This window comes from Equus quagga, chromosome 18 (genome assembly GCF_021613505.1).
Source record: "Equus quagga isolate Etosha38 chromosome 18, UCLA_HA_Equagga_1.0, whole genome shotgun sequence".
NCBI classification, from domain to species: Eukaryota; Metazoa; Chordata; class Mammalia; order Perissodactyla; family Equidae; genus Equus; species Equus quagga.
Window position 1 is genome coordinate 26,744,504 of NC_060284.1, and position 72,089 is coordinate 26,816,592.

General features: G+C 37.5%; 2 protein-coding genes across 2 annotated transcripts in view; both read left to right on the plus strand.

Moving 5' to 3' along the window:
• Nucleotides 1-16,928: 16,928 nt before the first annotated feature.
• Nucleotides 16,929-56,775, plus strand: BRDT (bromodomain testis associated). The gene is made up of 17 exons (XM_046645314.1): nucleotides 16,929-17,132; nucleotides 17,897-18,034; nucleotides 19,977-20,091; nucleotides 27,811-27,983; nucleotides 28,604-28,954; nucleotides 31,217-31,345; nucleotides 32,042-32,230; nucleotides 32,830-33,002; nucleotides 33,079-33,368; nucleotides 33,456-33,569; nucleotides 33,645-33,782; nucleotides 40,934-40,995; nucleotides 43,492-43,663; nucleotides 49,648-49,748; nucleotides 52,560-52,765; nucleotides 53,261-53,435; nucleotides 56,707-56,775. The coding sequence occupies exons 1-17, from the start codon at nucleotides 16,944-16,946 to the stop codon at nucleotides 56,773-56,775; spliced, it is 2,784 nt and encodes a 927-aa protein (XP_046501270.1). The 5' UTR covers nucleotides 16,929-16,943.
• A 13,366-nt stretch (nucleotides 56,776-70,141) lies between these two features.
• The window catches only part of EPHX4 (epoxide hydrolase 4), a 32,423-nt gene continuing 30,475 nt past the window's right edge, over nucleotides 70,142-72,089 (plus strand). Inside the window, exon 1 of the mRNA XM_046645315.1 lies at nucleotides 70,142-70,171. Coding sequence (XP_046501271.1) covers nucleotides 70,142-70,171 — 30 coding nt within the window. The remainder of the gene's footprint in view (nucleotides 70,172-72,089) is intronic.

The window sequence follows — 72,089 nt, forward strand, 5'->3', positions numbered from 1 at the left end:
GGATTGGCAGCAGATGTTAGCTCAGGGCTAATCTTCCTCAGAAGAAAAAAAAAAGAGAGAGATGCACCATCTTCCCTGAGGCTCAGAACTGATTCTGGAGTTATTTGAGGGAAGTTTCTCAAGCCTTTGTTTTCTTGTTCCAACTGAACTTTTTCCCCCTGTTCCTTGCAACCTGCTGCTCTGCAGGTTTTCTGCTTACTGCTGCCAGATCAGTTTTTTGGTCATGTGCTTGTACTGCATTCTGATTTGCTTCCAAGCACCTCATGTTGAGGTACTCCATGGATCCATCAAGGAAGGATTTGGAGTAGTTATAATGCATTATGCCAATCTAAGAATGCTGCTTTTTAACACCATTATTATACCAAGGTCGTTTCTTTTGCTAGCTATTAGCAATCTAAACATTTCTTCTTGGTACTTGCTTATTATAAGTTTCAAGGCAAACAGAAGTTTCTCCAGCAACATATGCAATTCTTAGTTCTCTTATTGCAATTCTCTGATTTATCTTTTTCTTGCATATAGCTAATCTGGATCATGGTCAGTGTCTTCGATTTCATCAGGCTCTTCGATTTATTTTTAATACTTTTTCATCACCTCTATTCACTTGTCTAGATCCATGGATTGCTCAGAAAGAGATCCTGCCACATTGTCATGACCTCTCAATCTTTCAACAAGAGCTTTTAGCATCAGCATGTGCTTTCTTATTTGTGCACCTCGTTCTGGCCTCCATCCCTTGCAGCCATCTGCTGTGGTTTGTTGTGTCTCAAAGCTTCTGCTAGAGGGGCCCATAATCCCAGTAGAGCCACTCCACATGCCTGAAGAGCTTCCTCAGTGGTGGAGCTAGCAGGGTTTTTGTCCCGTCATAGCCATGCTCCAAATCTGGTTGGTGGGTTTTTTTTTGTTTTTGGTGAGGAAGATTGGCCCTGAGTTAACATCTGTTGCCAATCTTCCTCTTTTTGCTTGAGGAAGATTATTTCTGAGCTAACATCCATGCCAATCTTCCTCTAATTTTTTTTTTATGTGGGAGATGCCACAGCATAGCTCAACGAGCAGTGTGTAGGTCTGTGCCTGGGATCCGAACCTGTGATCCCTGGGCTGCCAAAGCTGAGCATGTGAACCCAAGCACTCAGCCACGGGACCAGCCCCACCTGTCAGTTTTTAATCAAACAAAATAAGAAAGAAAGTAGAGTGAGCCCTGGCGGTCTAGTGGTTAAGATTCAGTGCTCTCACTGCTGCAGCTGGGGTCCATTTCCCAGTCATAGAACCACACCACCTATCTCTCAGTTGGCATACTGTGGTGGCGCCTCACACAGAGAACTAAACTAACAACTAGGATACAAACTAGGCACTGAAGCTAAAGAAAGAAGGAAAGAAAGAAAGAAAGAGAGAAAGAAAACCGTAATGATATTTAATATACGTAATGACACAGGCACACAGACTAAGGAATGTAGGGGACACTTATCACATGCATGACTGCCCAGCACACTCTGATTAGCCTTTCCACTTGTGTAGACATCCCCGCATTGTGAGGCCGCCTGCCTCCCTCAAATGCACAGTAGATACAGTGGTTCAAATGCACAGCAGGTGCAGAGGCTGCCAATTAGTGGTGCCCACATGGGACCTTGATTCAGGAGTAAGCAAGAAAGGAAATTGCGCTCTGAAGGGAGTGTCCACCTCGGTGGCACTGTTCACGGCAGGGGCATCCAGGTTTGGGGGGCAGCAGGGTCTGCCAGGTCAAGTTCCCGATGCAGAAAGGTCATTGTGGAAGATTGGCGGCTGCAGTGAAGTTTAGTGGGGCAGCAGTTAGCAGCTGCTTTCATTTCCGACTGGTTCCACAGCAGGTTTGGAGTGTGGTTTCTGGGAGCTTAGCTTTGAGTCTGTTTCTCTAAACTTCTCAACAATTCTGTAAGCTCCCTAATATCCTTTAACAAACCATTTTCCTGTCTAAATTAGCTAGGGTGGACTCTGTTTTTTGCAATTAGAAGCCTAACAGATGCAGTGAGGTATCTTGGTGGTAAGTGGGAGCTAACAGTGGTACCCTTACTCAATTGTTCATTTTAAGCACATTGCAGTTGCAATTTACATGGGTCTGGTTAAGAGTCATATAGAGTATTAGGAGGTATAATAAAAAAATATATATTTGGTTTTTTTCCTGGAACAGAGCTCCTAAAACCCTTGGAGTTTCCTGAGCGATAGGGGTGACAGGAGTGTCTTTTGTTATTCACAAGCTCCTTTGCAACCACACCTAAGTTTATGCCAACAAGATGGTTCTGGGAGAGGCCCCTTAGATACCTTCAGAATGGGAGCTGGTCACCAGCAAGACCAAACACTTGATTAGCGGGTTGGACCTTTCAGCCCTACCCCGGAATTCCATGGCGGGGGGGCGGGGGACAACACGGGGACCAGAGATTGAATTCCATAAAAACTGTTAGAGCTCAGTTGGTCAACCCATTGCTGTACTGGGACAGTGGCCGCCAGGAGAGGGCCTGGAGGCTCTGTGGCCCCCTCATTACTCCCAGTATCTCACCCACTGCATCTCTTCCATTTGGCTATTTCTGACTTGTATCCTTCATAATAAACCTTAAACATAAGTAGTTTTTGTGAGTTCTGTGAGTTGTTCTAGCGAATTACAAACCTGAGGAGGAGATCATGGGAACCCCCAAATTTGTAGTCAGCTAGGCAGAAATGTGAGGAAAGTGGGCACCCCATTTGTGACTGGCATCTGAAATAGGGGCAGTCTTGTAGAACTGAGCTCTTAACTTGTGGGTCTGTGCTAATGCCTGACTGTTAGTGTCAGAATTGAATTAAATTGTTGGAAATCCAGTTGGTATTGGAGAATTGGCTGTTGATGTCAGAAAAACTACATGGTATCTTATCTAGTTTGACTTTAAAAGTTTCCTGCAAAGAAGACACATATTGAAAATAATAATAATGCAAACAGAAGCTAATAAGAAAACGACAAAACTGACATCTTATAGCCAGGTAAAAACAGTGTGACAATCTAATTAGATATTACAAGCAGTTACCTAATGAATAAGAAAGTATCTGCTTTTTAAAAGAAACTCATGCTATGAAAAGAACATTTTGAAAATTGATGTGTGAAATAATTTTTATCGTTTGGTAATTTCATTTCCAAAAATGATGTAACCGTCACCTCTAAAGTCTCACCTGCATAGTAAAAAGATTTGGAGACATAATTTATTGTTTGCTTAGAAGTTTTGATGGGTTTTGAAACTACTTGTTAATGTATCAAAAACGCAAAATCTCCCAGTTAGTTCACAAAACATTGATTGACACATCAGGAAAGAAAGAAATTGACTAGCTAGATTTTAACAAAAACTTTGCAAAATTAGTGGATTGAATTGAAGAATGAGTATCAAGATTTAGTAAGTACAGACAAAAATGTGTTTCCATTTGAGTCTGCGGATCTTGGCGAGACGCCAGCCCTGGTGGTCCAGTGGTTAAGACTCAGCGCTCTTACGGCTGCTTCTTGGGTTCATTTCCCAATCAGAGAACCACATCACCTGTCTGTCAGTCGTCATACTGTGGCAGCTGAATGTCGTTGTGATGCTGAAAGCTAGGCCACCCATCTTTCTAATGCCAGTAGGGTCACCCATGGTGGACAGGTTTCAGCGGAGCTTCCACACTAGACAGACTAGGAAGAAGTAACTGGCTACCCACTTCCAAAAAAATGAGTCCTGAACACCCTATGAATCACAGTGGAGCGTTGTCTAATGTAGTGCAGGAAGATGAGAGGATGGTGCAAAGAGACCAGGCAGGGTTCTGGTCTGCTGTACACAGGATCACTATGAGTCAGAATCGACTCCATGGCGCTAACAAACAAACAAAATCTTGGTGAGATATCTTTATCAGCTAGGTCTGTCATTAAAACCAAATACCAAAAGAAACTAAAGTCTACATCAGAATCTCCCAGGGTACTCCTTAAATGCTGTTGCCTGAGCCTTGTGTTCAAGACATACCAGTACCAGGCCAGCCTGGTGGCACAGAGGTTAAGTTCGCACCTTCTGCTTTGGTGGCCTGGGGTTCACTGGTTCCGATCCCAGGCGTGGACCTACACACCGCCTGTCAAGCCGTGCTGTGGCAGGCATCCCACATATAAGGTGGAGGAAGATGGGCACAGATGTTAGCTCAGGGCCAGTCTTCCTCAGCAAAAAGAGGAGGATTGGTGGCAGATGTTAGCTCAGAGCTAATCTTCCTCCAAAAAATAAAATAAAATAAAATAAAATAAAATAAAATAAAATAAAAATAAATAAAGACTTACCAGCACCAAACTGAGATACTCTCCTTGGTGTAACAAGCACATGAAAAAGAATCAACCACGGAATAATTTTATGACCATGTGATTCCCTATTATTTAATGCTGCTGACTGTGAAGCATCTCATGTCATTGGCGAAATGCTTCCCACAATTTCATCCATTGACTTGCAGAATTTCGACATAGACTTCATGTTAAGTTAAATTCAGTTAATAAAAAACCTGGACTTTAAGTCAATCATTTAAAGGGTTTTAAGTCAACCATTTAAAGGGCTTTGTCACTTAGTGAACTGGAGAAAGAAACTAGAGACAGAGAAGACATTGATAGAAGGAATATGGGCAGAAAGAGAACAGCAGAGATGGCCCGTCAGCAGGACACTCTTGCCTCCCAGTTTCTCCATTTCCTCAACTCCAGAGACTTTCATTTCCACTGCCCTTCATCCACCCCCTTGGATCTGGTCCTCACTCAGAATGACATGACCTCCAGGATCTCCAAGGAAGCTTCCTGCCTCTGATCACATCCCTCTCCTGTCCCAACTCTCTCAGGCTTGTCGAACTGCCCTTCCACTGATAACTTCTGGTCTCTCGTCCTTCTTCCAGCAGAGCAACCTCATTTCTGGCTTCCCTTTCCCTCACCCTTAATCTGGAAGAGATCTAATATACGGAAAAGGTAACTGAACCCTATTCCTACTGCTTCAGATCCCAGAGTTCATTATTTTGTGCAGAGCACCCTACAGGGTCTGGTTAGAGGTTTCCTAACTCCCCGGGCAGACACTTTGGCACGGGCACAGCCCAGGGACACAGTCCAAAGCCCTAAAACTGGAACTTCCCATCTGAGATGCTAAGATGCTTTTTTGAAATTGACCTTAAGAAATTACTTGACTGCGGGCCCGGCTGGTGGTGCAGCAGTTAAGTGCACATGTTCTGCTTCAGCAGCCCAGGGTTCACCAGTTTGGATCCTGGGTGCGGACATGGCATGGCTGTAGAGCCTTGAAGACCATTGCAAGGACTTTGGTTTTAACTATGAGGGAAATGGGAAGCCATTGAAAAGCCTTGAGAGATGGAGTGACATGAATTGATTACCAAAATCATCCCATTGCTGCTAGACTGAAGGAGGCCAAAGGGAGAAAGAAGTGGAAACACTAGAGATCAGTCTGTTGTAATAAACTAGATGAAAAATGACATTGACTTGGACTAGTTTGGATGCTGGATGGTTTTGACAATGCAGCCACAAAGATTTGCTGATGAATCAAATCCTTTTGGACTTGATTGGCTATAAGACATGAGAGAGAGGATGATTGAAAATTTTGGCCTGAGTAACTATAAGACTGGAGCCATTTGCTGAGACGGAGAAGACTGTGGGTGGAGAAGTTTGAAGGGAGATATCAGGAGCTCAGGTTTGGACATACTATGTTCATTAGACTTTCCACATGGAGCTATCCAGTACGCAGGTGGATGTATGAGTTGGGAGTTTGGGAAAAACGCTCAAGATAGATTTGTAAACTTGGGAGCCAAGAGCAGATTAGCCTTGAGACTGGATGTGCTCCTAAGGGTGTATCAACGGGGAAAAGATCCAAGGAGTGAGCACTGGAGCATCCCAACACTGAGAATGGAGGATTGAGAAGAAACTAGCAAGAACTGACTTTTGGATTTAGTAACATAGAGGTAACAAACATTTTTATTTTTAGTAATAAAGCATTACATATGTCTATATGTATTATATCGCCTCCTAATTCCTATGCAAAACCATTTGTAAATTTAAATTCTTTATTTCAGTTATTTATTATTTTCTTTAGGAAGATTAGCCCTGAGCTAACATCTGTCGCCAATCCTCTTCTTCTTCTTCTTCTTTTGCTGAGGAAGACTGGCCCTGAGCTAACATCCATGCCCATCTTCCTCTACTTTATATGTGGGATGCCTGCCACAGCATGGCTGGACAGGAGGTGCATAGGTCTGCATGGGGGATCTGAACCAGTGAACCCCGTGCCGCCAAAGAAGAACATGCGAACTTAACTGCACCACCAGCTGGCCCCTAAACTCTTTAATTGTGAGCTCTGGGAACATTCGTGAATCCATAGGAGACCAGAAAGATGGGCTTCCTCTTGCTGAGTCCAATGCTAGAATGAAGGATGGAAACTTTTTGTTTGTTTGTTTGCTTTTTGAGGAAGATTAGCCTTGAGCTAACATCTGCTGCCAATCCTCCTGTTTTTGCTGAGGAAGACTGGCCCTCAGCTAATATCCATGCCCATCTTCCTCTACTTTATATGTGGGACACCTACCACAGCATGGCTTGCCAAGTGGTGCCATGTCCACATCTGGGTGGGGGATCCAAACCGGCGAACCCCAGGCTGCAGAAGTGGAACGTGCGCACTTAACCACTGCACCACTGGGCTGGCCCCGGATGGAAACTTGAAAATGTCTTTCAGCTATGTTCATGTGATATATTGATTCAAACTAAAACACATACTTCATGGAAATATGTGTGATGTTTTAAAAAACACAATTACAACTATTTCCATATGCCATAGAATAGAATATTTTAGAAGCTACTTTCCTCTGTCATCTTTCTGTCACACATCCCTGACAAATCTCAGTGTTGGATAAAAGCCGCTATCTCACTTCTCCATGAACACCCACCAATCTCTGGGTCTTAACTCTCTCAGATACGTCTTACTAACACATTTCCTGAGGTAGCTTTTTTCCCTGTTCTCCATAATAATTTTGAACCTTTTTTCACTCTCCTAATCTCCTTCCCGCCCTCCTCTCCCATTTTCAGCCTCGACTGTATTTTGAACTGTATAATAAACTCCCTACTCAAAATCTCTACCCAGATATCTTACAGGAGCCTGAATTCATTATGCTCAAAACCAAACTAATAATCCTCCCCTTCCTCAAACTTGTTCTGCTCCTACATTTCCCTTCCCAGTAACAGGTGCCTTCCTCCAAGCGCTCAAGCCAGAGGGCCCAAGTCAGCTTTACATCCAACCTAATGCCAGTCCTGGGGAGACTACTTCCCAAAGAAACCCATTCTCCATTTTGCAAGCACTTTAAGTTTTTTTTAAAAAACTCAAATCTAGTTTTGTCACTCTCCCCTTCCCCACCCACCTGTGCTCCTAATTCAAATCTGATTTGCCACAGAGCTTACAACTCAGCAGGATCAAAGGATAACATACTCCATGATAATATACTTCAAAGGCTTTTGATACGTTCCACTCATGGTGCTTATTGTCTCCGGGGAAAATAGACATTAAACATACCCCTGGCTATATCATTACAACTGTAGTAAGTGCTATGTAATTAGGTTGTAATGACAATGTGTAAGGGGAAGATCTAATCTAGTGGATGCCTCGTTGAGGAAATGACTTTAGGCTCAGACGGGAGTGTGGGATGGGAGGAAAGAGAGAAAGGCCCATTACTGAAGCCCTGAGAGAGAGAGCACAGACAGGGCACTGGGGAGAGCTGAAAGATCAATGTGGCTGGACATGGGGGCACTGCCGGACGGGAGGTTGGAGCTGAAGGTAGATAATTTATATAGGACCTTGTTGCTCAGCTTAAGGATTTTGATCTTCATCTTAAAAATAACGTAAAGTGGGGGCTGGCCCCGTGGCCGAGCAGTTAGGTTTGCGCGCTCCGCTGCAGGCGGCCCAGTGTTTTGTTGGTTCGAATCCTGGGCGCGGACATGACACTGCTCATCAGACCACGCTGAGGCAGCGTCCCACATGCTACAACTAGAAGGACCCACAACGAAGAATATACAACTATGTACCGGGGGGCTTTGGGGAGAAAAAGGAAAAAATAAAATCTTAAAAAAAAAAATAACGTAAAGTGATTGAAAGGTTTTAAAGGTGTTAACTTGATAAGATTTGGCTTCTTAAAAGATGACTCAGGCTTCTCTGTGGAGTGTGCATTTCTCCCTTCCATCGGTTCTCAGGAGGAGAGCCAAAAAGTTGACAGTTGAGCAAGATTTACATTGAGTCACTCTGGGCTTCTACTTCCTTTGACCTCCCTTAGACCTTTCAAGGTGTGAGGGTCACATCGTAGGACCCACCAAGTCACAGCCTAGGGCCCACATTTTCTTTGCATAATAAGATTTTAAGCAACAAAAACAAAGACACAAACATCAAATCTAAGCAGTATATATTGTGGTATTTACTCTTCCATACAATTTTTTTCATATAACTTTTATCAGCAGGTTAGTTGGAAATAAAGGCCTTCTCGTCCTTTCTTTGACTAAAGTAAGCCATTTTCAGTGTTTTAAGAAGAGACTTTCTAATGTAAAAATGCCTGCAGCTCCAGTTATTTATGATCTCTTGCAGTGTGTTGCTTTCTTGTGAACATTTGGTCCTGAGGACCTTCACTCTCATATAAAAGCGATTGAATTAAGACATGCCAAGCTGTTACTGACCCCAGATTTGCACTTCAGGAAACTGGAGATTGATTGGGTTTTGATGGGTTTATCAAGCAGCTCCTCAACCGGTTTTGTCTTCCCCTCCCCCATCCATCCTCCCATCCGCCCATCCATCTAGGAATGAATGTTAAGAATTTAGAAACATTGTTTGCAACTGGATCCAAAAGGCACCTACTGTGCTCAACACATTCTTGTAATACAGGTCCACGAATAGTGAGAAAGGTAGTCACCAAGACTCTCAACATCCTAAATTACTCTCCTTACACAGCTGTTGTGAACGAGCTCTTAAGGGCCTTTTTAAACCCAGTGAGCTCCCGTCCGCTCCAACCTCAGCTGATACCCAACATTAAGCGCTCACTACGTGCGAGAGACGGGAGCTTCGGACAGGGCTGGAGAAAAGTATGAAAACCTCGAAACCACCGCAAGCCAAAACTCGCGAAGCGGGGAACCTGTGACAGAGGGCTAACGGATTTGAGTTGTTTTAAGGGTAAACGCCTCCAGGGGGCGCTCCTTCCCCTGACCCTCAGCCCTCTGCGCTCCACGGATGCGCGCTCGCTGGGGCTCCCCCTCCCCCTCCCCACCTCCGGCGCCGGACGGCGGGCGCAGCGTTCAGACCTCGCGCGCCGGTCGGGCCGCCGGAGCCCGGCGCGGCCACGTGACCCGCCCAGGCCAATGGGCGAGGCGCCTGCGGCCGGTCTCCCATAAAGGCGCGTGTCGCTGTCCGCTAGCGGCCGCCATTCGGGCGAGAGGTGGCGGCGACGGACCGTGGAGGCTCACTGCCCTGCACCGCTTCATCTTGTGCGGGCCGAAGGGGACGACCAGAGAACGTCCTTTTCTCAAGAGGTGAGAGGCTCTTTGGGGAGCGCTGCCCTGGGATCCGGGCCGTGGGGGCGACCCTGGGGGAACAACCGTTTTTTCCCTCTCCTCCCCTCCCCCATCACTGTGCGACAGGCGGGCGGGCAGTTAGGGAGGCCCACCTGGTGGAGCCTGCAACCCAGATGAGCGCTCCTTTAGCCTTTCCGACTGCAAGCTCGTTGACCCAAAGGACCCTTTTAAAATTTTTTGGCTTTTCTCTTACACGCCTGGAGCTTCTTGCAAGGAAGGGGTGGGAAGGAGGAGGTTGGGGCGAGGGGGTGGGGGTCTAGTTGTGCAACCGCCTCCTCCCCATCTGCAAAAACACTCATGGTCTTTGTAGTTCTCTTAGGTCTTGGATTGGTGGAGCGCTGCTCATGCTGTAGTTTCGGGAATGCGGAGCCTACGGAGCTCTAGCTGTAGGTGGCATCTTTGTTGTCTGTATTCTGGGCGTTATTGAGACACTGAAATTCCCGTCCTTGATTCATTTATTCGTTCAACTAACATTATTAAGCTCTTGGAACTTGCTAAACCTTCCGTTGGGTGTTGCAGAATCGCAGGGCCAGACCTCAAGGTGCTGGCTTGTGTTGATTAAGATGAGGTAGGTACAGGGGGCTTTGGGACCCGTGGGAAGGGCCTGGGTGGATGGAAGGGAGCGAGGGCGGCTTCTGGATAGAGGCGATAATTGAACTGGGTCTTGGGAGACAAACAGAAGTTAGACTAAAGAGTGGTGAGGGGAGCTCTGGTAAGGAGGAGTAAATCTTCACAGGCGTGGACTTGTGTGAGCACAGAGTAGGGTGGGGCAGTGGGGAACTGCAAATTTTTTTGGTGTGACTGGCACAATGTTGGGTGATAGGAAAGTAGCAAGAGATGAATCAAGTGAGATAGGCAAGGGACCATCAAAGGGTTTATATATTGGTGTATCTTGAAGGGCAGTGGGTTGAACAATATGATCTTAAGCTGCTGAACAAAAGTCAAAACATCGCCATCGCATTAATTCAGGTGGGAAGTGACAAGTGATTGAACCAAAGGAGTGGATTAGGGGATGGAGCATAGGAACGCAGTTAATATTCAGAATATGTAAATTTATAATCAGGAGTCATTTGTGTAGAGGTATTAGATACCTTGGAGTGGCTGAGACCTGCCTAAGGGGAGTGTGTAGATGGAGTAAAAAAAAATGCAAAGGAAGAACCTTGGAATATTAATGGATTAGCAGAAGATGAGATTACGAAGGAGATAACTGTCTCTGGAATTCCCCTAGTTGTTTCCTTTGCACCCTGTTCTTACCTCTGGCTTAGTAGTAATTATATGTATCATGTTGTGATTGTCTATTTATAAGTCTTTGTAAAGAGACTCTATCCCCAGTTCCTGGCTCAGTGCTTGGCACCATTGTGGGTGCTTCATAAATATTTAGTAAATGAACAAATAGAATCTGGGAAAAAGTGGTATCCTGGAAACCAGAGAAGAGTTTCAAGAGAGTCACAATAGTCCACTGACAGATGTAGCTGAGAGGTCTCAACTAAGATAAGGCTCAGAAAGAATCCATTGGATTTAACAACTCAGTATGGTAAGAATTAACCTCAGGGTGAGGGACATTTTAGAGGAATGGCGGGGGGACGTCAAGTGTGAGGTGGGGAGTAAAGACAATGTCGTTTTTTAGGATGCTCTGGTGTGAGGTACAGAAGAGAGAAGATTGAGGCTACAAGGAGACAATAGGATCCAGAAGAATTTTAAGGAGACTTGAGAAAGTTTATATGAGGGTAAGCGAGTATAGAAATGTTGATGATACAATCAAGAGAGCAAGGACCTTCAGGAGGGGGTGTCGTATCTAGACTACCTGGGAAAAGAGTTCTAGACAGAAAAGGTACCTCATTCTTAGACCGAAGGGGAGAGCAGATGAGAAGACTGAATTATTGTGAAGAACATGCGTTTTCCACAGATTACTTGTTAGACCTTAATTGAAGCCTGATTTTATTTTGAAGAAAACATTTTCTCCTTTGAATTGGAGACAGCTCATTTAATGATGCAGGATTTGGAGTATTTGAGCTCATCACAGGGCAAATTACTTTTGACCTTCCTTAGCCCTAGAGCAATCTGATATCCAGAATCCAAACTTTTTTTTGGTGAAGAAGATTGGCCCTAAGTTAACATCTGTTGCCAGTCTTCCTTCTTTTGGTTGAGGGAGATTGTCATTGAGTTAACATCTGTGCCAGTCTTCCTCTATTTTGTACGTGGGATGCCACCACATTATGGCTGATGAGTAGTGTAGGTCTGCGCCTGGGATCCAAACCTGTGAACCCAGGCTGCTGAAGAGGAGCATGCCAAACTTAACCACTCGGCCATGGGGCTGGCCCCTTATATTTGTTTTTTAATCAGCTCAATTCCTTGAGACTCCAGTTTGCTTATGAGGCAACAAAATTTAATACTTGTACCACTGAGGTAGTAATAATTGAGGAATTAAACATTTTTTTCTTGCCAAACCCAAAAAATTGGTTGGTCCTGATGTTTTGGAAAGGGAGAAACCTTTGCCAAAGAGATTGGACTCTTCCTGATATGTCTGTGTGTCTGTTGAATTAGAGGTGAACTTTTGTGTTTCTTGTAACATTTTGGAAACGTTTTTTAGCTTATGTATGCGTTTTGGGAAATCTTTGGTCTATACGTATTGGTCAGTGATGACTTTTTTTAAGATGGGCCCTGAACTAGCATCTGTTGCCAATCTTTTCTTTTTTTTTTCCTTCTTCTTCTCCCCAAAGGCCCACGGTACATAGTTATATATTCTAGTTGTAGATCCTTCTGGTTGTTCTGTGTGGGACACCACCTCATCTCATGGCTTGATGGGTGGTACTAGGTCCGTGCCCAGGATCTGAACCGGTGAAGCCCAGGGCTGCCAAAGGGGAGCACACCAACTTAACCACTCGGTCATGGGGCTGGCCCCTGTCAGGGATGACTGAAATATTTTTTTAGAAGTTTAAAATCTTACTCTTGCACATAGTTGGTAGAAATATAAGTTGGAGAACAATTAAACGTCTAGCAAAATTTGAAAGCATTGGCCCAGAAATTGTTGATAGAAATATATCCAATAGGCGAGGCCAAATAAAAAGAAACATATCCACTAGGTATTGGCACATGTATGCAATGATGTATTTATGAGAATATTTATTGCAACATTGTATATAATGTCCCTATGTCCACATCCATAAGATATACTAGGCCCCATTAAAAAGGGGGGGAGGGCTGCCCTTAGAACATTTTGTAAGATGAATTAAGTGTAAAAACAGACAATTTCTAAAAACATGCACAAGAAATTGCTAACTGTAAGGAGGGGATCTGGTTGGCTGGAGGATAAGAATGGGAAGGGAAACTTTGTTGTGTACCATTTTCATCAAAATTTTATACCAAGTGGATGTTACAATTCAAATAAGCTCATTTACTTATTTATTTCTTTATTTACTTGAGAAAGATTAGCCCTGAGCTAACTGCTGCCAGTCCTCCTCTTTTCGCTGAGGAAGACTGGCCCTGAGCTAACACCCGTGCCCGTCTTCCTCTACTTTATACGTGGGGCACCTGCCACAGCATAATGTGCCAAGGGGTGCCATGTCCGCACCCAGGATCCAAACTGGCGAACCCCGGGCTGCCAAAGCAGAATGTGCACACTTAACTACTGTGCCACTGGGCGGGCCCTAAACTCATATATTTTAAAGAAATCCGTAAATGGTGCATTATCTTTAAGAATTTCTCCAGAATTCCTAAGATTATTGTATAATGAGCTACTGAGTGGGCAAAAGGGATTTAATATTTGGGCAGCTTGCTCATCGGACCATAGAACGATTTGACAAGGTGATGCTATATTATTATGTGATTATTCTCATCAAAGTAAACCAGAACTTTTCATAATCACTTATGATACATTGTCCTTGAGCAATTGTAACTAGTGGTTGTTACATAACATTCAGTTCTTACTGACAATAGATTTCACCTGCCCATGCCACCTTTCTTTTTAGAAATGTATCCATGGGTAAAAAATGTTTTGAAAGCAGAAATACCAACAGAATGACAACTCACCATACACATTAGAGACAATGGATTTTCACATAGACAGGGTAGGCTCTGGATTATGCATAGCTGCCAGTATATGTACTTGTAATTCCATACTTCAGCTTGTTGTGGTGTAAGTGATTTTAGAGACAACCTTGAAATAACCAATCTATGTAAATGAATGACAAGTTGCTCTGACACCTTACAGCTGATGGTGACCCACTGTTATGTCAAGATAAGGTGGAAATCTTTTGGAGTGTGTTGCTGGACCATTGTGCTGGCATTTTCTGTTTTCTATTCATAATTAAGAATAAAAATTAAAACTAATAATGAAAGGCTTTAGAGAAAGTAAAATAAAGTAGTGAAATTGACAGCTATCTAATAGAAATTTGACGAGTATCATAAAAAGCCACATAAGCTCCTTTTAAAAAAATTTTAAATAAGGAACAGAAGATTAAAATATGTTGAACAGCAAGACTGGGGTAATTACAAAGAATGTTTTGTAAAGGGGACAATTGTTAGTCCTCTATATTGGGCAGAAACCTTCACCTCACTACAAACCAGGTTCTCCAGCCAAGGAATGCAGAGGATTCACTCCTAACATCATCAGATTATCAAATATTAGCTAATTCTTTTGCCCAATGACAGTTATCAGAGCTTTTGTTCATGCTCAAATCCATCTGCAGCCGTCAATCACAGTGTACTTCAAGTTTGTTATTAAAAATTTCTAACGTTGGGCCGACCCGGTGGCGCAGTGGTTAAGAGTGCACGTTCCGCTTTGGTGGCCCGGGGTTCACCGGTTTGTATCCCGGTGCGGACATGGCACTGCTTGGCAAGCCATGCTGTGGTAGGCATCCCACATATGAACTAGAGGAAGATGGGCACGATGTTAGCTCAGGGCCAGTCTTCCTCAGCAAAAAGAGGGGGATTGGCAGATGTTAGCTCAGGGCTAATCTTCCTCAAAAAAAAAAAAAAGATGAATCACTGAGAAATACAAATTAAAATCATAGTGAGATCCCATTATACATCCACTAGAATTGCTAAAATGGAAGGTACTGATAGTACTAAACATTGACAAGGATATAGAATAAATGAGATTCTCAGACTGCAGTTGTGTATATAAATTGGTAGATTTTGGAAAACAGTTTGATGGTGTCTACTAGAGTGGAACGTGTACATAACCTATGACCAGCAATTTCACTTCTAGTTTTATATCCAACATAATGCATGCACATAGACACTACAAGCATGTTCATAGCAGCATTATTTGTCATAGTCAAAAGCTGGTAACAACCCAAAAGTCACAATAGGAATGGATGAATTATGGTATAATTCTATAGTAGGATGCTATACAGAAATGAAAATGAACAAACAACATAGGCAATAACACAGATAAATCTCACAAATGTAATATCAAAAGGAAGCCAGACACAGTATAATACACAGAAAATATTACTATATTTTTGTAAAGTTCAAAAACAGTCACAACTTAATCTAGGGGCTAGAAGTCATCGCAGTGGTTATCTTTGTGGAGGAGGGAGGGTACAGTGATCGGATCCTCAAAAAGGCTAGTTTTAATAACAAAGCCGGATTAGGATGGCTGCTGTTAAAACAAACAAAAAACAAAGTAACAGGAGTGGTGAGGATGTGGAGAAACCGGAACCCTGTAAGCTGTTGGTGGGAGTGTGAGACAGTGCTGCCGCTGTACAAAGCCCTGCTGCCGATTCCTCAGAAAAGGGAAAATAGAATCAGCCTATGATCTAGCAGTTGCGCTTCTGCGGATAGACCAGGAGAACTGAAAGCAGGGTCTCGGAGAGATGTTTACACCCCTGTGTTCACAGCAGCACTATTCGCAATAGCTGAGAGGTAGAAGCCACCCGAGTGTCCGTCAGTGAAGGAGTGGATAAACACAATAGGGCATATACATATAATGGAATGTTAGTGAACTTGATAAAATAGAGGAAATTCTGGCATATACTACAATTTGGATGAAGCTTGAGGACATTATGCTAAGATAAATAAGCCAGTCAAAGAAGGACAAATTTTTTTTTATATTGACAGTATTTTTTTTATTGAGTTCATAATAGTTTACATCAATGTGAGATTTCAGTTGTACATTATTTCTTGACTGTCATCACAGAAGTGCTCTCCTTCACCCCCTGTGCCTACCGCCAACTCCCCTTCCCTCGGTAACCACTGAACTGTTTTCTTTGTCCATGTATTTGTTTATATTCCACATATGAGTGAAATCATCTGGTATTTGTCTTTCTCAGACTGGCTTATTTCGCTTAGCGTAATTCCCTCTAGATCCAAAGAAGGACAAATATTGTATGATTCCACTAATATGAGATACCTAGAGTAGTCGAATTCAGAGAGAGAGAAAATAGAATGCTGGTTGCTAAGGCTGGGGAGAGGGGAGATGAGGAGTTGTTTAATAGGTCTAGAATTTCAGTTTTGCAAGATGAAAAAGTTCTGGAGATTAGTTACTCAAAAATATGAATATACTTAACATTACTGAACTGCACACTTAAAAATGGCTACGATAGTACATTTTGTTATATGTATTTTTCCACAATTTAAAGAAAAAGATCCATAACTGATTAATATGCAGGAGCTGAGAACTAACACTGCTTTAATGCAAACAAAGATATACTGTCTAAATGTAACACTCTTCTCTAAAAATGGACAATTTATTTAATAATCATATTTTCATTTGCTGGTTGGTAGTACCTTTGCTGTTTTATCCTTAAAGTAATAATGCTGTCCAAGAGTGTTGGATACTATCAATCTGAAATACTCATGAAGTTTTAAAGTATTTTATTTTAGGTGTAGTAATATGCACTAAAGAGTAGCATTTTAATACTTGACATGTTTCTTTCTAATAATTAGGTTTTAAAATAAATCACTTTATTTAAAATAGCGAGAAAAATCCTTTACTTTGCCTTTCTCCCTGCTTTGAATTAATAATTATAGAATAACTATATTCCACTATTATCCTTAACATTTCCTGTTATTTCTTTTTTACCAGGAACTTAGACTTTTCCTGCTAAGACTTCAATTTGTGTTTTAGAAAGGCAGAAAGAATACCGTGAAAGATTGAAATAAATCATCCAAAACTAAGCATACATAATGAAATAACTTTTAGTGTTTATATAGAAAAAGGTTTGTATTTGTTTACAAATTGATTCATTTGGCTTTTTTTTTCTCTCTTACTCATGATGTACTTTAAAATATGTTATCTGTTACTCTGAAATAACATTTTTTAGTTCCTATAGAAACCGTTTTAAGAGTGGTCTGAAGGTAGCTCAGTTTTGTTGTTTTTTGTAGGACGTGCTTGTAGACAACGTTAAGGTATCGGGATTTGAAGCAGTTAAGAATGTCTTTGCCAAGTCGACAAACAGCCATTGTTAACCCTCCGCCGCCAGAGTACATAAATGCTAAGAAAAACGGGCGAATCACAAACCAACTGCAGTATCTACAAAAAGTTGTCCTGAAGGCTTTGTGGAAGCATGGCTTTTCCTGGCCTTTTCAGCAGCCTGTGGATGCCGTGAAACTACAGTTGCCTGTAAGTGTGTATTATAATTATGTTAGTTAAAAAGAAAAAAAGAAAAGCCCTATAAATCTCTGGAAGAAACAAACCAGTCTTTAATATTATAAAATATGTTTAATTTAATAAATGCCTATCTTGTTCAGCACCACTGAAGAATATCCCAATGAGTTTTTTTCCCTAAACAACACAGCTCATTTTCTGAGCATTGAAATTCTTATTTTAACAGTTTGTGGTAAATTATAGTGCATGGTTTTTTGTTATAGCGTGTGTCAGTTGACCTTGTGATGCAGAGTTATCATGCATGTCACCTTCTCCATGAAGTCACTTCCTAGCAGACTTAGGTGTATCACACGGAATTCAGCTTTAGGTCTGATAGTAGGAATTCTTAGCCATCTGGTAACAGAATGGTTAAGTCACGTAATATAGCTAGTAAACTGTGGAGCTGGAATTGTACTCGACCTGTCAGACTCCGTAAATACTAGTTTCTTTTTCTTCATGCTCTTCACTCTTTATTTTCCATAGTAGTTCTGCTCTTACGTTCTTGTCTTTGCTATTCTTCATTTATTGGCTTTTTTTTTTTCTCTGAAAAATAATGCCATGGCAATCAGCTTTGTCTCTTATTACTGAAGGTTTTGGTTTCCAGATTATGGCTTTTTAAAGGTAATCAATTGCTCTCTCTAGTTATAGGTGTATGAATTCTTAAAGATTTTTGTGTACCAATAGTTGAAGTGAATTCGTTCTTACTACTAACATTTAGAATTTCTTCTTGAAAACTCTAGGATTATTATACCATTATAAAAAACCCAATGGATTTAAATACAATTCAGAAGCGCTTGGAACATAAATATTATGTAAAGGCTTCAGAATGTATAGAAGACTTTAATACGATGTTCTCCAATTGTTATTTATACAACAAGGTATGTAGGCCTTGTGTTAGACCTGCTAATTCTTTGCTGTTACGTGTGGGAGATGTGTATAAATAAGTGCAGATTTTAAGTCTTGATTTGGGGTATTTTATATATTTTTAAGGATGATTTTTTTTACTGGATTTCATAATTTTCATATCAATATGTGTTGAGTCTATTTGCTATCTTTTTAACTGAATAGCTATAATGGCTTTTTATGTTTTAAAAAACGAAACACCAATGATAGCTGATTTCTGTGAGTAAAATATTATTTCAAAATGTTCTCTAGCACACTTCTGCCATTTTAGTTATAAGATGAATGGTAAACCTTATTATACAGTAATCTTGGTTAAATTTTCATGGTGTAGATCTCTAGCCAGGACCTAAGAAGCCAAACAAATCACATACTTCGAAACTTCATGTGAAGTTAACTTAAAGATCAGACATATTCCCTGTTGTATCCCAGCAGTAGTATTTGCATTTGTCTTAATGCGTTAGCCTATGTGATAATATACATGGGTGTTTTGAAGTTAATCTTCACATATGCTTTCATCCATAAATGGGTTCATGTATTCAACTTTTCCTTCATGTAGTATGCAGGGTACTGCGTCCTTTCAAGCTGTTCTTTGATATCTAAAAATTTTATAACTATAGCCTATTCAGAATCACTGGTGACACTGAAATGTAGTGGAAATTTTGATTTGGTTCCCAAGGTAACTATTAATGCCACTTTATATGCATAAAAGATTTAAGAATATTAGCCAATAAGAATTTTTTAAAAATCAGAACTAATGACATTCTGAAAGTACCATTGGCAACTTCATTTTAATTTAACAATTGCAAAGAGTCCTTTTGCATTTAACATTTATTTCTATTTTTTACTCTTTTTTTTAGTGAACTTTATTTTTCTCCTCCCAAAGCCCCAATGCATGGTTGTATATCCTAGTTGTAAGTCCTTCTAGTTCTTCTATGTGAGCTGCCACCACAGCATGGCAACTGACAGGCAGGTGGTGTGGTTCCACAACTGGGAAGCAAACCCGGGCCACTGAGATGGAGAGCACAGAACTTTAACCGTTATCAGGTTATCCACTATCAGGTTAACCACTGTCAGGGCTGGCTGACATTTAACATCTTAAAATGAAGTTCAGGGGCTGGCCTGGTGGTGCAGCGGTTAAGTTTGCACGTTCTGCTTCAGTGCCCCAGGGTTCACTGGTTCAGATCCCGGGTGCAGGCCTACACATGGCTTGTCAAGCCATGCTGTGGCAGGCATCCCACATATAAAATGGAGGAAGATGGGCACGGATGTTAGCTCAGGGCCAGTCTTCCTCAGCAAAAAGAGGAGGATTGGCAGCAGATGTTAGTTCAGGGCTGATCTTCCTCAAAAAAAAAAAAAAAATGAAGTTCAGTAATACTCCTGAACTACCTAACTCAGAAATAATTGTTCTCTGCCTTAGGCTTTTGCTTTGCAATTTACTTAGTAGTGAAGTAAAGCAAGAAGAAGACTTCTAAGCAGGTAGTTAAGATATAAAAACCGAGTTAGTCTACAGTGTCGTTTTATTGCTAATTAAAATTAAATTAAAAACGGAATCGTGTCACGTCAAACCATGAGGTAGTTTGCACAGCCATGAACAAGTTTGTTTTAACTTACTTGTGAGGTAGAACTTCCAGTGTCTGATACCGTTCTGTATTAGTAGGATTGGTTGGATTGTAACTCTCTAGTGTTCAGAAAGGCATCCTGGGTCCTCTTTAGAAGGTAAAAGGGGAGGATGTTAGAATTTGAAATGTGAAGTGCTGCATTATTTTCTAAAGTTAACTTAGAAGCAGTAAATATTGTTTAATAAATGCAGTCGAAGATTACTATGTCATTGTCTTCTGTAAGGTAGCCTGAGTTATGGAAATTTGGTACAGTGACCATACTGTGTAACCTTAATGGTATATTTTATGTATTTTCTAGCCTGGAGATGACATTGTTCTTATGGCACAAGCTCTAGAGAAGTTGTTTAGGCAGAAATTATCTCAGATGCCACAAGAAGAGCAAGTCGTGGGTGGTAAAGAAAGAATAAAGAAAGGTAAACTCTTTCATATATATATGAATGTGTGTGTGTTTGTGTGTGTGTATAAGTATAATGACTAGAACTAAATAATAAATCCCTCAAAGGAAACATATCCAGAAGTCCTCCTACATCCTATTCTATTGGTGTCAAATGTCCATTTAAATAGTCTGCTGCATCTTGAGCACAAGGATGGCTGTCACACAAGATTAGAGAGGACTGTATTGATGATGGCCTTGGAGCCGGGTTTCCTGTAGCCATTCCCATAGCAGGCACTCAGTAAATCATAGCTGCTTTTACTATTTTTAGTCTTGTATCTGTGCTTTAGATCTTGTATCTGTGCTGTGCTAGTAAGAGGGCCAAAATGGCCAACAATCTCTGTACCAAAAGATCCCGTAGCTAAGAATGAAATGTTACTGTTGGGTCTGAAGATTGTCTTTTTTTAAAACTCCTTCTTAACTTAAAAAAAAACTTTAGAGGGGAACTTTTTACAGCTAATCATAATAATTAAATATGGAATTACAAAGTTAATGTTAAGTATTCAAATGGATTTATTGTAGAGGTTAACCAAGATTGTCAGAGATCGAATGTTGTTTTATCTTTGGGTCACTGAAGCTGTAAACCTTGGTTAAGTTCCTTAATCATTCCATGTAGTTTCCCTGTGTATAATATCACGACAATATTTAGCTTTCATGGTTGTAAATGTTTATAAAGTATATAGTTAAGTGGCTGGGATATAGGAGACTTGTAGCTCTACAAGTGATAGTAGAGGTTTTTTTTATTGATAGTAATTGTATTTGTTTCCTTGTTTTTGATAGATCTTTAAGATAGATCATCACTTATAGCTTGCTTTAACCAATCCTGTGAGATATTCTGTGTTTATTAAAGTTATTATTTATTATTTTTGGAAAGACAGAAGAACATGCACAATTATTCCGTTGGCTGAATCATCTGAAGATGATTCTGTTGTTCTTTGGCAACCAATTCTTTTCTTTTTCTTCTCCCCAGAGCCCCCCAGTACATTTATATATTCTAGTTTTAGGTGCTTCCAATTGTGGCATGTGGGATGCCGCCTCAGCATGGCTTGATGAGTGGTGCTATGTCTGTGCCCAGGATCCGAACCCATGAAACCCTGGGCTGCTGAAGCAGAGGGCACAAACTTAACCACTTGGCTGCAGGGCCAGCCCCTGCAACCAGTTCTTATCTTCAAGCCTCCAGACATCTCCACTTGGATGTCTTATACACATCTCACATCCAACATGCTCACAGTTAAACACTGATCTTCCCTAGATTATTCTTTGTAACAAAAAGTATTGACACACAGTTTTTCAAGCCAGAATACTAGAGATTGTCCTTGATTCCTTCCTTGCTTTGATTCTTTCTCACACATTCTGATCATTAGTAAGTCATTTGGATTCAACCTCTAAATTGTCCTTGCAACTGTCCTAGTCCAGGCTACCATCTTCTTAGTTCCAGTGATCCTGATTATCCTGCCTTGTTGATTCTCGTAAATGGACGTTGGATCTTGTCAAATGCTTTCTCTGCATCTATTGAGATGATCATGTGATTTTTATCCCTCATTTTGTTAATGTGGTGTATCACATTGATTGATTTGCAGATGTTGAACCATCCCTGCATCCCTAGTATAAACTCCACTTGATCATGGAGTATGATCCTTTTAGTGTATTGCTGTATTCAATTTGGCAATATTTTGTTGAGCATTTTTGTATCTATGTTCATTGGCAATATTGGCCTGTAATTTTCCTTCTTTGTGTTGTCCTTTTGATATCAGGGTAATGTTGGCCACATAGAATGAGTTAGGAAGTATTCCATCTTCTTCAATTTTTTGGACTAGTTTGAGAAGGATAGGTATTAAATCGTCTTTGAATGTTTGGTAGAATTCTCTGGAGAAGCCATCTGGTCCTGGACTTTTGTTTTCTGGGAGGTTTTTGATTACTGTTTCAGTCTCTTTACTTGTGATTGGTCTATTTAGATTATCTATTTCTTTTTTATTTATTTATTTACTTTTTTGCTTGGAAAGATTCACCCTGAACTAACATCTGTTGCCAATCTTCTTTCTTTTTTCCTCCCCAAAGACCCAGTACATAGTTGTATATTCTAGTTGTAAGTCCTTGTAGTTCTTCTATGTGAGACGCTGCCACAGCATGGCTACTGACAAACGAGTGGTGTGGTTTCATGACTGGGAATTGAACCTAGGCCGCTGAAGTCCAGGCTGCTGAAGCAGTGAGAGTGCCAAACGTAACCACTACGCCATCAGGGCTGGCTCTCTATTTCTTCTTGATTCAGTTTTGGGAGGTTGTATGAATCTAAGAATTTATCCATTTCTTCTACATTGTCCAATTTGTTGGCATATGGTTTTTCATAGTATTTTCTTATAATCCTTTGTATTTCTGCAGTATCTGTTGTAATTTCTCCTCTTTAATTTTTAATTTTATTTATTTGAGCCTTCTTTTTTTCTTAGTCTGGCTAAGGATTTGTCAATTTGGTTTATCTTCTCAAAGAACCAGATCTTAGTTTCATTGGTACTTTCTATTGTTTTTTTAGTCTCTATTTCATTTATTTCTGCTCTAATTTTTATTATTTCCTTCCTTTTGCTGACTTTGGGCTTTGTTTTTCTTTTATCTAGTTCTGTTAAGTGTAGTTTAAGATTTCTTATTTTAGATTTTTCTTGTTTGTTGAAGTAGGCCTGTATTGCTATAAACTTCCCTCTTAACACTGCTTTTGTTGCATCCCATAAGAGTTGGTATGTTGTGTTTTCCTTTTCATTTGTCTACAGGTATTTTTTGATTTCTTCTTTGATTTCTTCATTGATCCAGTGGTTGAGTAGCATGTTGTTTAGTCTCCACATATTTGTGACTTTCCCAGCCCATTTCTTTTAGTTTGATTTCTAGTTTCATAGCATTGTGGTTGGAAAAGATGCTTGATATGATATCACTCTTCTTAAATTTATTGAGGCTTGCCTTGTTTCCAAACGTATGATCTGTCTTTGAGAATGTTCCATGTCTGCTTGAGAAGAATGTGTATTCTGCTGTTTTTGGATAGAATGTTCTATATATATCTATTGAGTCCATCTGGTTTATTATTTTGTTTAAGGCCAGTGTTTCCTTCTTGACTTTGGGTCTGGATGATCTATTCATTGATGTGGTTGTTGAGGTTCCCTACTATTATTGTGTTGCTGTCAATTTCTCCCTTTAGGTCTATTAATAGTTGCTTTATGTACTTTGGTGCTCCTGTGTTAGGTGCATATATATTCATAAGTGTTATGTCCTCTTGGTGGAAAGTCTCTTTTATTATTATATACTGCCACTCTTTGTCTCTTGTTGTCTTTTTTATCTTGAAGTCTGCTTTGTCTGATATAAGTATGGCAACACCTGCTTTCTTTTGTTTGCCATTTGCTTGGAGTATCTTCCATTGCTTCACTCTGATCCTGTGTTCATCTTTAGAGCTGAGATGTGTTTCCTGGAGGCAGCTTATTGTTGAGTCTTGTTTTTAATCCATCCAGCCACTCTGTGTGTTTTGATTGGAGAATTCAATCCATTTACATTTAGAGTGTTTATTGATACGTGAGGGCTTAATACTGCCATTTTATCTCTTATTTTCTGGTTGTTCTGTATTTCCATTGTTTTTTTTTCCCTTGTATTTCTGACTGCCATTTCAGTTTGGTGGTTTTCTGTGATGGTTTTCTCTTTATTTATGATTTGTGGCTCTGCTCAGAGTTTTTGTTTAGCAGTTACCATGGGATTTGTATAAAAGATCTCATAGATGAGATAGTCCATTTTCTGATAGGCTCTTATCTCCGTTAGCCTAAGCAGGTTCCATCCCTTTCCTCTTCCCCTTCTGAGTTATCATTGTCACAAATTTTCTTTTCTGTGTTGAGAGTTTGTGACTAAATTGAAGCGTTTATAGTTATTTTTGATCCTTTCCTTTCCTTTGTCTTTTATGTTATAATTGTTTACTAACCTAGTCTGATATAGAGCTGCAATTTTTCTATTCTGTCTATTTATCTCCTTGCTCAAGGTTTTATAAAGCTTTGCTTTTCAGTTTGAGATGGAAGGCTCCTTTCAATTTCTTGTAAGGCGGGCCTAGTGGTGATGAACTCCCTCAGCTTTTTTTTAATCTGGGAAAGCTTTTATTTCTCCATTGTATCTGAAGGATAGTCTCACTTGATAGAGTATTCTTAACTGGAAGTTTTTGTCTTTCAGCGTTTTCAATATATCATTCCATTCTCTCCTAGCCTGTAAGGTTTCTTCTGAGAAACCTGCTGAAAACATGATAGGGTTTCCTTTGTAGGTTATTTTCTTCTGCCTTGCTGCCTTTAATATTTTTTCTTTGTCATTGACTTTTGCCAGTTTTACTATTATATGCCTTGGAGAAGGTCTTTTTGCGTTGATGTAATTAGGAGTTCTATTGGCTTCATGTACTTGTAAGTCCAGTTCTTTCTCCAGGTTTGGGAAGTTCTCAGCTATTATTCCTTTGAACAAGCTCTCTGCTCCTTTCCCCTTCCCTTCTCCCTCTGGAATGCCTGTAATCCTTTTGTTGCTTTTCCTGATTGAGTTGGATATTTCTTCAAGAATTTCTTCATTTTTAAAAAAGTCTTAATTCTCTCTCCTCCACCTGAAGCATTTCTATATTTGTATCCTTTAAATCACTAATTCTGTCCTCCATAATGTCAGCTCAGTTTTTTATGGATTCTGGATTTTTTTTTATCTTATTAATTGTGTTCTTCATCTCCAGAATTTTTTTTTCTTTTTTTTTTTTTTAGAGTTTCAGTCTCTTTGGTGAAGTGTTCCTTCTGCTCATTAACTTTATTTCTGAGTTCGTTGAACTGTCTTTGACTTTTCTTGTAACTTGATGACTTTCTTTATGACAACTGTTTTGAATTCTCTGTCATTTAGATTGTAAATTTCTGTGACTTCAGGACTGATTTCTGGGGACTTGTCATTTTCCTTCTGCGCTGTTAATGTAGTCCTTCATGGTATGTGAATTGATCCTTATCCAGCGCATTTGTGGTAGTATCAGGTGCTGATTCCACTTGCCACTGGTGAGGATAGGGCAGGAGCTGTGGTTTCTGGTCCCGTCTGCTGGAAGTTGTGCTGGTAGGGCTGCGTTTGTGTGCTGACTGCAGCTGCTTGGCATCTTATCTACGCATGCACAGGTGGGGGCTCTGTGCTCTGCTCTTGGGTAGCTCTGGTGTAGGACCAGCTGAGCTGGTGTACTAGATAGTGGGGTGGGGCACATTCTTTTGCGTATGTGCGGGCGAGCTCTGCCCTTGCAGGCAGTTCAGCTGAGCTGCTGTGCTTGGGGGCTCCTTCACGCACACTGAGCTGCGCCACTTGGTGAGGAGTGTTCCCATGGGCGGGGCTGCCATGGCACTGTGGGTGCTTCTGTGGGCTGGGCCACCACTCTGAAAGCATTCATGCACAGCCCAGGCTGTCCCTCCCCTTTCTCTTACAGTCACACTGGCCTCTAGGACCTGTGACCTAGATTGCTGCCCCTGGGGAGACGGAGGGGTTTACTCACTTAGTTCCACTGCCTCCTGGGGATCCAGTCCCCCCACCTTCAGATATATGGCTGCATGGATCTCTCATATGTCCTATTGTGCTGTGTAGGGAATCCTCTGTTGGTTAATGAATGTCTGTTTAGTTGTAACTTAGAGAGGAGAGACAAAGAGAACAACTCACTCTGCCATGATGCTGACATCACTCTCCAGATTTTGGTCTGTTCTCTCCAGGATAGCAAAAGTGATCTTTGAAAAATAAACTAGAACATGTCATTCGTCTATTTCAAACCTCTCTTTGGCTTCCCATGGAAGAATGAAGTCTAAATGCGTGCTGTGGTCTTTGTGATCTGGTCTTTGCTCAATTCTCCATTCTCATCCCAAGCTACTTTCCTCTCATTCACTACAGTTTTCCCGGAATACATTTTTACTGCCACCCTGTTCTCTGACTGGCTGCTCCTCTCTTTATAGTAATATCTTATTTGGCACCTTCAGAGAGACCTTCCTTAGCTATCTTCTTTATAATAGGTCTCTGCCTTAATTTACTTAGAACCCTGTATATTTTCTCCCTAGCACTTAGCATCACATTTAATCACTTTGATTACTTATTTTTTTATGTCTATTTCTTACACTAGACAATATCCAGAATCCTTTTCTCCTCACAGAGATTTTTGTTCTAATTGGGGACATAAGTAAAACTAAGTAAATGTAAGTTATTCCTCATTATGCATATCTAACTCCTGAGTTCAAAGAGCAACAGTTGGGATATCAAAGGATATGAGGTTATCTGAATCTATTTGACTTCTAAGTTTTAGTGAGTAGCGAGAACTCAGAGATTGAGGAATACGAGCCCTATCTTAAAATATATTCAAATATATTTGGTTCTTGTGTTTATTTAGCAAGAATTTGGAGAATAAAGAATACCTAAATGTTATATGTGCAGTGTCATAATGTCATGGAAAAAATAAGAATAAGAGAACTAGAGAGTGGTGGGGTTAGAAAGAGAGGGTTGTTTCGTAAAGGGTGGCTTGAGCAGACGACGTTTGAGTAAAGGCCAGAAGGGAATGTTGGAGTGAGCCAAGAGGATCTCTCCTTCCAGACAGTGTAAATAGTCTTCTTATGCTTACCAAATTTGAGGACAGCAGGCCAATAGGCTGGAGTGAAATAAGTGAGGGGGAAGAGTGATAGGAAATGAGGTTGGAAGGAGGGCTGAGGTGGGGGAGAAAGATAGAGAGATTATACAGATCCTTATAAGCCATTATGAGGCCTTTGGGTTTTACTTGGAGAGAAGATTAGAAGTCATTGGGCGTTGAACAGAAGTGTCAGGGTCTTATTTGAATTTTAAAAGATCACTTTGCCCTTTTGAGAATAGACTCTAGGATGTAAAAGCAGAAGAAGGAAGGCCTCTTAGGATGCTATTGCAATAATCCAGTTGAGAATTGGTGATTCCTTGGACCAGAGTGATTCCCACTTATAATAGGAGTTGGATTCTGGATAAGAAGGTAGAGCCAAAAAGATTTGCTGATGGATTGGATATTGGGTTTGAGAGAGAGTGGAGTCAAAGATAACTTCAAGGTTTTTAGCCTGAGCAATTAGAAGAATGGAGTTGGCTTGATGGAAAGGATAGACTTTTGAAATAATAGATTTCAGAGTGATGCGATCCAGATGTCATAAGTCATAGCATTCTCTGGGAACATACAAGGCAGAAGAACATGCACAATTATTCCTTTGCCAGAATCATCTGAAGGATATATTGATAAGAGAATCACATTCACATCTGTTGTTCTGTGTCAACTAGTGATGGAGTATCTGTAAAAATTTTGAATTCCTTGGATATTTATGCAGAGCATTCTGAAGACCTCACATAGTACTATATAGTTTGTCTTCAGGATGTCTGAAATTTTTGCTCATGTTTACAGCTACTTGAAGCTAATCACAGAATTCTATTAGTCTGAGTTTGAACCAGGCAGCTTTTTGAATAAAATTGATAAGCCTAATAAATAATACAATTAATGGGTTTTGCAGTCTCCAATATTATGTCTAAATTGGTCTAGCACTGTCAGCAAGTGTGTGTGGGAGGGTGTCAGTGGGGAATGGGAGTGTATTGTGTTTATATTGCTAAAAAGCTGACCTAAATGAATTAAAATAGAATACTAAGAGAAAAGTCATGTTAGTTTTATATTTTACTCAAGTATTGTCCCTGGTTCACACTTTACTAGGCACTCAACAGAATGTAGCAGTTTCTTCTGTAAAAGAAAAACAATCCCCCAAAGCATCAGAAAAAGTGTTTAAGCAGCAAGTGACTCCCTCTGTATTCCCAGAGACGTGTGTTTCTCTTTTAAATGTGGCACAAGGTGCTCCACTCAACTCTACCTCACAAACAGTGGCCCAGGTAAGTTTACGGTAGCTTTAAGATGTTTCAGTGTAAGTTTGGTTGTTGTGATGTCTATACCATTTTTTAACTTGATATGAAAATTGGTATTCAGCATATAGCAGGTAATCTTTTTGTTTGTATGTATTTTTTGAACAGACAGGATGTGAACCAAATTTTAGAGATTTCTTAGGTAGAATTTGAACTGGTTTAGTATCTTTATAGTATTAATATCTGTTGTCCAACTTCATTTTTTTTTGTAATGTAACTTTTCTTGATTCACAATTTGACGGATTGATAATTTTCTTTTTAAAATTGTGTGCTCTAGCTGATTTCAGATATTCAGAAATTTTTTTGGTATAACTATGAGCTTTTTTCCCCTGTCTCTCACTTTGTCTCAAAGGTTTACACAAGATAATCTTTGGGATGTAGGAGGAAAATGGGCAACTATTTATTTTACCAATAAAAGAGAAATTAACCTTTACTAATATTTAATACATGAAAGATTTGGTGATAGTAATCCTTTCCTTTTTTTTTTTTTTAACTGATAAGGGTAGTGATTTTAAAAAGTTTGAAAACTGTTGCTCTGAATGTCACCTTCATTTCAGGTTTTTTGTTGTTGATGAATTGTTTTGTTTTAGGTTACAAGGGGTGTGAAGAGGAAAGCAGATACAACAACTCCTACAACTTCAGTAGTTAAAGCAAGTGGTGAATATTCCTCAACACTTACAGAAAAAAAATTGAAAATGCAGCCTATGAAAGAAAATGTGCTGAAGAATGTTTTCCCAGATTCTCAGCAACAATGTAAAGCTGTAAAGAGTATTAAAGTAACTGAACAATTAAGGCATTGCAGTGAGATTCTTAAAGAAATGCTTGCAAAGAAACATTTGTCATATGCATGGCCCTTTTATAATCCTGTTGATGTTAATGCCTTGGGACTCCATAACTACTACGATGTTGTGAAAAAGCCCATGGATCTTGGAACCATCAAGGTAAGTGTTGTCTTAATAGAAGGAACTTCTTTTCTTTATTATAAAAGTAATCTTGTCATTGTAAAGAAATTTGAAATTCAGAAAAAGATGAAGAAGAAAATTAAAATCACCTCGATTGTATCCAGTCATACCACCTAGAGTGAATCGTGGGAACATTTAAAAATGTGTCTTTTTATTTTCTTCTGTTCAAACACATCCATCGTTCTTTACCATAATATTTGAGTTACAGTATGTAATATAACTCTGTACCATGAATTTTCACTTACTATATTGTGGACATCTTATTATATATTCAAGAATAGTTTTAATAATTGCATAATTTGAATGCAATTTTTTTTTTTTTGGTAAGGCATTTATGTAGTTTCCAACCCTCTGTAGTTTTCTGTTTTTTTTTTTTTTTTTTTTTTTTTTTTTGTCTTCTGGTGGATTGGTAAGTTTTCTTTGTTGCTGACTTGGAAACTAAATTATTGGCAAAATATATATTTTAAGGGAAACTACTAAACGAATAGAACTTAGCATTTACAAAATTATTATCTGTCTTCCTCCTGAATGACTACTCATTGTACTCCCTATTCTTTATTATTGTCTAGAAGTTTTGTTCTTCTTTTAAATAGTTTTATTTTTTCATCATCAACATTGTTTATTAACATGTTACTAATTTTTGTGCTCACCCTCATTTCTTGCTTCTTACTCTTCTCTCAGTTTTTCTTTTGGCGGAAGTGCAAACTTCAGTGGCTCTTCCATGAGCGTTTATAGATCGTAAACTCTTGATAGTTGTATCTCTGAAAGTGCCTGTATTTTGTCTTGAATGATTTTTAACTGACTGTGGAATTCTAGAATGACAATTATTTTCCCTCAGCACCAGGAAGATATCTTCTGGCATCTATTGTTGCTGATAAGAAGTCTGCTGTCAGTCTGCTTGTCATCCTTTTGTAGGTAATCTGTCTTTCCTCTCTCTAGTTTAATTTTTAGTTTTGATTTTCCTCTCTCTAGCATTTAATTTTATTCATCTTGATTGGCACTTAACACTTTCAATCTGAAGCTCATGTTATAAATTCTGAAAAAATGTTTAACCATTCTTTCTTCAAAATAAGCTTTTCTACTTTTCGCTGTATACTAATTCAGACTGAGAGGTCATGAAACATTGCCTGAAATCAGTAAACCTGAGCTGAGTCTTCAAGGATAAATAGGACTTAGTAAGTTAAAGGACATTTAAGGCAGGGGGAGCAACTTGGAAGGCCTTGAGGTGAGGAAAACATATCCAGAATACTATATTTAGGCTAACATGAAACATATGGAGAATATGAAGCAATGACTAGGGGAAAATGAGACTGGAAGGAAACTGGAGCTTGCATGTGAAAGAGCCTCATTATGAAGAGGCCAACAGCTGCCATTTCACCTGAGAATTATGTCCTCCTATTGATTCTTAGAATGATTTCTCTAGAAGCAGTCTGTAGACTGGTTGGGAGGCTCTTTTAGGATTAGAAGGGTAAGAAGATGGTGCCTTTAATTTAGTTCTCTGAAATCATTCTCAACTGCCAATGATCTGATTGGTGGAAAATTATGTTTTGTGTTTTAGTTTTATGTTTTTTTAATTACAGATGAGGTATGGCATGTTGCATTGGTTTATTGGCCTTTTGTATTTGTTTATTAATTGTCCATTAATATACATGTTTTGCCTAGCAGTCTATAGGATTTTCTTTTCTGTTTGCTTGTTCTTCTTTTTGTAGTGGCTGCCTAACTTTTGCTGCTCTACATCCCGACTCTTCCATCCACTTTATATGCAGCTACCTAAAAATGTAACCTGTGTTGATATTTCTCTTCTCTTCTATTTTTAATGTCTTTTCATTCCTTGGAGAATTTTAATATAAATTTTCATTTAGATGTTCAAGATTGGTTTAAGGAGTATATCTTTACACTGCTTTCCTATGATCAAACTTGTCTACCCAAGATTATCTTATCTGGAAACACTCTGTTTTCCTGGTTTTGTCATTTTGTTCCTGTTCTTTCTTTACTTGGAATGCCCTCATTCCCTAATCTGTACTTGTCAAAATTCATTGGTTTTTTTCAAAGCCTAAAAATATGAAACAAATGTAACAGAATTTTAGCATTTGTTGAATCTGGATGGTGGTATCTGTTTTTGGTATTATCTGTATTCTTCTGTATGTTCGAATTATTTCATAATATAAACACTTAATATGGGTGCCCAAATAATTATTGAACTATGTTGTTTGTGAATCCTATAATTTTTCCTTAATTTAGGGAAAAATGGACAACCAGGAATATAAAGATGCATATGAATTTGCTGCAGATGTTAGATTAATGTTCATGAATTGCTACAGATACAATCCTCCAGACCATGAAGTAGTGACAATGGCAAGAATGCTCCAGGTGAGTTGTTACGTGTGCTCTGATGGTGAGTTTCCTTTGAACATAGTTTAGAAATTTTAGAACCATAACTCAAGAGATAAAGAATAACACCCACAACCCCCAAGTACTATTTTAAAATTGTGGGGTTGGTTTGTTTGTTGAGATATAGTGTTTTTGGTAGCAAATCTTTTGATGAAGCTGTCCTGCATACAGAGGATATTGGGGAGATATTAGTGAAGAGGGGATAGTAGATATCTGACATAGGGTTGACTGGAGCCCATGTCCCACTGAAGGGAAGGCTCAAGGACTTTTGAGACTGAGCCATTGGGAGGTGGTAGTAGAATGATGCACCAACCACAGGGCAAGAGATCCTTAAAAGGAGGTCCTCTGTATAATTTGAGAGGTCTGTCTCACCTGGAAAAAAGGAGAAAAGTTGCTAAGGTTGTCAGGCAGGGAAGCATGAATCTTGTTATATTTCTTCTTCTGGAAATCCTCCCCCCCCAGTTTTATAGGAATATAATTGACATATAACATTGTATAAGTTTAAGCTATACAACGTAATGATTTGATTTATGTATATATTGTGAAATGATCACCACAAGGAAAAACAGAATTCTCGTCAAAGCGTGACACTGAAATGTACCTTTTGTTAAAGGTGTTATTGCTGCATTAAATCAGAAATGCAAAAAACCTTGACAGTCTAATTTTCCATTATAGGATGTTTTTGAAATGCATTTTGCAAAGATCCCAGATGAACCTGTTGAGAGTATGCCTTTGTGTTACATGAAAACAGATACCACTAAAACTCTCAGTAGAGAAAGCAGTAGTGAAGCTTCCTCTGAAGATAGCTCTTCTGGTGACTCCGAAGATGAACGAGTTCAGCGTCTTGCGAAGCTCCAGGAGCAGGTGGTTGATTGTAGTGATACAAGTTTTTATATTCTTTCTATAGCTGGTGCTCTATCACAGAGTCCATTTCTGGATTAAAAGCTGTTCTATTTAGATCACTCAGCAACTGTGGCTTTCTTTACTTATTGGCACATTTGTATTGTTCCTGCTCAAAAAATCTATATATCTTAAAATTCTGTTACTTATCTTCCTAATCACAATGAGTTGATTCTCATTGAAATGATTTATATCACATAATCTGAGATATTTTATGGATGAGATCTTTGTTTAACTTTTGCTGCCTTTTGTGATAACATGTTAACCTGGAAGCTCAAACCTGAAAAATCAATGCTTAAAACTTAAAGACTACCTGGAAATGTTAATTATTCTTGGTCTGTTCTTAGATGAATATTTAAGCTTATGAGTTGAGTACTTGATAGTGTTTGTAATTTAATGTATGCTCTTCAAAATAATGAATTTGTGAAATAAAATAACCTAGAGGAATATGCTATGAAATGAGTTTCACAAAGGATACTCTTAACTTTTGAGTGCCTTCATTTTTCTCTAGTATCTTTAATTATTTAGAGCCATGAATGTTTAAAGAATTTTTCCTTTATCAGCTCAAAGCTGTTCATCACCAGCTCCAGGTTCTGTCCCAAGTACCTTTCCATAAGCTAAAGAAAAAGGATGAAAAGACTAAAAGGGAAAAGAAAAAAGAAAAGGTTAATAACAGAGATGAAAACCCAAGGAAAAAGTTTAAACAAATGAAATTAAAGGAAAAGTCCAAGAGCAAGTAAGTATCTTTTATGATGCCTTCTTAAAATAATGTTATCTAAAAAAAATTTGACTAAATTGAGTTTTTGTTACAGTCAGCCAAAGAAGAGGAAGCAACAGGCCTGTGCTCTGAAATCCGCAGGTGAAGATAATGCCAAACCTATGAGCTATGATGAGAAAAGGCAGTTAAGTTTGGATATAAACAAACTCCCTGGAGATAAACTTGGGCGAGTTGTTCATATAATACAGTCCCGAGAGCCTTCACTGAGAAATTCCAACCCTGATGAGATAGAAATAGACTTTGAAACCTTGAAGGCATCCACACTGAGAGAACTAGAAAAATATGTTGCTGCATGCCTAAGAAAAAGACCACTGAAACCTCATGGTATGTGTTTCTCTGTATTAGTAGAAATCAGATGGTATTTGTGTAAGTTTTTGCTTAGACTCACTTTTGTTTGCCTCAATCACACAGGTAAGAAAATAACGAAGTCCAAAGAAGAGCTTCGTTCACTGAAAAAGCAGGAGCTGGAGAAGCGCTTACTGGATGTCAATAATCAATTAAATGCTACAAAACGTCAAACAAAATGTAGGTGGCAGTTTTTTAAATGTTCTGTGTCTATTTAATTCTACTGGCATTTTAATGTGTCTTCCTATTTTGCAGCTGAGAAAACGCAGGCATCATCCAAAGCCGTTGGAGGTGGGTCCCGACTGAGTGACAGCAGCAGCAGCACCTCCTCAGCCTCGGAAAGCAGCAGCAGCAGCGGCTCGAGCTCCTCGGACAGCAGCGATTCCGAATCAGGTTAGCCGGCCCTTTAAGTGCACCTGTTTGTGGGGAAGTTTCTTTCTTGTAATACTGAGTCATTGAAGAAATGTTTGCCCCTTACCCAGAACCTGTGGTTTAGATGCCACACTTATTATTTAATTGCATGTTGACGATCTTAGTATTTTCCTTAGAAGAGATACTGTGTAAAATGAAACTTCATATTATACGTATGTGACTTACAGGCTTGTAATGTTGAAAATAAGTTTACTAAAGTGGAGTAGTCTCCTCATATATAATGCCAGGTCTTAATCCCAGAAAATGTGAAATAATAAAAGACCGATCTTCACTTGTTTTTATATAATAAAAGATTATTTGAGGACATCTTTCACTTTATTCCCAGTGATATATCAGACCACTCTAATGTTGTGAAGTGTGTCCTGTTGTGACAATACATTCTGAATTGAATAATCATTTTGAATTAAGAAACCAGTCATCCAGAAACTGTGTAAAGCAGGATTTTTTTTTTCACTCCTATGGATTCTTCACTGTAGAATATTATCTTCCATTTATGGAAAAGTGCACTTTCACTTCAACTTCTCAGTTATGCTAAAGTACCATATTAGCTTGTAGAGTTTGTCATCAACAGTATCAAGCTTAACTCATTCATATTTTCTTTGTGCTCTTTCATCAGTGGTCATGTAGGTGGCAGGTGATCACTGCCCCAAGGATACTGACTTGGCAGTGGTGTTCCATCACTGCTCACCAAAAGGCAAATTCAAAAGATGGGGCACTTTTGTGCCTAAAATTTTGCTTTATTTTTAATGAGATGTTTCTTATTTGTCATAAAATTCAGTTCTCTTTTTTGGAAAAATTCCATACAGAATATTGTCACATCAAGAATTCTTACCATCTGTAAGACTATCCCCCTTATTTCAGTCTGGTAGCGAGGGGCTGCTGGCTCGAAGGACTTTCTGTTTCACTTTGGGTTCAGTTTAGTTTGCATTTATGTAGTGCTGATCGCTGCATTCTGTTTTTACATTTCCAAAGTACATAGTGGTAAACCCTTTTGTTAGAATAAACAGAATTGTTACTTTTGTTGGAATTTGTCATACTAGAAATATTTTAAATTAATTTAGGGCTCTGGTTATACATTATTTCCTTACATTTGACTTTTAAGCATAAAACAATACTGGAAAAACTCTTTGCATTTAGTATTTTAAGTTGTAATTAGCATTTGTAATTTCATCTAATAAAGCATTTGTGGCCTAATAAGTTAGAGCATTTTGTCTTTTATTTGTAGCATCAAGCTCTTATTGAAACTGTTAGTTTGAATCACCTAATTACATATTGACCACTGGTCAATAAATGCCTTGAGTATTAGAGGAAACGTACCATATACAGAGTGCTTCGACAAAGTACCGTAACTTGAATTTGGAGTATTAGTTTCTGATAGAATCTTCCAATATGTTGCTTGAAGGAAAGAATGTTTATCATCCACTATGTTGTGTTCTTAAAATGGTGTTAATAGATGTTTTCCTAACTTTAGCAGAATAACTCAGCCTCCGAAATCTCATTTTAAAACACTGTGTTGAATTTTTATTTTATGACTGACATTCTTATGTAATGTCATATTTTTCAAGTAACAGGGGCTGTTTTTAAAGATTATTGTTAAAATCAAAGTAGCAAATTTTTCTATTTCAACCTACATTATGGATAGTGTATAGGTTTGTGACACTAAGTGCAGTTTGTCTTCCAACATGGTGTATGAGTTATCATTCATCTCTGAAATTTTCATTGTTTTATGAACAAACTGTGTACTTCATTGGGAAAACACTGTGTGTGTGTGTGTGTGTGTGTGTGTGTGTGTATGATATAAATTACAAAGGCAATGCCTAACTTAATGGGGAAAAATTACATTTTTGCTTATTAAAATAAATTAGTAAATGAAGTGATAGGACCTTTTATCCTAAATATTAACTTCAGCTGTGCCCGTTTCAAATACTGAAAGCCTCTTAATTTCTACTGTGTAAACTAAGTACGTTTTTTACTTTCCTGAGAACAACAAAAACTATAAAGGATTGTAAATTGTGAAAAAAAATTGTCAGACCATATCAATAGCAATATCTATTGTAAAAATAAGTTAAAGCATCCCCATTCTTAATTATGCTCATGACAGTCTCAAGGAGCGGATGACAAATCCCAAGTTTCAGGGTGGGAGAAATGGGACTGTTTACTGAGAAAATATAATTTGTGAAAATTAGGTATGTTAGCACCCATGTTGTTACGTAAGTAAAAATTAACTGAAAATATAAATGAGATTTTGTAGCTTTAAAATTTATTATGATTTGTCCAGAACTGAAACTTACAGTTGGAATATCTTAATTCCCAGATCTCTGATTAACAAGGCTTTTGATTATTCAAGATAGGAGATATGAATATAATTTCATTTTCTCAAAATCTTAATAGCGGAAACTTTTCTGAAAGCTTTTGTGAGAAATTTTTTTCTGGTAGAAGGATATTGATCTTTAGGAATTTTTTTCTTAATCTATTTTTAATGCTTGGCTTCGTGTATTTTTATAGCAACTTGATTCTGTGCAATTTTCTTAACGAAGTCAGTCTTTTATAACTTTAGTTATCAGGGACAGAGCTCTAAATTAACTTTGCTAAATCTCTTAGTATTCTTGACTCTTAAGGTTCTTCTTATAGCTATCCTGTGTTAGGAGTTGGTCTCGCTTTACTGCAATCTGATTCTGTTTAGGTGTGCCAAAATGTTTTAAGGGTAACATCTGTGAAGAACATTTAAGTGTTGTAAATAATGTTAGACCTGTTTATTCCACGTAACTTAAATCTTTATTCTCTATGTATTCTCAAACCTTATTTGATGTACTTTTGAAAAATATGGACTTAATTCTGCTTTGTTAAATAGGATTAATTAAATGGCAGAGGAGTGATTTCCAAGGAAAGTTTTACTAAAAATTCTTTATCATTTCAAACAAGTATTAAGTCAGTTCCAAGACAGAGTTATAATGAAATCTCAAATCTTTGAAAAATAAAAATGAGAAATCTGTGGACTAGAACCAGTACTTAATTGCAAATTTCAGTGTGATTTGATTTTTATCATTTAATTATCTTCTTGACTGATATCAGCATATGCAAATTGTCATGTGCAGATCACATTTTTTAAACATTGATATAAATATAAAATCTTTCTAAACTGTTTTTCATAACCATCAAAGTATCATTAAATGTCAGATCAAAGATAGAAAGGAGGCATGACAATAAAACAAATTCCAGATGCGTATATCCTATGTGGGCTGGGCTGTGCTAGTGAGTATACACAGTCTCTTGAGTTCTCTAATGCTGGACAACGTTGGCTACCTTGAGTGATATAATAGGGAGGAAGACAATTAATAGATTTAATCCTATGACTAATAGTATTACTGAGCAACAATCAAATGGAGCCACTTGTCAGTAGTAGTGCTTTTCATTGAAACCTACAGGAAATCACTTTGGGAACTGTCTAAATGTAAGCTCAGATGCTTGATTAGTTTGAACAGAATGTTTTTCAGACATGTTTATAATTCCACTTGTTAAATAGTTACAAAGAAACTCAATGGTTATGGCCTCCGTTCTTTACCTGGTTAAGACAAGGTGAATTTTTCACTTTATTCTTTGGACTTTTTGCTTTTATTGGCTTTAGTGTAATGTTTAGAGAATGAAATTTATAAAGTTCTTTAACAGTTTTTTTTTTAAACTTACTTAGTTATGGGTGACTTCAAAAGTAGGAATAAAATAATTTCTCTTTGTAGTACTACAACCTAAGTTTTCTGTAGAAGTGACAAGGATGTGATTTTTTTTTTCATGCAAGAGAAAAAGGACAAACTAAGTTCAAGTCCAGATTGTGTTTTACCTTTTTTGGGGGGGATTATTTAGTAAATGTAGGAATTACGAAGTGACAGTTTTGGAGTAATCTTACCCATTCAAGCTAGAAAGTTTAAGAGAAATGATTAGAGTTCATCATTTAAGTTTTTAATTAGTTTCTCATCAATGAAAGTGTTTTCAAGGCACCAGAAGGATAAATTCAAGGACCCAGGTTTGATTAAAAACTTGCATATATTGAGGTCCATACTTGAGCCTTAAGCCTTAGAAATAGTAATAAGTTTTGTTTTATGCATTTTAAAATTTTCTGTGCAAACTGGGTCTTCCTGAATGAACAGGCTGTCTAGAATAGTGTTTCTCAACCTTGGCAGTACGTCAGAATCACCTGTAAAACTTGTGAAACAGTGCCCAAGTCTGAATTGAAGGGAGAGTGGGGCCAGGTGTGTGTGGTGTTAAAAGTATCCCAGGTGATTCTAATGTGCTGCCATGTTTGAGAACCTTCCTCTAGGCTTTTTTGTATTGTTTCCACTTTCTAACTCTAGTTGAAATGACCCTGGTAAAAGGAACATGCAGTTTATAATCAATTTGGTCTTTTGTATTAAAATAAGTACCAAATACTTCAATGAAAATTGCCAAAACATTCTTTCAGGGGAGCAAATTTTTTTGGTTCAAAAACAAATTGCTTGATTTTTATCAATAAAACATGGCTTAGATGATAAGACTGGGCAGATCATTTAACATCTCTGGACATGCTTTCTTTCCTATAAAATAAGGTAGCAGAACCAGGTAGTGACTTATGATCACTTTTCTATACCCTGTACTGTATAATAGAAGTGATTCTTTTTCTAATTTAAAAATCTTCAATAATTTTTTTCTGCTATATGTGGCCAGGTTTGCGTTATGGTATTCTATTCCTATTTAGCTTATGTTTTTTAGTCCATACTGGCTTGCTGATAGTATTTGGTATCTCTGGAGCGTTTATCTCAGTGCTTTGATAGGGGATGGGTATTGAGCAAACTCTGTGATCAAGTATCTGATTCCAGCCCTCTTTTTTTTTTTTATTCTATGGTTAAGTTTTTTTGCCTTAGTTTAAAATGAAAACTTTCCAATCAAAGTTTTATATTGAGATTTTTGGGAGATGTGAAAACAGAACACATTACATAACATTCATAAAATTCATTCGTTTAGTAGTTTTATTTATATTACCCAATTGGATCCTCATAAGGTAGGTATGCTGTTAGCACAGTCCCTGGAGAAAGTGGTTGACGGTATACAGTGGTCACTGTAGCACTCGGTTTCGTTAATGTTTCCAAGACCTAGTAGGGCTTGTTCACTGATTGAAATGTGATCTTAAGCTTGATGGTGAAAATGTGTATGTTTGCTTTTTAATTCCAAAGGCCAGGAACTCATAAGTAACAGAAATATGTGGTTTTCCTTTACTGTGTTCTTAGAAAGTCAACTATGTAAGAGTAGAGTGAGAAGCAAAATGCCAAGTTATAGGCTATCATTCATCTGTCTAGTCTGTAAGACTTTTCTGAGACATACTATGTTAGGTGTTTTAAAATTTTTTGATGCCTTTTGCTAGTGTCTTCATATTTTGAGGTGCTAATTTTTATAATAATTCTGAGTTTTAGTTTTATATGTCAGAAAACTAAGATAATGCCCTTGAATTTTTTAGCAGAACACTAACATGGTATGTCGTATTTTTATTCTACTTGAGTTTATATCATAGACTAATGTAGTTTAGGTACATATTTGAATAATTAAGGTAGATGTATAGATGTGCATATGTATTATATGATCATATTAATGAAGTCTTTTTTTTGTTCAAAGCTGAAACCATAATTTCTCCCCTAAATGTGAAAGATACCTGGATCTCTGTACCCTCTGTCTTCTTCTTACCCTTCCACCTAACCTCCAACACTTAAATAATACTTAGTGGAGTGACATTGAGATGGTTCATGTCATTTTAAATACTTGAATTCTTTAAAGCACGTCATTGAGTGGCATTTAGCAATTTTAACAATGTCCAGCATCAAACATTTTAGGAGAGGAAAGAACAGTAGCACATCCAGTGGAAACTGATGGCAATTCAGGAGGCAGAAGGTAATTATTAAAATTAGAATGTTTTAAGTTTGAATAAAATTTGGTGTTGACCAGTCTTGGTGCCCTGGAGCCTGAAGCAAATAATGCTCAGGTGGCTCGTGAAAGCTGGCCTGGAGAGATGGGTCAAGGCAGTAAGTGCCGATTTGGTGCTTTACCACACTGGTCTGGCCTTGTGTTTGGGGAGGATAGCACCAGAATCAATTGTAGGATGAAGAAAGAGGAACCTATGAGCACCCTGTCAGAGGGATCTCTTTTTAGATCTAATCTACTGCCAGTGTCAGCTATAAAGCTGTTTCTAAAGGTAAAGGAAATCCTGTAAAATCTGTTTGTTGCTATACAGTTGAGGCTGCCAAATAGCTTGGAAGTAAATAGAGTATTAATTAGATGGGATCTTTATTATAATGCTTAATAAGCAGAACAGACTTTACCCTGAAATCAAATAGCTTCACTTTTAATAAAAGACTGTATCCTCTCAGATAAATGACATAACCTTTTCTTATAGTAAATTCTTAATTATTAAGCCCCTTATGGCTATATTTATGGCTACTTGGTGAAAGATGATTTTAGTGTAATTGGTACTGCTTGTTTAAATCCTCATCTCTGTTGTAACTTGTCCCTTTTTAAACTATCACTTACTTAAGCTCTTTACTGTGAAGTAACACACTCTTCTTTTTCACCTAAATAATCCAAATTGAAATTTGTGAGTGGATATTTATTCCATCAAGTGGAAAAGAAAATACCCTTTTTTTTTTTTTTTTTTTGAGGAAGGTTAGCCCTGAGCTAACATTCGCTGCCAATCCTCTTCTTTTTTGCTGAGGAAGACTGGCCCCGAGCTAACATCCATGCCCAACTTCCTCTACTTTATACATGGGACACTTGCCACAGCATGGCCTGACAAGCAGTGCGTAGGTCCACACTGGGGTCAGAACCGGTGAACCCTGAAGTGGAACGTGGGAACTTAACTGCTGCACCACCAGGCTGGCCCCCAATATCCTTTTTAAAAGCAAATATCCCTGTAGAAATTTTGACTTATTCAAAAAGGTTAAAAACCTGGTAACTATAAGAATTTATTGATTTAAGAGGTTGGTATTAAAGGCATTTTCTTGAAATTACCATTTAATTTATAATATGAAAAAAAATTGTAACTTAGATGGTATTTTAAGCTGGCAAGTATTGAAATATTTATTTATATACCTTTGCAGAAACATTTCCTAAATTTACTGGAGTAAAACAGAATGAGTCTCCTTCTAAAGAGAAAGTAAAGGTAAGTTAATTGTTTTCACCTTAGAATTTAAAAAGTATGTATGCTATGACTCACTGGTATGGTAGTAGCTTTCTTTCAAATTGTTTTTGATTTTATTTACATGGAGAGTTGTCACCGTTTTCAGTTCTTCAACTAAATGTTCAAAGATTTCTTCCTAAAGAAGATTGAATAGAGAAAATATTTGGCTACATTTTTCTAATAGGGTATAATCTTATATAAGTCAAACAGGTAGAACAAATTATACAAGTTTCAACTTAGCCTCGAGAGTCTAAATACAGAGGGCCGGCTTTGGTGTTCCCATGTGCACAAAGGAGGGTGGAATTTCTTTTGAAACAGTGGTAGGGGAATAGTTAGGGTTTCTAAAGATAAAGCTTATAATTACCAGCTATTAATTTTAGGACATCTGTGTTTAATTAGTAGTTGATATGCTTTGAAAAGGATAGAAGTAATTTTATCTTTCACTAATTCAGGTTATGTCATATAAAACTTTTAATCCTTTGTACCCGTCCCAAATATAATTACAGGTATATACTGTTATTAAAGTACAAATTTATTTAACAAGATCTAACTAGGTTAGGGGGATACAACATATATAATGCTATTTTGAACGAGCTCTAAGTTGTGAGAAGAGATACAATCACATGTATTCAGACTGTATGATTAGTGCTATAATAATGTATATTCATAATTTATTGAGAAAATGAAGAAGGAATATATATACTGCCTGAAGGAGGGAATGCTTAAAATGGGTTTCAAATTACAGAGAAAGGGAAGAAATGCTTAGTATATTAACATACAGATTAGGGACTTTTTTTTAAAAGAGGAGTGGTAGCACGAAGAGAGGCCAAAAAAAGCAGAGGAGGTGTGTTCAGGGAAATACGGCAGCAGAGGGTGTGCGTAAGGGTTAGTTGGCCTGGAAGATATAATAGGGAGGACTTGGAACACCTGTGTGAATTGCTAATATTTAATTTGGTTGGCAGGCGTGAGCTCTCAAAGGCTTTTGAGTAGGAATAAGATACAGATGGTCTGTCTTGTCATAGCTATTAGTGGAATGAGAAAATTAGACAAGTTATGAATAAATTTTGGAAGTATTCTCAATATACAGGTAGACTGCTACCTTTATGATCTCTCTGTGGCCAAAACCTTTTCAGTGTTGCTGAGAAGAGAATGCCCATTTATGATAAAAGAGGGAATGTATTTATAGGATCATGAATAAATGCATGTATTTGTGTGTTTCAGAAAGTGAGTTTTTTGCTGATTTAAACAACAGCATTTGACTTTAAGCTTTGGGCATGGGTCTATATTATTGTTGGGATAAACACTCCTATGGCACTAGTTTTTTGTTTTTTTTTTTTTTAAGAAAAAAAGACTTTATTATGGAAAATTTTAAACGTGTACAGTGAACAAATAATATAGTGAACCATCATGTACTCATAACCAAGCTGATTTCGTCTCTACCCCACACATCCCCTGCCCACCCCTTGCCTCTGTTATTTTTAAGGGAATCCCAGACATCATTTTGTCTGTAAATATTTTCAGTATACAACTTTGTTTTACATAACAACAATTACATTATCACATTAATAATCATAATGCTATCGTATTAATATCAAATACCTATGGCACTAGTTTTATTCAGACTAGCATAGGTATTCATACACTTGTGTTATCTACTCGCTCCTTCTAACCCCTTTATTAGACGGAGGAGAAAGCCTGTTTTATTCATCTCTGTACTATCTCAACTCAAATCTTAGTAGATAAAGGTACCTGGGCTTTAGTACTATAACTTAGCTTGCCAGTGAATAGATGTGAGATTTAAGGTAAGTTGCTTTTATAACATCTAAGTCCTATTATAATCTGTAAATGGAGATAATAATTATATAATTATTTTGAGAATTAAGGAAGAACTGTATAAAGGGCTTAGTCTGGTTTCTTGCACAAAATAAGCATTAAATATATGTTAGCTATTTTAATACAGATTTTGCTTAATAAACAGTTAACTAAATACTGAATCAGAACTTGTTGATCGTCTTATGGGTTGACCACCATATGATTTTGTTTTTTTTACCCACCTCCCCCTTATGTCTGTAATTCAGAAAGGAAATAGGGGTAAAGAAAGTGGATTACTCTCTAGATTTGGTACAAAAGCTCAGTTTTTATTTTCAGTAAATGACAGGAAAGCATTTGAAAATAAGCTGCATTATTTAATGACATACATGTAAGTCTACGTTGTACTAGTAACTAAGATCATAGGCTTTGACTAACTCTACTTATAAGCTACATGACAGCCAAGTTATTTAATCTTTCGAAGCCTTACTTTTCTCATGTGTAAGATAGGGATAATTTACCTTATAAGTTTGTGTGCCTTCAATAATATCATGTTCAAAAGAGATGGTATTAAATTATATTCTTTCCTCTTTGTTTCTGTTTTCTTAGTTATATTTCTTGTGTGGTTAAAAATCTGAAAGATAATTTTATTGAACTTTGTCTTAATAGATACAGTCTTCTATGCAAGATACAGCCTCTACAAAAACTATCCTTGTGCATCAGACTACACATGCATGTGGAACACCGCCAAATCACCACCAGTCAGCGTTTAATCATCAAGAATTAGAATGTTTACAGAGTGTAAAAAACATTTCACCTTTACAAATTCTGCATCCCTCGGGTAAGAAATTAACAGGTAAATAACTGTGATTGAGAAACTGACTTCTAAATCTATATATGAAGATGCAAAGGTCATCTTAAATGTTACGTATCTGGGATACTGAAAATCATAACTAGTAAATTCCAGGTTAGAAATAATCACTGAAGCACACTGTTAGAAATTATCTGCTTTATACCCAAAGGTACTCGTTACATTTGAATGAAAGAAAATTACATGTACAGTTCACATGCAGTGTACTTTCATAATGATTGTATACTTGGCCTGTGGGCCATATATAAAAACCTGTCACTACCAGGGCCCATACTACCTAGTTCTGAGCAGACTCTAGAAATGTTGCTCTAATTTCTGTGACAGCTGTGTGGGTTAGAACGATAGGATAGAATAAGGAAAAGATACTTAGATTCTACAGATAGAGAAATGAAGCTATATACATCAGAAATAGTTTACAGTTAAGGAAAACTTGGGCTAGAAATACTTGCCTATTTGTGGTTGCTGTTCACCAAAAACATCTTCCAAAACTGGCCAATTTTTTTTTTTGGAGGAAGATTAGTCCTGAGCCAACATCTGCTACCAATCCTCTTTTTGCTGAGGAAGACTGGCTCTGAGCTAACATCCATGCCCGTCTTCCTCTACTTTTTACATGCAGGACTTGATAAACACAGCATGGCTTGATACATGGTGCGCAGGTCCACGCCCGGAATCTGAACCAGCGAACTCCGGGCTGCCCATCTGGAGTGCACCAACTTAACTGCTATGCCACTGGGCCAGTCCCTGGGCTCAGTTGTTATATCATTAGATTCATTTGACTTCTTAAATATCTCATCTGTTAGTCTCTTCAGAAGTGAAGATATTGCCTGTCTTAACCTGGCTCTCCTGGGGATGTATGGCACAAAGGATGCTTCTCTGATACTGATGCGCCCCAGCCCTAGGGGGTGCCTGATCCTTGAGACACTAATATATTCAGGCCTAGACCAGAGGCAGGAGTGAATATTCCTTATCCATGTCCCCTTTCTTCTAAGCTGCTCCCTTGTTCCCACTTGGCCCCTTCCAAGGGCAGGGCTTTCTCCAAAGCAGAAGAAATTTCTGGGCTGTTTTACTGTAGCAAACGGTAGGAGGAACAGAGCAGTTTTGATTCTTTGTTGTTTCCAGTAAAAGCTCCCTACTATTCTGTGTTTGAGTATTCCATTTTGTATTTAGATCAAGTTATACCCTTCATTGTGGAGAAGGGAGTGGAGATCAATAGAGAAAATGTCTAAGGCAACACTGGAGGGCATCCCAGGAAGAAGAATAAACAAGATCCAAGGCATGACGTATTTATTTTCATCCTTTTCTGGAAAAAGATTTTCAAGAGACTCAGGAGAATAACTGAAGATGTAGTGCTTCTAGGTCATGAATTACCTTAAGTACCAGGCTACATTTGGGTCTTTCATTTTGTACACAAGTAGCTTCAAACAAGAGCATAACAAAATCAGATTTTATATTAGGAAGAGATTGCTGCTTATTATATAGAGGAGGGGTTAAGATGAATGCTCTGATGTAGTTGGGACCAAGTAAGGAAGCTGAGTGCTATAGTCTAGGAAAGAAATTATGAGGACCAAAACTAGGGTAGTGAGCATAGAAAAGATGTAGATAAATTAGAAAGATATTTTTTGTGGCAGAATTGATAGGCTTTTTTAGAATGAGTGTCTTACCAGGATATTATCCAATAGTTGGATTGAAAATAAGCAGCATTGCTCATTTTGGACATGTTTGAGGTGCTGCAGAATGTCTAATTGGAAATATACACCTAGAAATAGGTTTCTGGAACTAACAGAGTATACAGGAACTATAATTTAGGAATTACTGTATGTGGAAGCTACTTGAAGCCAGGAGCATGAATGAAAACACCCAGGAAAATGTGCAGAGCAGGAAGAGAAAGGTCCAGGACAAAATGGTGGGAAACAAAACTTCCTCAGTAATAGTAGAAAAAGTTAAAGTAAAAGAAGAGGTAATCAAAGTAAGAGAAAAAGGAAAAGTGATATGATAGAAACCCAGGAAGATGGGTTTTTAGAAGGAAATCATCAAGCGTATCACATACTGGAAAGCATTAAAGTAGGCTGAGGAGTGAGGAGAGAGGATTAAAATTGGCAGTGTGAGATTTTTTGCTTTTACAAAAGCTTTTTTAGTGGCCATTGTGATTGGGGCAGAAGCCAGATTGTTGTAAATTGAGAAGTAATGGAATCTGAATGCAAACCAGTCTTTCAAGAAGTTCCTTGGTGAAGAGAATGGGAAGATAGCTATGGCTTTGACCAGAAGATAGGTTTTTCTTATATATAGACTTGGCAGAGATTGTTTTGTTTTTGTTTTTGTTGGGTTCTTTTTTGCTGAGGAAGATTAGCCCTGAGCTAACATCTGTGCCAGTCTTCCTTCACTTTATATGTGGCTTGCTGCCACAGCATGGCTGATGAGTGGTATAGATCCACGCCCGGGTTGGAACCTGTGAATCTGGGCTACCGAAGTGGACTGCGCCAAACTTAACCACTATGCCACAGGACTGGCCCCTGTTTTCAGTTTTTGAATCCGAGTTTGAACAGGTTTGAAGCTTGATCAGAAAGAACCAGAGTAGGGAAAAGTGGCTGTTTTCATTATAGTAAGTTCATAGAAGCATGGTAGGAATAGCCTTGAAGAAGAAAAAAGACAATGAAACACAGTGGAAAGAATACCGTCAAGATGGTCTTTTGTTCCTATTTTAAGAAAACTACCTATCTGTGAAAAGTCAGGCTTTAAATGCCTAAGTCTTCAGTCAGGATCAGTTTACTGTATTACTTCAATTCTGTTTATGTGTAATGGTGAGTGACAATATTGTGTAAAGGGAAAATTTGGATGATGCTGAAGTGGCTATTCTACTGTACTTATGAAAATGTTCAGAACCAAAGTGGTTTGCATTTGCCAGCTGTAGGTGGCACTATGCCCACGGGAAATTGCAAATGTATATGAGCTATCAAGTGTGTATAGAGTTTTACTTTTCTGGAGTTTGATCTGGAAATAAATTTTTGGTTAAACAATGAAAGTCAACATTTTTTTCCTGATGTTTTCTTATTGGAAAAAAAATAGTTTGACAACATGTTAAAGTACATAAAAGATTTCAGAAATTGAATTTTTGTGTTACTAGTTTTCTTCAAAACCCCTGCCATCATCTCCACATGAACTGGAAGATGTCTAATTTTTTTGCCTTGAAATAGTTGGAGTTTTTAGTCACAAAGCATTACTAACTTTACCCTTTCCCCAGCTCATAAAAATCTTCACTCAGTTGCATTAAGAATTTTTTTAAAACAAATACGCTGTCATATCACTCTGAATTAACATGTAAATGAAAAGGTAAATCAAAGAGTCTGCCATCTAGTAGGAGAAATAAACAACTGGTATATAAAGTAAAAATAATGTGCCCTAAAAGGAGCAAAAATGAGATTTCAGGAGGTGAGAAGGCAGAATTACCTGATCTCTTTGGCAGATGTGTATTTTACAGAATAAGTTTCATTTGAGCTGCATGTTGGAGAACAAAAATAAGACTTAACTATGTATATGTAGGATTGAAAGGCATTCTAGATGGAGGAAGCAACATGAATGAAGGTATTTAGGTAACCAATAGTTCAATGTGATTAAAACTTGGGTTGGATAAAGAGGAATACCAGGAAATGAATTTGGAAGGGTAGATGAGGTTCAGATCATAAAGAACCTTGATATCTAGAGACTTTGGACTTAGTGGTAATGGTATAGTCACTGGAGAGCCAATGAAGGTTTTTTTAGCAAAGGGTATGCTTCAAGGTAATTATCTGCCAATATTATGTAGGTCAGTTGGAGGAATGGGGCTTAGACACCAGAGAAGGAGACGACCAGTTGGACTGTTGGAGTAGTAGAAAAAAAATGAAGTGATGGAAAGAAAGAAAAGGGAAAAGTTGAAAGAAATGAAAAGGGTAGAATAAGCAGATCTGCAATAGATGACCATATGCTAGGTTCTAATAACAAAGGAATATAACTTTGTTGGCTCAGAGGACACTGGGGGGATAGTGGTCCAGGTTGACAGACCTGGAACACAGACGAAGGGCAGATGTCCGAGGAAAGATGAGTGTTGTAGTGTTTGAGGTGCCAAGGGTCATCCACATAAAAAGGTTTTTCAGAGAATTGGACCCTTGACACACTTCCTAGGCCTCTCTGACACTATTCTTTTGACCATTCCATCTCTCTGAATGTTCTTTACAGTTATCTCTTTATCTGCCTACCTTTAAATGTTGATAATACTGTGAGTTACATCCTTAAGCTTCTTATCTTTTTACTTTAGGGCTTCCCAGCCATATTCCAAAGCACAGGTTTACTAAGCTAGTAATCCCCTGAGCTCTCATAGCAATAGGTTTGGAATAGCCGTCCTATTTATCCAGGTGTGCCATACACTGATCATTTTCTCTTTATGGAAGGCAGTGATCTGTATATTCTTCCTGTGTGATCTCCTTGGTGTCTATGACTTCTAGTCTCATTTTTAGAACTCAAGCATCCAGGCCTCATGCATGTTTATACCACTCTGCTGAACGTCTTAAACATCACATAGGCTTGTCAAACAGAGCATGTCAAAACTGAATTTCCCTTTTTTAATCCCCACGTTTTCATCTTTCTTCTTTAATTCTTGATGACGACACTGTCATCACTTACCAATTTAGAGTCTGCAAACTGAGACTCGTTTAGAATTTACTTCTCTTGACGTATATGCTCTTTCTACTTCTTAAATAATATCTGGCCCTAAGCAGAGAAGATGGTTCTGTACTTAGTAGCTTTTCTCCTTTGTTTTCCATTCCTTGCTGAACTGAGAAAACATGGGTACGTTGGGCCAGGTAGGGATTGAAATCTAAGCTTTGTTTTTTCATTCCTGCATGCTTTGACCATGTTTCTTGTCACCCTTTTATGCTCACTCCCATCCCTGTTGCTCGTCTCTTCTTCAAGGCTCCTCTTCAGCTAGTGTGACTTAGCCAGAGAGTCAGTCACGGGATTGATGGGCCGGAGAGGCCTAAATGTAAGTTCCTACAATGCGTGAGTGACCAGGATTTTGTGAGCTTCAGTCAGTTAACAAAGATAGCAAGCAACTCAGTCTATTTGTCCCTCTATCCTTTTGCTACTAGTTAGGACTTATAGAGAACCAGAGAGAAGTGAAACAGAAATGACCCAGAGAGGTTTCATGCATCAGCATGCTCTCGATCGCAAATGACAGAAAACTCAGCTCAAGCTGGCTTAAGCAATAAGGAATTTTGTTGGCACACATAACCAGCAGTTCACAGGTCAGTCGTTTAGGCATGATCTGACCAAGGCTCAAGCTCTGCTTTTGTAGTTATCTTCACCCATAATAAGTGAAATATTTGTATGAAAGCTTAACACTAAGAGGATTGCATAGTTTATTCTCTTCACTTCAGAGTCAGCCCTATGTTTTACATTTCTTACTCCTATTCCCTCACTATTATAGGTGTCTGGTGTCAGTTCTTCAGTCTTTGTGTTTTTTCTCAGTTTGGCCACCAGGAAGCATGTTTCCCTGGAAGCCTGTGGGCTTAGGTCTGCTCTTTCCTAAAGGACCTCCCTGGGGGCGGGGCGGCGGGGGGAGGATAGGATTACCGTGACCGGTTTGGTCTAATGAAGACCCCTCTCTGGAGCTGAGGTCAGTCTACGTGCTGGAGGACTGCTATGCCACGGGGACAGATAAACTAGATTTGGTGGGTGAGCCACATCATCAGCTCTGCTTCATGCTGACAGAAAAAAAAGGGAGGGAGGGAGGAAGGAAGGAAAATTTCAAGTGAAAAATGTTTATTTTACAGAATATTGTAAATTAAGAATAGTCCAAAGTTAAGCATCAAAATACTAGTCATTTTGTTTTCATGGTTCTGACATAGAGGGGGGAAAATGTCTAATTCTGGACAAGCAAGATGAAATTGTCTTCATTATACTATTCTAAAAATGTGTGCATCTAGGTGATTCTGAACAACGCTCGAATGGCCTAACTGAGATGCATCAGTCTGGGAATAATGACACAGTGGTGTTAGAATCTGAATGTCAAGTTCCTGTGCAGAAGGTAAGACTGATGTTATTTTTTCTCACAAATCTTGAAGGGATTTACAATTGAATATGGAAATGGCACAAGAGGTATTTTGTAGCCCTAACTTGAATGAAATTTTGGCTCTCTAAGCCTAATTTTTGCCTAATTATTAAAAAAAAAAAAGTTACCTGTGAGCAGCACGCTTCCCCTACCCTCTACCGTCAGTCCCATGCTTGGGTTTAATTGTGAATCCTGTAACGCTGGTATTTGCCAGCTCCCCTGATTTTAAAGCTTGTTGTAAAACTATCTTGTAGAATCTTTTGGGGGGATTTCCAAATGGAGTCTTGTGCGCTTAATCTCAAACTATACTCTGATCATTCTTTCAACAAATATTCTAGATGTTTGGGATGCATTAGATACATCAGATGCTATTCTAGGCGTTGGAATCTAATTCTCAGAAAATGACTATGAAGGAGTATTTACATGTCCTCTTTTCTTTCCCTCCCTTCCACCCTCCCTTCTTTCTTTCCTTTTTTTCCTCCTTGCAAGTACTTCAGAGGACAAATCTTACTGTTGGCAATAATTATTGCAAAAATAAGCAAAACATCAAGTATGTGTCATACCCTTGAAGTTTTCTCTATAAGTGAAAGTAACATAGTCTACTCTCTGTTTATTCCCAATGCCTAGCACATAGTAGGAACTACAATGCTGAAATGTAAGCTTAAGGAGGAATGGAATTGGGTGGCTTGTTCTCTTCACAGCAAACTGTTTCCATTCTTGACATTGTTTCCCACTCTTGCTCCCTCACTATGGACAGTGTTACCACTTATTGAAAAGAGGCTAAGAATTTTGATGTCAGAAGAGATCGTTGAGAATTAGTCCTTAAGAATAAACTGTGGCCAGACAGTTTAAGCATCTTGCCCAAATAAGAGCTAGGATTAAAACAAACCATTTCAACAAACTCTCAGCCTCTGGTCCTTTTACTCAGAAGCCCTAGCTCTGCCGTCTTCTCTTAATTCTGCCTCAGGAAAAGGTATCCATCTTGCCAAGACTGACTCAACCATCTCTGCTCTTAATTTTTTTCATTCAACAGATTTATTATGGAGCCCTCCTGCCATCTCTACAGTCTCTACTATTCCTTTTTGTCTTATTTTGTTTTCCCACTACCTGTTTACATCTTAAACGAGGGTTTCTCAACTCTAGCCCTGTTGACATTTTGGACTGCATGAATCTTTGTGGGATGTAGGCCTGTGCATTGTAGGATGCTTAACAGGAACCCCAACCTCTACCTGCTAGATGCAAGTAGCACCCTTTCCCCCACCTCCATGTGACAACCAAAAATGTCCACTGACATTGCCAGATGTCTTCCCTGGGCAGAGGGGGATCACCCCCAGTTGAGAACCAGTGCCTTAATTTTACCTGGCATCTAGCCACGCCCCTATCCCTGGAATCACCCTATCAGAGGAACAGTGACCTCTGAAATTGCTGTATGCTTCCCAAAGACTTGCTAGGGTGAGGAATCCGGGTCTCCTACCACTTCTCTCTCTCTGATTGAACATCCAACTGTGGTGGTTTCAGTTATAGTCTCTATGCAGATGACTCAAATATATACTTCCAGACCTATAAGTTTTAATCATTTTTTACAACTTGTCAGTTGCCTACAGCCAAAGAGTTGCTAAATTCTTTGGGTTTTACTTCCAAGATGTCTTTTTTCCATTTCTACCTCATAAATCAGGCCTTACTGCCTTTAACTGGAGCTCTTTTTAACATTCATAACTGATCTGACCAACTTGAGACCTATTTTTTTAATAATCCATTCCCTTTTTCACATTCTTTTTTTTTTTTTTTTTAAAGATTTTATTTTTCCTTTTTCTCCCCAAAGCCCCCTGGTATATAGTTGTGTATTTTTAGTTGTGGGTCCCTCTGGTGGTGGCATGTGGGATGCCGCCTCAGCATGGCCTGACTAGTGGTGCCATGTCCACGCCTAGGATGCAGACCAGTGAAACCCTGGGCCGCGGAAGTGCAGCAGGCGAACTTAACCACTCGGCCCCGGGCTGGCCCCCTTTGTCACATTCTTACATTGTTCCTCTTGATGTATTGTTCTGATCGTATTACTCATCCGTATGAAACCTTGAGTGGTTTCCAACTTTGACTCCATAATGAAGATTAAACACCGTTACATTATGACCCCAATCTAACTTTTCAGTCTTAACCATATGCCTGTAATTTGTAGAAAATGAACCATTCATTTCTTCCCAGATACACCTAGTAATACCTTTAATTCTGTTCTCTCTTCCATGAGGAATGCTTTCCATCCTTATTTTTGCCCGTTAAAAGTCTTCTTTCTTCTCTGTAATACCTGAAAAACTGTCCTGCTCTCCAAACCCACATAGGAGCTTTCCTGTTTTAGGGTCTGCCAAAATTTTATTGCAGTTAGAAATTTCAGGCACAAAGCCAGAGACTTTACCTTATTAATCACTTGTATATTTGCTTTATTTTCCATTTAGGATAATAAATATCTTAATTACAGTAATTGGTTTATTTATTTCTGTATTCCTTGTAGATTGTCATACCCTTTATGTATATATATGTTTTACATTAAATTGAAATAATTGGCAAGCATGCTATTTTAATTTGGTCTTAGATGAACAATTAAGTTTAGCTTATCTGTTATCATATTTTCATATTTTTTTCTGACTTTAGTAATCTTTAACCTAAGTTTAGTAAAATTACATGAAAGCCTTTGGAATCTTAATTTGATCTATTACTGTATCAAAAAATATTATTTTTTTCCTAAAATTTGGTTAAAAATCTGTAGATGTAAACTAAATCAAATATTTGTTTTAGGATATAAAGATTAAGAATGCAGACTCTTGGAAAAGTTTAGGCAAACCAGTCAAAACATCAAGTGTACTGAAATCCTCAGATGAGCTCTTCAACCAATTTAGAAAAGCAGCAATAGAAAAGGAAGTGAAAGCTCGAACACAGGAACTAATACGGAAACATCTGGAACAGAATACAAAGGAACCAAAAGTATTTCAAGAAAATCAGAGGTCTGTAATTTACTGGATTAAAGTAGGCCTTGGGAGATGTATTTTAAATATGTTTATTTTTTGTGAAGTGACTATGATTGAGCTATTTAGTAGAATATAGAGCAAATTATAATTGCAAAAAGTAAGTTTTTATTGATATTTTTTATTGATAAGTAGTATCTACTTTGAAGAGTATAGAAATAATCAAGTGATTAAACTATTAAAGATACTAATATTACTAAATTATAAAGACATTATTTTCCAGAAATGGAAATATTGTTTCCATTCTATGTGTAAGTAGATAGTGGTACACCTTGGTCATAGTTTTCCGAAATCTTCTCTTTGTTAATATAGATTTCCCTTTGTAAATTTTGACCAAAAAATTTTAAAAATAATGTCATAACATGAAACGGGGTAATGAGTGTCGCTTTTATATTTGTTATTTAATAACATATCTTTGTAATAAAAACTTTTAAGAAACGTGAAACCTACTTTGAACTATATTGTTTCTTTAAGGGACCTTGGCTTCACTCTAGAATCCTTTTCAAATAAAATGCAAAACAAATGCCTTGGAGAAGAGCGACAAGCACATCTGCAGTCATTGGAAGCTCAAGATACAAGCAAACTCTCGCTTCCTGAGGACCGTAATTTAGCCAGGGAGAAAGAGCAAGAGCGGAGGAGGAGAGAAGCAGTAAGTGAATTTTAGTCTACTAAATCTAACAGACTTAGTAAGAAAGATTGAATAGAGTAGTGTCTTTCACACGTTCAAAAATGTATTTGAGGTGGTTTTTTAGTGATGGTGGAGTTACCTCCTTAGTGAGGATTAGATTCTAAAATCAAAGCCCAAAATAAAATTTTCGTAGTCAAAGACACAAGCATAGTATAAGAGTGCTGACCCTGGAGCTACTAGACTTCCCGTGAGTTCAAATCCTGATTCTGCCATTTACTAGACGTTTGGGCCTGGCAGTTTATTTAACCTCTCTGCCTCAAAAAGTGGGAATAAGAATGCATATTGTGAAGATGAAATGAATTTACGTGTATTAAGCACATAGGTAAAGTGATTTATCACTTACTGTTATTACTCTTGAAAAATCCATAAACCACCTATGAATTGTGGCCAAAGATATGCCGTCTGTCCCACTGTGTTGTTGGCAGTTGCTTCCTTCACGTTTCTTGTGCTTTGTTGAGCTTATTGGAGATGTGTATTTATAGTTTTCATCAAGCTTGGAAAAATTTTGGCCATTATTCCTATTTTTTCTGTTTCCTCTCTTTCTCTTTTCAGTGACTCTGATTACTCACATATTAGCCTACTTGAAGGTGTCCCACAGTTCACTGATGCTCTTTTAATTTTTAAGTTCTTTTTTCCCCTCTGTTTCATTTTGGATAAGTTCATCAGTCTTTTCTTCAATGTCTAATCCACTGTTAATTCCATCCACTGTATTTTTCATCTCAGACATTGTAGTTGTCGACTTTAGAAGTTCAATTTGGGTCTATTTTATATTTTTTGTATGTCTATAAAACTTTTAGACAAATGGAATGGTTATCATAACTATTTAAATGGGCTTCTCTGCTAATTCTGACATTATGTCAGTTCCAGGGTGGTTTCAGTTGACTGATTAGTCTCCTCTTTATGGAAAATGTTTGCTTCTTTCCTTACCTGGTAATCATTGATACCAGATGTTGTGAATTTTACCTTGTTCGGTGCTGGATATTTTTGTAATCCTGGGAAAGACATGTGAATTCATAGGACATACAGGAACATTAGTTTGAGGAGAAAAAAACCATTGGCTTTAGCTGAAGTATTGATTATAATATAAATGAATTTCCCAGGAAATAACGTACAAAACTTTTGTTAGCTTCTTATTTTATGACACTAAGGTGGAAACTAATTACATTAAGCAGTGCTGTAACTCGGTGGAGTTTCCTTTAGAGCACTGTGGTCTCGTAGAGCTTTCTACCGTGATAGAAGTGTTCTTTATCTGTGCAATCAAATATAACAGCCACATATGGCTGCTGAGCACTCGAAATGTAGCTACTACAACTAAGGAACTAAATTTTAAATTTTATTTAATTTAATTAAACAGTACATTTTTTAACATTGTCTGGTTTCTATAGTTTTTAGGAACTTATTAAAATTTCATTAGTACTTTACTAGAAATCTTTCTCCAGTGACATAGGAATTTTTCTTGTTGGTACTCACAAGGGCCCGACTTCAGTCACCCATAAGTGATTTCTCAGCAACCTCCTTGCATCTAACGACTCAGCTAGGTAACCTGATATAATTTCTAGTATCCTAAGCACTTTCTGGAACTTGAGTAGACCTGGAATTCACTGAAACGTGACTAATAAGACCATGTCTTGCAGTTTGATAACTAACACCTTGACCTTGGACCTACTATTCTCATTCTTGACAACCCAACTCTTATATTGCTGCTGCTTGACAAATCCATGCTCTAAAAAGCTGCAATAACTTGACACCTAACAGAGCTCCGGAGAGTTCTCATATCAGTTCCCTTGACCAAGTTTTTGCTCTTAAATTTGAATGGTTGGTGTGTGTATTAGGACCACTGAGAAAGGAATATGCAGGTTATGGTGTCAGCTGCAGAGAACGTTAGTTCATCTTTAAATCATGGTATCTAAGTTTAATTGGTGTAGAGAATAACCAGTTCCATATCAATAATTATTCCACAAGCACAGATTTTAGTCAAGATGGAAGAGAATCTAAAATAAATAAAGTACCTTTAAATAAAAACGTTTCATTATATATTCTTGGAATTTTGCAGTATGTCTGGATACTTATAGGAGTATCACATGATATTTAGACTAGGATAACGTATCCAACTATCATATTGGAGTGTTAAAATAGAACTTTGAGGAACGGTCTGAGCTAGACAGTTGGCATCCTAAGAGCTGGCGTTAGCAGAGTAGCCTGGATTAAGATTTAAGAATATATCCTTTTGTCTCCAAGGCATATTTAAAGAAATTTTTGTAGTTTGTAGGAGTCACACATAACTTTTTAATATCCTATTTGTAGATGTCACAATTCCAAATCTTCTCCCACACAGCCAATGAGAAGACTGATTCCTATCCAGGAAGTCAAACACCTGGGTGCAAATTGGCACTTTTACCTACCACTTTGAGCGTTACTGTTTACTGATAAAAACTAGTTTTTGAACTTTTCATAGTTGGTGTCATTTCAGATGCTAAAGAATATCTTACCTGGATCACAAAGGCATTCAGGGAAGGCCTCAGAATATAGTAAACATTTGTTTCCTTTGTCTTAATTAGCCTTTTCTTTACTTTGGCTTATTTTGCATTTAATAAACGGCCTTTTACAAAATTTAATGATTATTTAATAATTATAATTATTTAATATAGTAATAAGCCATTTAATAAAATGGCTTTTTAGCATTTAATAAACAACATTGTGCTGAGTGTTATACATGCAGTCTGGTTTGATCTTCCTAAATATCTACGTATGAAATAAACTTGGTTGAATAATTGGCCTTAGGTTACACAGTTAGTAAGTGGCAGAATCAGGGAAAGCCCACAGCTTTAACAATACATGTTATGGTTCTCTCAAATAGGTGAGATATTGGTTCACAGAGAAATTAATTTTATGTGTCCAGCACTTCGTTGGTTACAGAGATACATGAAACAATGTCAGCTCAGTTGGTGTTCTTATTAATACCTACTCTCTCAACACTGAGAGTTTTCTCTCTTACCTGGAGAGAAGAACTTAGTGTTCTTGTAGGTTTTAGTTTTTATTTATCACAGCACAATATTTTAACAAAAATCAGATAATGTTTGAAAAGAAATAAAAAATTGTATACAAACTCATTATGTTAAATAAATTGCATAATTTTGTGTGATGTATTCCAAATGTTGCATAATCATTTTTATATAGGTGTAATGAAGGCATAAATTAAAGTAACATTTGAATTTTCCCTTCTTTTCTACAGATGGCTGGTACCATTGATATGACTCTGCAAAGCGACATTATGACAATGTTTGAAAACAACTTTGATTAAAATCCAGTTTTTAATTAACTGTCAACTCAAAATGATAATATAAAAGATTAAAATGCATATGATAAAATGGTTGCTTTCAGACACCAAGATGCCAATCTTATATTGTATTTTGACTGCTCTAAAATGATTAAACAATTTTCACTTACATTTTTTAACAGCTATATGTTCATTTTTTTAATGACAATTTACAGGAAATTTTATAATTTTGGATCCCTAGAAATTGAATAAGTTTCCAGATGTTATTCATTTTATAAATAACTGTCTGCTATGTATTATAGGCCCTGTCTAAGTAATGAAAATCCAAAAAGAGATAGTCCCTTCTTGTGTAGAAATGAAGAATATATAAAGATGTATCAAAAACAGTTCCTGTTGAGTTTTTAACTTTTTAAAGCAAGTATTTGTCTGTAAAAATATTTAGAACCTCTGACAAATAATACTTGGTTTCTTGGAGGGTTCTCTGCTGGTTCTGTATTCAAAATTTATATTGAAATTTTGTTCAAAGAAATCATTCCTTATGGTTTGAAAGATGTTGAATTTGAGGCAAAATAACTAAGAGTAAATATTAATTATCTATGTAAGTTTCTATAGGAACTTAAAAAGCATTTCTTAATTTGCATAATATGATAGCAATGAATATTTAAATTTTTACTTAATTATAGTAAGTATTTAAATCTGTAAACTACTTTTGTTTCCTCATTCTCAAGTTGCAATTATGTATAAATTATGTGTATCAGCTTCATGTACTTTAAAATTTTGGACTCTTGAAGTGTAACATGATTCAAGCACTATTCTAGTACCATCTAAAGTAAAAATTCAAAGTGTGTGTATATTATAGAGAAAAAGAAAAAGAGTTTTCTTGACTTCATTTATTTTTATAATCAATATGATAATTTTTTGAAATGTCTTTAAACTATCAGCCATTTTAAAAACATGTTTATTTAACTAATGGCTAAAATGGTGGTGTTAACTTCATGAAACATAGCCAGAATTAAAGTGATAGTCATACCTATTCAACTATACCTATTTTTAAGGAAGAAATTAGTATGTATATACCAAATAGTATGCATTGTCCTTTTCCTAAAAGATCATATAGCTATGGAATAATATATCTGTATATATTCTAATAATGGATATATATGTATTTTAGAAAGATACATCAGAAATATATAGTGGTTACCTCAGAGTGTTGAGATTTCACGTGTTTTTTTCATTCTCTGTAGACTTTTCAGAATTTTCTGGTTCTTTCTAATTGTGATTATGTAATACTTTTAAAATGTGTGGAAATTTTTCCATTTTTGAAGAGAGAATGAAAATGGTAAATAAGAATTTACTTCTGTCAAATACACATTAAATCTTTCAACTGCCTTTAAATAGCTAATAAAACTGATAATGATCTTTGTCTACATCTGAAAAAAAAAGTTCTTTATTAATATATCCTTTTACATTAAAGAATAACCACTTACTTGAGGTTTTTCTATAACCATTGGAGCAACCCTTACAGAGAGCTATGTTATAGTTATCAGTGTTTAGTTTAACCAACTTAACACTTTAACCTTTGCTCAGTCTGTAAGGGGTCTGGCACACCTAGATACTCAACCTTTTGGTAGGTTGGTTGAAGTCAGTTTGCAGAGAAAATAATGGTTTATAACTGATCCTTCCTATATTTTGCATTATTTTTTAGTAAAAGATTGTTTGGCTTCTCTTAACTTCTTGCATGGAGTTTACTTCTGTTAACGTCATGCCTGAAATGTTACATGTAACTTATTCACCTTCAACTGAAGCCTGGTTTTGTGAGGAACAGACCCCTTTTCTGTCCCCATCTCTTACTCCTCTCCAACTTCTAAAACTTTCTCATTGTGTTTTCTGGGATTCATGATCAGTCATCAAGAACATCCCCTATATAATCAACCTTTTTGCTGGTTTCTTTCCTCTTTTTGTTCTTGAGTTGTTCTGGAAGTGTGGTCCCTCAACCAGCTGGTCCCAGCATCATCTGGGAATGTTTTAGAAATGCAAATTCTCAGACTGTAGATACACTAAAGGAGAAACTTGGGGTGTGGGGTCCAGCAATCTATAGGTGACAAGCCCTCGGGTGATCCTGATACACACTAAAGTTTGAGAACCACTGCTCTGACTGAACTCTGGCTCTCTCCTGCAGGCTCTCATTCAGCGCCTGTTTTTTCACTAATGTTTTTCTTACCTTGGAGTGCCATTTGCAGACTGTTCCCCCTCTCTCCTCCCTAAATGCTCCCAGCTTTAAGTTTTCATGATCATCAAACTATGCCACTCATAGTCATTTACCATCCCTGGTTCTCTCTTCTTGTTCTCCAGACATTTGTCTCTGTCTCACTGTCACCCTCTAGTTGACACTTCTCAGTCCCTTGACCTCTCCGTTAATGATCTTAATATCTGACCAACCTTAGCCACACCTTTGTCATTACCAGTAACTAAAACCCTTTCTTAGTCTCAATTTCAAGCACTCTACTTGCTCACTACTTCTTCCTATCCTTTTCTTGCTTACTCTGGCTAGACCCTTGACACCAACAGTCATTAGACCTCAGCAGGACCTTCAAAGCATTAATCCTAGTGCCTTTTCACAGTACCTCTCCCCTTCACGCCCTCACTTCTCTCCTTATCCAGTTTGTAGTACATTATTATTAATAGTCACTCCCTTGTGTACACTCTCAACTTTATTGCTTCTTTCTTTGTTGTATTCACTTGGCAAAACTTCAGTCCTTATTAACTACAGCTCCCTGCTCTGTACCCATGAAGCTAGTTGTGGTTAGAGAAAGACATACAACCGTGATTACCAGTCTCACTCTAAATTTGTGAGCATCAACTCAAGTTAGCCTAAATGCTGCCCAGAAATCTTACTACATTTCCATGGTCCATTCACTCTCCTAGGCAGGCGGTTCTGCTATATCTCCATTGTGCTCAGACCTCCAACCAGTATCACCCCCCGCATCATCACTCTATGCTGCCTGTTTCTTTTTTCACTAAGAGAACAGACAATCTGAGGAGAGCTTCCACAAGCTTCCATTACCACCTCTACAAGCATCACTGTTCATAGGCTCTGCTCTCCCCTCTATTACTAAGGAGGAACTGTCCATGCTCTCAGTTAAGGCAAATCTCTTAGTATTCTTTCTTACATCCCCAGGGACGTTGCTGTAGCAATTCTGGTTTCCATCATCAGTGATCTCTCCTCTAGATAGCTATCAGCATACAAACTGGTTTTTCTGGAGGATGAAACTTGGTTTTCTTCTTTAAATTGGCTCTTCAAATCCTTGGCCCATTTAAAGTTTTTTTCTTTATAGCAATTGAAAATTATTAAGATAACAGTTAACCCTTCAAAGTGCAGTTAGTGTTTTTTAGTATAGTCACTCTTTATGGGAATTCTTCATTCTTTACAGTTCTTTACGTATTCTGGATATTAACATTTTGTGTTATAAATATTGTTTCCCTGGTACTTGTCAATATATTAAATTCTACATAATTGTGTAGAATGCAACAGTTGAAGCCAATTTGCCATTCTAAAAATGATGTCACAAGTCCTTTATACATGAATATTATATCTAAAGAATTTTTTAACATTTTCTTTTTTCATTTTATTTTTAGTTTTTATTTTATAAAAAAATACTTGTAACAAGTAAAACAATATAAATATGCATAAAGAAAAACAAAATGATCTTACCTCCACTGCATTCTAATATTAACAGTCTGCTGTATCCCCCTTAGCCATGCTGTATGTGTGTATTTACACACACACTATTTTCTCATTTTTTAATTTCAAAGATTTTAGATATGATTTAAAGATAAAATCTTGGGAGATTAAAAAAATTTGTCTCTCCTCCAACTACTGAGAGATCAAAGCTTACATATTTTTCAGTCTTTTTTATGCTCATCCAAATATGGAGATGTAGAGACTTTGAGGGGCTTGTTTTTACAAAAACATAATTTATATATGTTACTCAGCCACTGGTTTTTCTGCATGCATCTGTCTAGGTGTTTTGGTGGATGTAGACTAGTTCATTCCTTTTTAAAAGGCTGCACAACATTACTTAAAATAGCGATATCATAATTTATGTAAATAATCCCTGTTGATTAAGTTGATTTCAGTCTTTCTCTACTGTAAACAATACTGAAGTAAATATCCTGTTTATATAGCCTTACATAATTGTGCTTCTATTTCTAAAGAGTAGAGCTCCTAAAATGGGATTACTGGGTCAGAAATTACAGTCAAAGAGAGTGCTTTTAATTTTTTTTATTGAGTTATTGATAGGTTACAATCTTGTGAAATTTCAGTTGTACATTAATGTTTGTCAGTCATGTTGTAGGTGCACCATTTCACCCTTTGTGCCCATCCCCCACCCCACCTTTCCCCTGGTATCCACTAAACTGTTCTTAGTCCATAATTTTAAATTCCTCATATGAGTGGAGTCATACACAGATTGTCCTTCTCTCGCTGGCTTATTTCACTTAACATAATTCTCTCAAGGTCCATCCATGTTATTGCAAATGGAATGACTTTGTTCTGTTTTGCAGCTGAGTAGTATTCCATTGTATATATGTACCACATCTTCTTTATCCATTCGTCTGTTGCTGGACACTTAGGTTGCTTCCACGTCTTGGCTATTGTAAACAGTGAGAGTGCTTTTAATTTTAATAGATGGTGCCAGATGATTGTTCCAAAAAACATTAGAGCAGGTCACATTCCTATAACTTTGAAATTACCACTTTCCCAGTATCCTCACCAGCATTGGCTGTTACTGCCCTCATATTCTTTTTAATCTGAATGAAAAAATGATAATCCGTTTCTTTTAATTTGCATTTCCTAGCCTACAAGTGGGATTGATCATCTTGTATTTGTTAGCCATGTGACTTGCCTAGTCACTAACATCCTTTAATCATTCTCCTTTTGGGTTATCTTTTTCCTATCAACTTGGAGACTTTCTTTTTTTCTTTTTTAGATGTTAGCCCTTATATTTAGAAATATTTTTTCACAATCTATTGTTTGTTTGAGATTGTCCTTTTTTCCCATTAAAATTTAAAATTTTATGTAGTCATATGTCTTCATTTTCCTTTATAGTGCCTAGATATTCTGCCTTGTTTTGGAATGTATACCCCACATCAAGATGATAAAATATTCTACACATCTTTTTGCACTTAAGAAATAATTTTTACAGTAAAATTTCAGATGAATCAAAGATGTTTTTATATATGGTATGAGGTAGGGGGCAGACTTCTTTTTTCTTAATGAACTGTGAGTAGTGCTGCCACAATTTACTGAAACTCTGAATTGCAATAGCTGTCACTCTGTAAGATTTATAATCACTTTGTCTAATTTGTACATGCTAGGTAAAATTAAACACTTATAATTTTGATTGGGATTAGGTTAGAATTAGGCTTAGAGACCTACCAATTTTATTCTAGCATTACAAATACAAATAATACTACAAATATTATCCTGCGTGGACCCATATTTTGAAAGCATTGCCAGTCTCAAAAAGGCAGGGGAGTCCTCTCAGGACGCCCCTCCCGCCCCGCAATTAGTGGGGAGGAGAGCAGGAAGCAACTGGGGAGGTGTGGCTTCCTCGAGGTCAGATGCTAGGAGCGATGTTTTGCTAATTGTGGCATGGACCAGTGGTGAGGTGGGAAAGCTGAGGGAAAGTCTTCCAGAGTCTGAAGAGGTCCCTGGCTGGCTATAGGCACAAGCAAGATTCCTACAAATTACAAATTAAGGTCAAGAAATTAGCTCAGGAGCAAAGATAAATGATATAAAAAAGCAAGCCACAATGAGAGAGCAGAAATAATGAACAGCAAATATAAATGATACTTCATCCCTCTCTCCCCAGGACTGCAGTAGAATAGCTATTTGTAAAATGTTTAGAGAGTAAGACTTTTGGGGCAAGATGGGTAGGTTTGGAAAAAATGAGACTTCTAGAAAGGAAAGTGTTGAAGTAAACTAAAAAAATCTCAATGGAGGGATTAAAACAGTTACAGCTAAAGAGAAAATTAGCTAGAAAATATATCCAAATAAAAGTACCAGGATACAGCACAGAGCTGAGAAGGAAATGCAAAAGAGATGTTAAGAGATCTAGAGCAGGGGCTGGCAAACTGCAGCCCACCGGTCAAATCCAGCTTTCCTGTTAAGTTGTTTTGGAACACAGACATCCATTTACTGACGTCCTGTCTATGGTGCTCTCGTGCTGTAATGGCAGAGTTCAGTAGGTGTAACAGAGACTGTGTGGCCCTCAAAGCCTAAAATATTTACTATCTGACGTCTTACTGAGAAAGTTTGTCGAACTCTTATCTAGAGGATAAAATGAAAAAGTCCATTTATGTAATCAGAGTCCTTGGAACCAACAAAGAGAACAAGGAGGGTCATTATTTGAGAAGAGTGATTTTATTAAAACTGAAATTGAATCCTTTTATCCTGTAAGTACATCTCAAGCAGGATAAATAAAAAGACATCCATACCTAAGACATTTTTAGTGGTCTGCACAATACCATAAGCAAAGAAGATTTTGCAAGCAGTCAGAGAAAGGGAATTATCACCAAGTAGAAATAATGAGTTACCAGCAATAATGACTACCAGAAACAGATTAAATCTTCAAAATTTTGAGAAAAATAACTCAGATTGAAATGAGAAATTTTGGAGGGCTGTGATTTTTCCAGTATTAAACACGCATTTGTTAACCTTGCAGTTTATTTTCTCATTGTGTATGTATGTATAGCTTTTCTCTGCAGCAGAATTTCTCTTGATAATGCCTCTCAGGGCACCACTAGTTGTCAGTAACAGTGTAACGTAAGCATTATGACTGATTCTGTTTTTTCATTGACAAAGGGTGTACATAATCTTAGCATACGGTTTCTTTACACTCTGAATCATTTGTCACAGGAGAGTGTGTTGAGATTCTAAGTTTGTGTGGTTAAATTTTTCTTTTTGAGTAAGGGAAGGAAAAGCTGTATGCATTCCACTGCAGACTGCAGGTTCCTTTCAGATTACATTCACTGGTGTGTGTGTGTATACAATATGAAGAATGATCTGAAGTAACTGTGCCCTTTTTATGTTTATCCACTAGTCTTTGAATAAATTAAAAAACCAAACATTATCAGTTTGGAATTCTGTAGCCAGCAAAACTATCAAAATGAGGTTGAAATGAAAAAGTTTACCACAAAACAGTCCACCCTAAAGGAAATGTATAAGAGATATTCCACTTCCATGAAACATAAGGCAATTCGAGTGGCCCTATTCCACCTTTTAGTTATGCCACCTGGAACATGCGGTCTCTAAAGTTGATGGAGCAGAGGAAGGTAGGCTCACACTGGATGTTTTTAAAGGCCAGACTTGGAAGAGACACCTCTTGCACTCATACCCCTCTGGCCAGTACACACTTGGCCACATCTGACTGCAAGTCTGGGAAATTTAGAGCAACACATGGATACTAGTAATTCTCTATTATTTTTCTTATGACTGCATATAAATTTACAATTATCTTACTAAAAATTTCAATAAAAAAGGTAATACTCAAAACTAAAAAAAGTACTAAATTTATTGTAGTAATCATTTCACAATATATACCTATATCAAATCATTATGTTGTACACTTAAAACTAATACAATGTTATATGTCAATCATATCTCAATTTTCAAAAATTAGGGAATTCAGGGTTCCACTTAGGATCTAGAAAGCTGGGATAAACATTTCTCTCATAATTAAAACAGATTTAAAAGCCAGGAAAATCTTTAAATTCGCAACTTTTCTTAAATTAATCTGAGGGCTGAGATTGCAGGGTAACTGAATAACCTAAAATCTAAGAAAAGGCAAATGTATCAAAGGGGAGACAGGACATAAGCATTGGCTTACCTGGGGCAGACACCACCAAAGGCTATATAATCTGGTAACCAAAAAAAAAAATCATCTAAATGTTGTAACAAATTGCTAAAGGCTGGATGTGGGCTAGCTTGAGAATACAGAACCTCTGGGAGTACCAGAGAAATCTGTAACCACTTGCAGGCTCTTCTCCACAGACCTCATCAGTACTTACAAGAAAGATTCGGGGGGCAGCATGAGGGTTCTGAGAAAGCCATCCTCTTGATGTAGGCCGGGAAGAGAACAGCAGCAGATATAGGAAAAGCAGAAAGCCCCCTCCCCACCCCCCACCAGATCCTTCTCCCCCATCTTCCCTAAGGAGAGCAAGCCTTAAGCTTCTCTTTTTGTTTTTTTTGTTTTGTTTTGTTTTTTTTGAGGAAGATTAGCCCTGAGCTAACTACTGTCAATCCTCCTCTTTTTGCTGAGGAAGACTGGCTCTGAGCTAACATCTATGCCCATCTTCCTCTATTTTATATGTGGGACGCCTACCACAGCACGGCTTTGGCCAAGCAGTGCCATGTCTGCACCTGGGATCTGAACCGGAGAACCCCAGGCCGACAAGAAGCGGGAACGTGCAAACTTAACTGCCGCGCCACTGGGCCGGTCCCAACAAGCCTTAAGCTTCTAAGGGAAGGAAATAGAAACAAACCTTTTAATCCTGGGAGAGGGGCAGGGAATACAACGTTAGAGATATCCTGTCACTGGGGGCAGGGAAGGATCATTGAGAAGGTCCCACCCTGAAATCCAAAGACATAGTGCCTGCCTGTGAGACTGAATTAAGACAGCAGAGAAGGCCCCTCTCCCCCTGCACTTCCTCCCACCAGGGCAATAAGCATTCAGTAATAAGTAAAAGCAGTCTACTGCTATCAGAGGAGCAAGAACATGGAGAGAGACTGTCTTTGTAATACTAAGCATAAAGAAAGACTTAAATATAAGTGCGTAGCAGATATTGAGAAAAATTTACTGGCAAACCAATCTCCACCCTAAACACATGGTAACACTAGAGAAATTTTAAATCTGTGGTGTGCTGAGGATAACCATAGCAACAATAAAATCCAAATCCAGCTCAACTCCTGACTAGATTGACTTAACCTCCACACTAAAGGCCTAGCAAAAGAAAACATGTGTCAATTTCCAGGCATAGAAATATATATCTTTGTCTCTATTGTCTTACACAAAATGTCTTTCAACAAAAAATTATGAGGCACACAAAGAAGCAAGGAGGAAAAAAAAAAAAATCCCATTGTCAAGGGACAAAGCAATCAACAGAAACAGACTTAAAGAGGACACATAGTTGGAACTATCAGAGAATTTAAAATGACTATGATTAACGTATTAAAAGCTCCAGAGGAAAAATGGACAATGTGTGATCAGATGAGTAATTTCAACAGAGAAATGAAAACTACAAGAAAAAATCAAATGGAAATGCTGGAAAATGAAAAACATGGGAACAGAAATGAAGAATGCTTTTGATGGGCTCATCAGTAGAATTAACACAGCCAAGGAAACAATCAGTGAACCTAAATATAGGTCAAAAGAAATTACCCAGACAAACAAGCAAAGAACACAAAAAGTGAGGTGTGGTGGAACCAACAGAACAGAGCATTCAAAAGCTGTAGGGCAATGTTAAAGTCTAACATATGTCTAATTGGAATCTCAGAAAGAGAAGAGAATGGGAATGGGACCAGAGAAATATTTGAAGAGACAATAGCTGGAAATTCTCCAAAATTAACATGTATTGGAAAAAACCACCAGATATTTCCTTCTCCTGAGTAGGGGAAAACCCTCAGTTCTTCTTCCTGTGTGTCTCCCATAAACTACTTACATAGAACACTTCACTTCTGGTCACCAAATATCTGGGGGGTTTTCCCCCACCAAGCAATTCTCTGTGACACCATCTAGGTGTCCTAAAATTTAACTCAGTTCTGACACTAGCTACAGGTTAAGGGCTCAGTCTCACAAGACTGTTTCCCATTTCAGATGCCAACTGCAAGGAGTAGGTCCCCAGGTTACCCACAACTTCTGTCCAACTTGGACAAATCAGAGGTTCCCATGACCTCCTCCTCCTTGGATTCAATTATTTGCTAGAGCAGCTCACCAAACTCAAGGAAACACTTATGTTTACCAGTTTATTAAAGGATATGACAAAGGATACAGATGAACAGCCAGATGAAGAGCTACATAGGGTGAGGTCTGGGAGCACAGGAAATTCTGTCCCCGTGGAATTGGGGTGCATCATCTTCCTGGTACATGGATGTGTTCACCCACCTGGAAGCCCCATACTATTGGGGTTTTTATGGAGGCCTCCTCACATATGCATGATCAATTATTAGCTCCATTTCTAGTCCCTCTCCACTCTGCAGGAGCAGGGAATGAGGATAAAAATTCCAAGCTTCTAATCATGGCTTGGTCTTTCTGGTGACTAGCTCCCATCTAGGAGCCATCCAGGAGCTCACCCAGAGTCACTTCATTAGAACAAAAGATGCTCCTAGTGCTCTTATCACTAGGAATTTAGAAAGGTTTCAGGACTCCTGTGTCAGGAAGAGGTCAAAGTCCAACTATTAGACCAAGAGATGCTCCTAGTACTCTTATCACTTAAATTACAAGTGTTTCAGGAGCTCTGTGCCAGGAACCGGGGGCAGAGACCAGTATATATTTCCTTCCTCCCTCCCTTCCTTCCTTCCTCTCTCTCTTTCTTTCTTCCCTTCCTTCCTTCTTCCTTTGTTTCCTTCTTTATTTCCTCCTTTCCTTCTTTCTTTCTTTATGTAACATTGGTTTATAACATTACATAAATTTCAGGTGTATTTCATTATATTTCAATTTCTGTGTAGACTACCTCATGTTCACCACCAAAGTGGTAATTACCATCCATCACCAAACACATGTGCCCCTTTACTCCTTTTGCCATGCCCCCCGCTCCCGACCTCTAGTAACCACCAATCTAATCTCTGTATCTATGTGTTTGTGTGTTGTTGTTTTATCTTCCACATATGAATGAAATCATGTGATATTTGGCTTTTGACATCTGACTTATTTTGCTTAGCATAATGCCCTCAAGATCCAACAAATGACAAAATTTCATCTTTTTTATGGCCAAGTAATGTTCCATTCAATACATATTTTCTATTATCTAACATAATGACAGATACAAAACCATAAATTCAAGAGGTTCAGAGAATGCTAAGCAAGATAAATACCAAAAAAAAAAAAATCCTACATACTTAGGTATATCATATTTAAACTGCTGAAACCAAAGACAAACAGAAAATCTTGAGGTGCCCAAAGAAAAAAAGACATTAAATACAGAGGAACAAAGATAATAATTCAGCAGACTTCTCATCAGAAACTGTAAAAGCCATAAGACAGTGGAGTGACATCTTTAAAGTTCTAAAATGAAAATCTTGTCAACCTAGACTTCTATATCCACTGGAACTATTTTTCAAAATTGTAGGAGAAATAGTTTATCAAACAAACAAAAACTGAAAGAATTTATTGCCAGCAGACCTGTACTACAAGAAACATTAAAGGAAGTTCTTCTGGTAGAAGGAATATGATACTAGACAGAAACTTGTATCTATACAATGAATGAAGAACACCGGGAATGGCATAAATGGAGATAATATAAAATTCACTTTTTCTTTTTTATAAATGCTCCAAAAGAGAACTGACTGTCTAAAGCACAAACAGTAGCACTGATAGACCTAAAAAGAGAAACAGATGAATCCACCACCACAGACAGATTTCAATATTCTTCCCTTAGCAATTGATGGAATAAGTAGACAGAGAATCAGTAAGGATCTAACAGTCCTAAACAACATTGCCAACCAACTTTACCTGATTGACATACATAGCACACTCTAGTTAACAACAGCAGAATATACTTTTCAAATGCAGTTAGAATATTCACTGAAATAGACCACATTGAGGGACATAAAGCAAACCTTGACCAATTTAAATGAATGGTAGTTTACAAGGTAAACTCTTGGATCATACTGAATTTAAACTAGAAATGAACAACAAAAAGATATTTGTGAGCCAGCCCCGGTGGCCTAGCAGTTAAAGTTTGGTGCACTCCACTTCAGCGGCCTGGGTTTGGTTCCCAGGCATGCAACCCAACCACTTGTAGTGTGGCTCATATAGAAAAATTAGAAGGACGTACAACTAGAATATACAACTAGATACTGGGACTTTGGGGAGGGAAAAGAAAAAAAAAAGGATACTTTCAAAATCCCCCCAAATATTTGGAAATTAAGCATTCTAAGTGATCCATGGTAAAAGAGGAAATCACAAGAAGAATTAGAAAAATATTCTGAATTCTATGAAAATGAAAACACAACATATTAAAATTTGAGGGATGCAGTGAAAGCAATGTTTAGAGAAAAAATTTTTAGCATTAAATGCTTATATTAAGAGAAAGATCTCAAATTAATCATTTAAGCTTCTACCTTAAGAAAAAAGAAAAGCAAATTAAACCTAAATCAAGCAGAAGAAAGGAAATAAGAAAGCAGAAATCAATTAAATTAAAAACAAAAAATAGAGGAAAAAATCAATAAAACCAAAAGCTGTAGCTTTTTTTAAAAAAGACAATAAAATTGATAAACCCCTAGCCAGACATACCAAGAAAAAGAGAAGACAAAAATTACAAATGTCAAGCATGAAAGGGAGAACGTTACAGACCCACAGACATTCAAGAGATAATAAGGGCATATTATGAAGAACTCTATGGCCATAAATTCAACAATTTATATGAAATGGGTAAAACTCTTAAAAGACACAAACTACCAAAGAAGAAATAGATCACCTGAATAGTCCTACAACTATTAAATAAATTGAGTTATTTTTTAAAATAATTAATTAATTAATTATTTTAAAGATTTTATTTTTCCTTCTTCTCCCCAAAGCCCCCCATTACACAGCTGTATATTTTTAGTTGTGGGTCCTTCTAGTGTGGCATGTGGGACGCCGCCTCAGCATGGCCTGATGAGCAGTGCCATGTCCACGCCCAGGATCCAAACTGGTGAAACCCTGGGCTGTCAAAGCAGAGCATGTGAACTTAACCACTCTGCCATGGGGCTGGCCGCTGAATTGTTTTTTAAAACCTTAAAACAAAGAATAAAAAAACCAACTCCAGGCCTAGGTGGCTTTTTGGAGAAATCTACCGAATATTTAAGGAAGAAATAATACAATTCTATATAAATTCTTCCAGAATATATAAGAAGAGCAAATATAGATGCAAAAATCATCAGCTACCTATTAGCAAATCTATTTTAGCAATATGTAAAAATATATAATATTTTATGACTAAATTGGGTTTATTCTTGGAATGAAAGGCTAGTTCAACATTCAAAAAATTTTATATGCAATTAAACATATCAACAGATTAAAGAGGAAAAAGTGTGATTATCTCAAGAGAAGCAGAAGCTCTTTGACAAAATTCAACCTCCATTTCTGAAAAAAACTCTCAAAAACTAGAAATAGAAAAGAACTTCCTCAACATGATAAACGGCATCTTGAAAGATCTTCAGGTAACATTATGCTTAATAGTGAAAGACTGAATGTTTTCCCCCTAAGATTGGGAACAAGGAATGTCTATTCTCACACTCCTGCTCACTATTGTATTCAAAGTCCTAGCCAGTGCAATAAGGCAAGAAAAAGAAATAAAAGGCAAACATATTGGAAAGGAAGAAACAAAACTGTCTTTATTCACAGATGACATGATTCTTTACATAGAAATTCCCAAAGAGTCATTCAAAAAGCCACTAGAACTAATTAGTGAGTTTAGCAAGGCCTCAGCGTCCAAGATAAAAAACAAAAATCAATCATACTTCTACATACTAGTAATAAGCAACTGGAAATTGAAAAAAGTAGCATTTACAATATACTATAAAAAAGAAATAGGTATAAATCTTACAAAATATATCAATATCTGTATGCTTAAAATTATGAAAAACTAATGAAAGAAAAAGATCTAAACAAATGTTCATGAATTAGACAACTAAATTTTCTTTTTCTGCCTTTTCTCCCCAAATCCCCCCAGTACATAGTTGTATATTTTAGTTGTGGGTCCTTCTGGTTGTGGCATGTGGGATGCCGCCTCAACATGGCCTGATGAGCGGTGCCATGTCCACGCCCAGGATCCGAACCAGCGAAACCCTGGGCCGCCGAAGTGGAGTGTGTGAACTTAACCACTTGGCCACAGGGCTGGCCCCTAGACAATTAAATTTTGTTAAAATATCAGTTCTCTCCAAATTCATTACCAGATTCAATGCATCCCAATGAACAATTTTTGCCAAAATTGAAAAACTAACACTAAAATTTATATGGAAAAGTAAAGTAATTAGAGTAGCCAAAACAATTTTGATAAAGAAGAACAAAGTTGAAGGATTCATATTACCTGAGTTTTAGACTTACTATACTATCTTCAATAATCATGACTGGAGAAATATATACATCAATGAAACAGACTAGAGGGTCCAGAAATAGTCCCACATGTCAAGTGATTTTCAACAAAGTTGCAAAGGCAATAGAGAAAGAATATTCTTTTCAACAAATGGTGCCAAAACAACTGGATATCCACAGGCAAAACATAAACATCAGTCCATACTTTGCACCCTATGCAAAAATTAACTCAAAATGAATGATAGACCTAAAGATAAAACATAAAACTATAAAACTCCTGGAAGAAAATATAGGGGAAAATAATTCCTTGTTGACTTTGTTAGGCAAAGATTTCTAACGTACAAGACCAAAAGTACCAATCCACAAAAGTGATAAATTGGATGGCATCAAAAGTAAGAAAGTCTGCTCTTTTAAAGTCTCTTTTATAAGAATGAAAAGAAAAGACACAGACTGGGAAAATATTTGCAAATCATATGATGCATGGTATAAGATTTGCATCCAATATATAAAGAACTCTCAAACTCAATAGTAAGAAAACAAGCAATCCAATTTTTTTAAAATGAATAAAAGATTTGGACAGATACTTTGTCAGAGAAGAATATATTTGAGCAGCAGACAAATACATAAAGTTATCCAACATTATTAGTTATTAGGGAAATGCAAATTAAAATTTCAATGAGATACCATTACACACCTCTTAGAATGGCTAAAATTAAAAAGTCTTTTTTGACAATACCAAGTGCTTGCAAGAAGATGACCTAACCATACCTCTCACACGTTGCTGATGTGAATTTAAAATTGTACAGATGCTTTGGAAACAAGTTTGGCAGTTTCTCATAAGGTGAAATGCACACTTCCCACCTGACCCAGCAATTCCACTTCTAAGTATTTACTCAAATGAAACGAAAACTTACGTTTACACAAAAAACTCTACATGAGTGGCTTTATTCATAATCTCAAAAACTGGAAAATACTCAAAAGTCCCTTAACTGGAGAATGGATAAACAATTACAGGTACATCCATTCAATGAAACACTAATAAGC

Bases quoted from the DNA above. Each gene is read 5' to 3' on its own strand.
- BRDT (XM_046645314.1), top strand. From the start codon at position 16,944: ATGTCTTTGCCAAGTCGACAAACAGCCATTGTTAACCCTCCGCCGCCA. The intron at 20,092-27,810 runs GTAAACTCTTTC...ACACTTTACTAG, and splicing joins TAAAGAAAGAATAAAGAAAG to GCACTCAACAGAATGTAGCA. The intron at 27,984-28,603 runs GTAAGTTTACGG...GTTTTGTTTTAG, and splicing joins CCTCACAAACAGTGGCCCAG to GTTACAAGGGGTGTGAAGAG.